Here is a 72,089-nt window from a genome sequence, read left to right on the forward strand (position 1 = left end):
CGTGGCGCTGATGGGCGGTTGGCTTGGCAGCCAATGAGGAATGGGGTATCTTGGGGAGGGGGGGGGGGGGAAGGGGAATGAAGTTAGTTTGAGTAGGTAGACATATTGTTGGTAAATGCGAAAGAGAAACGTCATGGTTAAACTTTAATCTTTGGGCGGTATAAAGACACTTGTCCGCAACGTCGCAAGACTTGATAATATTTCACGTATGGTTGTAAGTTGCGACTAAGAAAATTTGTCAGCATATTATACATGTGGTGTTCAGTTCTGACTAAGAAAATTTGTCAGCTCGTTCGGCGATAGAACTTGATGACTGAATCAATGAATGTTAAATTGATGCATGTGTGATAGTGGAATAGCTCTCGTTTACTGGATGCAGCTACAATTTCTGACTTTAACAAACAGTACTTCGCAGTTATGTACAGGTGAATTTTGAAGAAACATTTCAGTTGAAACCATAAACATTCGTGCAGCCGTAAAGTAAAAGTATCAGCTGTTCCACAGACGGATCCAACCGATACATAGTTTACATTATCTACATCCAATTGTTTTTACGAAGCAGAGCAGTACCAAAGCAGCAGGAAATTCAACCAGTTAGTTAAACAACCAGGTATGAGGAGTGGACACACCTCAACCCCCTTCTATGAAGAAGCACACAAAAATAAAACTCGTAGCGTACTCAAATCTGCGAAGAATCTACACGTTGCTTCTATTTTTTTCTTTTTTTTTTTCGTTCATCATCATGTCGTGTGACTAGGACGTCCCGTCGGGTAGACCGTTCGCCGCGTTCAATTCTTTCGATTTGAAGCCACTTCGGCGACTTGCTCGTCGATGGGGATGAAATGATGATGATTAGCACAACACAACACGCAGTCCATAAGCGGAGAAAGTCGCCGACCCAGCCGGAAATCGAACCCGGGCCCTTAGGATTGACATTCTGTTGCGCTGACCACTCAGCTAGAGGGGGCGGACTCAACGTTCATGATGATTAGGAACACATATGAATTCATATTCTGGAATAACTATTCGTAAGGCGGAATACAAATCGTAGACATCGTCCACTGGTTGCTCTAAACATTTTATATTTCGTAGAAACGAAGTTCTGAAAAACTACAGTATTTTTCTGCCTCGTAAAGGTTCTTTGAAACGTCGTACTTTCTGCAGACTTCTGCCTGTAGCTAAGAGAATACCATGAGGAAAAGGCTAAGCTTTTAGGAGCGCACGAACTAACCTACAACTTGTAACTGCACCCACACTTAAATCAGCAAGTCGTAAACAGCAGCTCTTGTGTGGTATCGTCAGAGGGAATGAAACAGTAAGCCTGAACCGCCGACTGCGAGTAGCCGGTCATATGAATTCCACGAATTTAGCCGCAGTAACACCCAACGGTAAGCGATAATTCAGGTCTGAATGTATTGTGAACGATAACTGACGGAGCAACATAAATTACATATGTATTTACTAATGTGCGATAACAATTGCACATCTTGTCAAAACTTACACAAAATATTGCTATGGCAATTCTGGGCACACCAGACAAAATATTATGCACATCCCTGAAAGAGAGTATTCGTCTCTTGGAAGCGTTAATAAATAGAAATACGAAATACATGAATTTGGCACTTACCTTATTTAGAGACAACTTTTACATTAGCGTGCGAAAGATGAACACTATGCATGAGTTTATTCCACACAAAATAACGAAAACAGCTAACCGCAAGAAAGCATGTTGTCCGTTTGAGGTGGATAACAATGATCCATTACTATCATTTGCAGATACGCGTTGTCCGTCATGAGACCTTTCTCCAAAGTACTCTAACTAGGTAGTACCCAGCTTAATTATGAAATCATTCGTGGACTGTGGTTGAAACTATTGCTGTGAGCCGAAACCTGTCACCACTGTCTTCTCAGTCTTCTTACGCTCGGAAACTGCACGGAGATGCTCAGCTTCAGTGAGAGACGCTGCAAGAGAGGTCTGCTGTTAAAGTTCCGAGAACATACGTTCCTAGAAGAACGAACTAATATATTGCTTCCACTCATGCACATCTCGCGAAAAGGCCGCGAAGATAAAATTAAAGAGCTTGGAGACCACACAGAAACTTGCCAGCAATCGTTCTCCCCCCACACATTCGCGGCTTTAACAGACAAAGGGAGAAGTAACTCTGCGACACAAAGTAACTTCCGCCACACACCGCAAGTTAGCTTGAGAAGTACAGATGTAAATGTGACGGCAGCTAATGCGGTACGTAGTTAGCAGCTGAACTTCAGCGGTATATTCGGAAAGTGAGGGGCTCAGGACATCCTAGGGGCCTGCATCACCAATGGGCACGCGCCGCAACAATTTGAAATGAAAAAAGTCTTCCTTTTCTGATTGTCGTGCGAATCGTCTTAAAATCGTAAAAGACGCAGTGGTAATTATTTTATGTGGGTTTATTCGGTTGAATTTGTCAATGAACAGCTGATACAAATTAATGCAGCATTAACCTCTCAAACTTCGTGTTCCTTCACATCATCCCAGTGTCGCCCGATCAAACGCCTGTCTCACCTCTGTTGGAAATCATCAGGACATTTAAAAGAATGTTTAACGAAATTTTGGCACAACGAAATGAGTTCGATTTCGCCGAAGCCGATTTCTTCCATACCTCATTTCATCCTAAACCTACATTCTTTTTAATTTCCTGTCACTGGACGCAGACTTTTGAGGTCTTGAAGCCGGGGAAAACCATTTTCAGTTAACTTTATTCCTTAATGAGATATGTCGGGAAACATACAGAATGTTTTAAGATGCAAAGCGTCTGAAAGACGGTTAACTGACTGATGACGTATTAGCAAGCGTGTTGGAAGGAAATTCAAAAGTTAAATAAAGAAATGCGTTAAGATAAACGAGTGTATTCTTATAGAAAAAAACTTTTTGATCCGAAACATTATAGCCCTGTCCATTGTAAACAAATCCAAACTTTTTCTGCGTAACTATTACAGCATTATGATGCTTGTACCCGTCATTGTCTCCTATAGATGCATCCTCTGTTTTAGAATTATTTAACGTTAAAGAGTAGCCACTACATAAATGCCAGCTGCACCAGCGCCGTATTTTGGGTGCATTGTTAGCTCTTTCAGCTAGAACAAAGAGCAGCAGACTGTTTTCACTGTAACAGCACACGCCACCAGCTTCGGTTAGTACGAGGCAAATAACGGGGCAGAATGATATAGGCTTTCTCCAACGCGTGTCTTCTGAATTTAAACATCACTTAACTCCCCTCGGCTTTATGGCAGATACAACCGATGGGAGGGATTTCTTGTTTTCCTTTCTCAATAATAATAATTCACCTCTTTCTTATATTTCTCTGCGTTCATTGCTGTGCTTGTGTTACCAGCAATGGTGAAAGCCTTTCCAGATGTCTCTGACTTCATCTTCCCATGTCTACCAAGTGAGCAGCGGTTAAGCGGTCACCGATTCCACAACGTCTCCTATTGAGGACAACTTGTAATGTTACGTCCTAATAATATTTTGAAGTTGATTCTTAAAATACAGTTCGAATTCCATGAAAAATTACACAGTTTATGATATAGATTTTCGTAAAAGTTAATGGTCAAATTCTTTGCGTTTTTTGGCATTTTTCATTAGTAAATACATTGCCGGATGTGCATTTTCAGTTTTTCACGGCGTAATGAATAATCCATTACAATTCAAGCATGCACCTGTGCAGTTTGCGTCTATTACACTAATGGCCGAAATATGAGTGGAGAGATGGAATTTGCACGGCTGCAAGCCCGAAATTTAATAGATTATACATCGGTAGCGGATTGTTAGAAACACAAAAACATTAAATGTTGTAGTTCATACAAGAAAATGAATTTGCTACCTCGCAGCTCTTATGCATAATTCTGATCAGACTTCAAAAAGGCGTTTACCATATCTTAAAGTTCTGTGGATGACAATTGCTATTTGTAGTCCAAAATGCTAAATACCATTAGCAGCTACTATTAACAGTAATGCATAACAGCTTTCACTCTGTCTTGTTCCATGACTTAAAATATAGTGTAAATTGGAATATATTTATATTAATACCTCAAAAATTAGTTAAATAGGCCTACTTCACAAAGTTTATGCTAACGTAATTTTGGTTAATAATATGCGACAATCAGCACAATTTCTTTGTATTTCTTATTACTTCAGTGGCCTCTAAGCATCAACAGGTCAATTCTCACAGTTTTTGAAGCGGAATTCAGATAACTTTCGTTACTGAACTTAGCACAACTAAATTTTTAACTCAAAATACCATCCAAATTATTGCATATTAGACAAAACCAAAGACATTTCCATGACCAGGAAACTCAGTAGCTTAAATCAGTTCATGTCCGTATCTCAGCAAACGTTTATTGGAAGGTTCGACATTTTTAAGGTACATGGTTGACACAGTAAAAGTTTAAACACCAAGTTCTTCTTTAAAATGAAAATTCCTCACGTAAACTTACTGCACATTAAGGATCACTACAATAGAAAATAATGTCCGTATTGTCAATGTTGCTATGTACAGAGTACAGGGCCATACCTTGAAAGTGAAGGCTTCCTGTGCCAAAGATGGGTGGTTTGAGGGGAGGTGGATGACGGAAGGTACGGCTGTTTAAAATGAAAGAGAGAAATTTATTGAAGTTGGGATCTACATTGTCAATGGGGGGTTCATGGGGGCTGTCCAGGGGGCCGGAAGTTACTGTATGGCTACGACTATCGTATTTGGGCCTAACTGCAGGAATGGGGAGCGGGAGACTTGAAAGTTCACGTTTATGCGGTTGCTGGCCGGTCTCTGGCAGACGACATTAGGCCGCTCTCACGTCTGGAAACCAGGAGAGACGTCTGCTCTGGCTGAAGTCTGGATTGCAAGAGATCGAAGCGACTGTGTTCTGCTCTCTAGGGCCTTCAAGAAGCCACGCACGTGATCCGTTTCTCATTCTTCCTATTGGCTGAACCGATGATGTAGATTCGCCAGCAAATTCAGCAAAGAAATGAAGGCGTCTCTTTTCAGCGGCTTTAACCGGACAGAATTCCCATGGTTTTGGAAGGCAAGTAGCTTGGGCCCCGGAGGTATAACAGAAGTTATACTGGGAAAAACGTATAAAGACTGAGCAGGTGCCTTCCAGATAAAATATTTAAACTAAATCCCTATGTATTCCTTGAGTGGCTGGCACTCTCAACAGAAAATTGCAGAAAGTAAAGAAAATACCATTTACTTACTCTAGGGAGATATCAGAGAACGTGGGGATGGTCCTCTTTGCTACAGTTCAAATTCTTGAGTATCACAAGCTGCTCGTGATGCAGTTTTTGAAGGGTCGCTCCCATTCCGAACTGCTTAACTGTGCTGATCTGACATGCGGTTTGTTTTGTCTGAGAGCATTTACTGTTGCTATACCTCTCCGAATACATGTTCACTGAAAAGTCTCCCAGACTTTCCTGCTCACTCTTGACAAAATATTCGTGTATAATTTGGAGCTCCATGATGCGCCTCCGTCTCACAACTAGATCTGTACTGAGTGACCAATAAATATCTTCTTCAAATGGGTTTTTGGAGAGTGATTGTCATTGCTATTCTCAATTCAGGTAACTGCAAGGTGGTGTATAGTAGTATTGGGACAACCTATGTTCAGAGCCACTCTGCATTGTTGCCAGATGTATCCAAGATGGCGGCGATGACGTCATCCAACATGGCGTCGTGTAGACCTGGCAACAGTGTATGACACAATCCAAGGTGGCGGATTTTGGCGGTAAGATATGTCAACTGGGCGACCTCCACTAACCTAATGCCCCTCTCCTCCCCTCCCCAACAAAAATGAGGGAAGTTCAAATTCCAACAGGATAATGCATCACACCACAGTTATCTCGACTAAACTAAGAAAAATCGCGGGAAGATAGGTCACTTGGGCTACCTCCACTAACCTAAGTCATCCAACCGCCACCTCTTGCTACAAACTGGCGCCAAGTTTGAATTTTGGTGGTAAAGAAAGGTCGATTCGCATATCTCTACTAAGCTCAGAAAAGTCAGGCAGCAGTAGCCGACCGAGACAGACGCAGCAACAGGGAAGTAAACGGCTTTTGTCATTTACGAGTTCCTAACCAGGAGCGACTTTTATTATATCATCTGTATGCTTTAATAGTTCAGTTTCTTGAGTTTCTGCATATGAATTTAATACCTAACAGCCATAGTCGTCGCGTTTTTGTTTGTGTCGGGAAGTAAACCGATTTTGTAACATACACTCCTGGAAATGGAAAAAAGAACACATTGACACCGGTGTGTCAGACCCACCATACTTGCTCCGGACACTGCGAGAGGGCTGTACAAGCAATGATCACACGCACGGCACAGCGGACACACCAGGAACCGCGGTGTTGGCCGTCGAATGGCGCTAGCTGCACAGCATTTGTGCACCGCCGCCGTCAGTGTTAGCCAGTTTGCCGTGGCATACGGAGCTCCATCGCAGTCTTTAACACTGGTAGTATGCCGCGACAGCGTGGACGTGAACCGTATGTGCAGTTGACGGACTTTGAGCGAGGGCGTATAGTGGGCATGCGGGAGGCCGGGTGGACGTACCGCCGAATTGCTCAACACGTGGGGCGTGAGGTCTCCACAGTACATCGATGTTGTCGCCAGTGGTCGGCGGAAGGTGCACGTGCCCGTCGACCTGGGACCGGACCGCAGCGACGCACGGATGCACGCCAAGACCGTAGGGTCCTACGCAGTGCCGTAGGGGACCGCATTGCCACTTCCCAGCAAATTAGGGACACTGTTGCTCCTGGGGTATCGGCGAGGACCATTCGCAACCGTCTCCATGAAGCTGGGCTACGGTCCCGCACACCGTTAGGCCGTCTTCCGCTCACGCCCCAACATCGTGCAGCCCGCCTCCAGTGGTGTCGCGACAGGCGTGAATGGAGGGACGAATGGAGACGTGTCGTCTTCAGCGATGAGAGTCGCTTCTGCCTTGGTGCCAATGATGGTCGTATGCGTGTTTGGCGCCGTGCAGGTGAGCGCCGCAATCAGGACTGCATACGACCGAGGCACACAGGGCCAACACCCGGCATCGTGGTGTGGGGAGCTATCTCCTACACTGGCCGTACACCACTGGTGATCGTCGAGGGGACACTGAATAGTGCACGGTACATCCAAACCGTCATCGAACCCATCGTTCTACCATTCCTAGACCGGCAAGGGAACTTGCTGTTCCAACAGGACAATGCACGTCCGCATGTATCCCGTGCCACCCAACGTGCTCTAGAAGGTGTAAGTCAACTACCCTGGCCAGCAGGATCTCCGGATCTGTCCCCCATCGAGCATGTTTGGGACTGGATGAAGCGTCGTCTCACGCGGTCTGCACGTCCAGCACGAACGCTGGTCCAACTGAGGCGCCAGGTGGAAATGGCATGGCAAGCCGTTCCACAGGACTACATCCAGCATCTCTACGATCGTCTCCATGGGAGAATAGCAGTCTGCATTGCTGCGAAAGGTGGATATACACTGTACTAGTGCCGACATTGTGCATGCTCTGTTGCCTTTGTCTATGTGCCTGTGGTACTGTCAGTGTGATCGTGTGATGTATCTGACCCCAGGAATGTGTCAATAAAGTTTCCCCTTCCTGGGACAATGAATTCACGGTGTTCTTATTTCAATTTCCAGGAGTGTATAAAAAGTTCCTAGTCAGGGGCAAATAATTTAGTTTCGCCTGAGTGCTTCGGTAGATAGGTTTTCGAATATCTGCATATTACTAAACACAGTTCGTGCGTTTTTGTCAGGGTCTACAGTAGAGTTGCGCAGCACGTGCTGATAGTCCGTTTATCTGCATAGTTTAGTTTTCCACGGCCTTTAGTATGGACAGGGACTGCGATGTTTGTATGCGGATGCGAGCTGAGTTGGTGACACTTAATTCTCAGCTTCAGGCTGTGATGGCTTCAGTTACACAGCTTGAGGCTGCAGTAGATGGACTTCACTGCTGTGGGCCGCTCGTGGAGATCCAACGGACGTCCAGCACGTCAGAGTCCTCCGATCGGTCCTCACTGGTGGCCAACCCAGTTACTGCTGGCACTGAGGCTGAACCCTCACCTGTGGTCGAGTGGGAGGTCGCCCCGGGGCGAAGCAGGCGGCGAAAGACTTCCCAGGCGGCCGCACGTAAGGCCTCCCCGGTTTGTCTGACAAACAGGTTCCAGGCGCTGTCTGTGGCTGACACTGTCGCTGAGCCAGATGCTGTCGCCTGTCCTGTTTCAGAGGAAACCACTCAGCCTCCAAGATCCAGGCAATCGCAGAGGGTGGGATTATTAGTAGTTGGTAGCTCCAACGTTAGGTGCGTTATGGGGCCCCTTAGGGACTTGGCGGACAAGGAGGGTAAGAAATCCAATGTGCACTTTTTTTGTGCATACCGGGTCGAGTCATTCCAGATGTGGAAAGGGTCCTCCCGGACGCCATGAAGAGCAAAGGGTGCAGCCAACTGCAGGTGGTGGCTCACGTCAGTACCAATGATGTGTGCCACTTTGGATCAGAAGAGATTCTCTCTGGTTTCGAGCGGCTAACAGAAGTGGTGAAGGCTGCCAGTCTTGCTTGCAAGATGAAAGCAGAGCTGATCATTTGCAGTATAGTCGACAGGACCGATTGCGGACCTCTGGCACAGAGCGAGTGGAGCGTCTGAATCAGAGGCTCAGACGGTTCTGCGACCACGTAGGCTGCAGATTCCTCGACTTGCGCCAAAAGGTCGTTGGGTTTCGGGTTCCGCTGAATAGGTCAGGTGTTCACTATATGCACGAGGCGGCTACACGGGTAGCAGGGGCTGTGTGGTGTGGACTGGGCGGTTTTTTATGTTAGAGGGTCTCGGGAAAAAACAGGAAGGACTTCAGTCACAAAGGGTGTAGGCTGAACACAGGAAAAACGTAGATAGAGGTACCATTGGTATAACAGTTGTAAATTGTCGTAGCTGTGTAGGGAAAGTACCAGAGCTCCAAGCGCTAAAGAAAGCACTGATGATCAAATCGTTATAGGCACTGAAAGCTGGCTAAAGCCCGATATAATCTCAGCCGAAATTTTTGCGAAGAACCTAACGGTGTTCCGAAAGGTTAGGCTAAACACGGTTGGCGGTGGCATGTTTGTTGCTGTCTGAAGTAGTTTATCTTGTCGCGAAATTGAAGTAGATACTTCCTGTGAGTTAGTATGGGCAGAGGTCATTGTTGGCAACAGCAATAAAATAATAATTGGATCCTTTTACCGACCTCCCAATTCAGATGATAAAGTTGCTGAAAGGTTCAAAGAAAACTTGAGTCTGATTTCAAACACGTACCGGACTCATACGATAATAGTTAGTGGTGGCTTTGATTTACCCTCGATATGTTGGCCAAAATACATGTTTAATTCCGGAGGTACACATAAAATATCATCCAAAATTGTGCTGAACGTATTCTCTGAAAATTATTTCGAGCCCACGCGAATAGTAAACGGTTGTGAAAACACACTTGACCTCTTAGCAACAAATAATCCTGAGAGAATAACGAGCATCAAAACCGATTCAGGGATTAGTGAACACAGGGTTGTCATAGCGGCAATGAATTCTGTAATCCTTAAATCCTCGAAAAATAAGGGAAAAATATACCTATTGAAAAAATCAGATAAAAATTCACTTGACGCCTTCCTGAGAGACAATCTCCATTCATTCCAAATTAATAATATAAGTGTAGACCAGATGTGGCTTAAATTCAAAGAAATAGTATCGGCAGCAATTGAGACACTTATACCAAATAAATTAACAAAAGAAGGAGCTGATCCTCCTTGGTACACAATACGGGTTAGAACACTGTTGCAGAAACAACGAAACAAATATGCCAAATTTAAACAGACGCAAAATCCCCAAGATTGACGATCTTTCACAGAAGCTCGAAATTTAGCGCGGACTTCAATGCGAGAGGCCTATAACAGTTTTCACAACGAAAATTTGTCTCGAAACCTGACAGAAAATCCAAAGAGATTCTGGTCGTATGTGAAGTATGTTAGCGGCAAGAAACAATCAATGCCTTCTCTGCACGATAGCAATGGAGATACGATAGAAGACAGTGCTGCCGCCGGCTTAGTCACCGTGCGGTTCTAGGCGCTACAGTCTGGAACCGCGGGACCTCTACGGTCGCAGGTTCGAATCCTGCCTCGGGCATGGATGTGTGTGATGTCTTTAGGTTAGTTAGATTTAAGTAGTTCTAAGTTATAAGGTGACTGATGATCTCCCCATAGTGCTCATAGCCATTTGAACCATTTGAACAGTGCTGCCAAAGCAGAGTTACTAAACACAGCCTTCCGAAATGCCTTCACAAAAGGAGACGAAGTAAATATTCCACAATTCGAATCGAGAACAGCTTCCAATATGAGTAACGTAGAAGTAAATATCCTCGGAGTAGTGAAGCAACTGTAATCCCTTAATAAAAGCAAGTCTTCTGGTCCAGACTGTATACCAATTAGGTTCCTTTCTGAGTATGCTGATGCATTAGCTCCATACTTAATAATCATATACAACCGTTCGGTCGACGAAAGGTCCGTACCCAAAGACTGGAAAGTTGCACAGGTCACACCAATATTCAAGAAAGGCAGTAGGAGTAATCCACTAAATTACAGGCCCATATCGTTAACGTCGATATGCAGAAGAGGTTTAGAACATATATTGTGCTCGAACATTGTGAATTACCTCGAAGAAAACGGTCTATTGACAAAAAGCCAACATTGGTTTAGAAAACATCGTTCATGTGAAACACAACAAGCTCTTTATTCACACGAAGTGGTGAGTGCTATTGACAAGGGATTTTAGATCGATTCCGTATTTCTGGATTTCCGGAAGGCTTTTGACACTGTACCACGCAAGCGGCCCGTAGTGAAATTGCGTGCTTATGGAATATCGTCCCAGTTATGTGAGTGGATTTTTGATTTCCTGTCAGAAAGGTCACAACTCGTAGTAATCGACGGAAAGTCATCGAATAAAACAGAAGTGATTTCTGGCGTTCCCAAAGGTAGTGTTACAGCCCCTTTGCTGTTCCTTGTCTATATTAACGATTTTGGAGACAATCTGAACAGCCGCCTTCGGTTGTTTGCAGATGACGCTGTCGTTTATCGACTAATAAAGTCATCAGAAGATCAAAACAAACTGCTAAACGATTTGGAAAAGATATCTGAATGGTGCGAAAAGTGGCAGTTGACCGTAAATAACGAATAGTGTGCGGTCATCCACATGAGTGCTAAAAGGAACTCGTTGAACTTCGGTTACACGATAAATCAGTCTAATCTGAAAGCAGTAAATTCAACTAAATACCTAGGTATTACAATTACGAACAACTTAAAGTGGAAGGAACACATAGAAAATGTTGGGGGGAAGGCTAACCAAAGGCTGCGTTTTATTAGCAGGACACTTAGAAAGTGTAACAGGTCTACTAAGGAGACTGCTTACACTACGCTTCTCCGTCCTCTTTTAGAATACTGCTCCTCGGTGCGGGACCCTTACCAGATAGGACTGACGGAGTATATCGAAAAAGTCCGAAAAAAGGCAGCACGTTTCGTATTATCGCGAAATATGGGAGAGAGTGTCACAGAAATGATACAGGATTTGGGCTGGACATCATTAAAAGAAGGGCGTTTTTCGTTGCGACGAAATCTTCTCACCGAATTCCAATCACCAACTTTCTCCTCTGAATGCGAAAATATTTTGTTGACACCGACCTACATAGGGAGGAACGATCACCTAGATAAAATAAGGGAAACCAGAGCTCGTACTGGAAGATATAGGTGTTCATTCTTTCCGCGCGCTATACGAGATTGGAATAATAGAGAATTGTGAAGGTGGTTCAATGAACCCTCCGCCAGGCACTTAAATGTGATTTGCAGAGTATCCATGTAGATGTAGATGTAGATGTAAAATAGCGCGAAAGAAATGACACTTGGACTACCTCCACTAACCTAAGTCACTCGACCGCCACCTCTTCCTAGGGATTAGTGGGAAAACGACTTAGCCTGCACTAGGCTGGTGGAGAGAGGAAGGAGTGTACTTTATTTATTTTGGAACATTTTATTTAGGGATGGAGTGTATTTATTACAGTGATACAGAACACATGTTCTGACATGCCACACAACTTATAGACCTGCAAACTACTCCTAAAAAACATATGGATAATTCTCTACACACGTGCCTGCTAATTGTAAACTGTCAAAATAACGTACTGCACAGCCTACAGACATGAAAACCACTAGTAAATAACGCAATACATTTACGTCCAGAGAGCCAAACAACTCGTAAATTGTCATAATAATAATCCATCTAAAAGACTCTGCAAACATGATTGCTAATTGTCAATTGTTGAAATCATGCACCAGCCTTTATTTAAACAATTAGAGACAGTGCCACCATCCAGTGTGTTCACCAGCATGTCAGCACTCCAACTGACCTAGTACACAGTACCACCACCAGAGGGCACTATCGTGAAGTAATCTAAGATGGCAGCCATGATGTCAGCTAATGACACAAGCACCGTTATCCAAGCTGGCGGCAAACAGTGTGTTCAGCATGAGGTCTGGATCTGGTACACATTACCACCTACAGAGAGCACTGTCGTCCATTTCGTGATGTAATCCAAGGTGTTGGGGGGAAATGGTCGGAAAACGACTCTGCCTGTGCTGGACATAAGTTTTTATTCTCCAGGCAATGTCTCCACCAAGAGATCTAGACTCCAACTGACTTAGTATACAATACTGCCACCAGAGCATACTGTCGTCCCTCCTGTGACATAATCCAAGATGGTCATCTGGAGGGGGAAAATAACGCAAAAATGACAGCCTGCACTGGGCTGCTGGATAGAGTAAGGAAGTAGTGTACTTTATTTATTTTGGAACAATTTACTTAGGGATGGAGTATATTTATCACACTGATACAAATCACATGCTTGAGGTCATGCCACACAGCCCATGGCTCTGTAAACTACTTCTAAATAACGCTCTGCAGACAAGCAAACAGCTCCTAATTTGTCGAAATAATTTCAGTACAGACATGAAGACTCCTCCTAAATAATGCAGTACACAGATGTGCAGACACGAAATCAACTCGTAAACTGCCCAAATAACACGTAGCACAGCCTACAGATCTGTTCACAAAATAATGCAACAGACACGAAATCAATGTACGCAGACAACGTCTGCCACCTCCAGTCCAGTAGACCACACAGGAGGCTACCTGCAGCCATGCGAAGTGATGCGGCCGTCACCTGTCAAACCACGCACAGATGCCAGCACGCATGAGGCGGCGACATCCCTTTCATACTTGATACCTGAGAAATTCGTCTAGAAATACATGTTAACCCAGGCACCATTGCTGACACAACTGGGCAGGAGCGCAAATGCTCCAGGGACGCGGGCATCGACACAGCCGTGAGCCACAGCCAGACGCAGGCGAAAGTTGCCTCTATTTTTGGTTGTACAGTCAGTGTTATACTGATTTCAAGGAAGTCCAAGGTGCACTCACGCAACTCCCATATGTGAGACACCCCCCAGGCAGCACGTGTCTTTACTATTGGCGACAGAGTAGCACAGGGTACATTGTTCCTAGCGTGACATGAGAGAAGCATCTAACAGTACTTAACTGCAAATAGTGCAGAATAATATCTAATGCACTCTTCCCAGCTGTCCTAATGTGATACCCCAGTCCATTACGTGTTACCCTTCCTGCTGTTAACACACACAAATGTTCCAACCGTTATTTAGAGGCTCCTATATCCAAGCACAAAGGATGTGAATGAATCAAGCATTATGATTGGCTCTTATCGAAATACCCGCCGAATTACTGATGCTGTCGGTATCGAAGCACCAGCCACCTTTTCTTTCTTTCTGCAGATGTGACTTTCAGCAGTAAAATTATTTTGCACAGATTGCTAAATCGTATTGACAGTTAAACCTGCAAAGTTGCCTACAGTTGTGTTCGGATGCAGGCTCAGTTTGCATCCCTTCGCTCCCAGCTTCAGACACTGTTGGCTTCGGTCACACAGCTTGAGGCTGTTGCCAATGGGGATCACTGTGGGGGTCCGGATGGGGGTTTGTCGGGGACGGCCAGCTCATCCCACGCATCCTCCGATCGGACTACGACTGCGGTTGCCCGGGATACTGCCCGCATTGAGGCTGATTCCTCACCTGTGGTAGAGTGGGAGGTCGTCTCAAGGTGTGGCAGGGGGCGAAAGACATTCCAGATGGCTGAATGGAAGGCCTCTCCAGTTTGTCTGACCAACCGGTTTCAGGCTCTGTCTCGGGCTGATACTGATCTTCGGCCTGACATGGCTGCTTGTCCTGTTCCAGAGGTTGCCCCTCAGTCTGCAAGATCCGGGGGGTCACAGAGGATGGGCTTACTGTTAGTTGGAAGCTCCAACGTCAAGCACGTAATGGGGCCCCTTAGGGATATGGCAGCAAGAGAGGGGAAGAAAACCAAAGTGCACTCCGTGTGCATACCGGGAGGAGTCATTCCAGATGTGGAAAGGGTCCTTCCGGATGCCATGAAGGGTACAGGGAGCACCCATCTGCAGGTGGTCGCTCATGTCGGCACCAATGATGTGTGTCGCTATGGATCGGAGGAAATCCTCTCTGGTTTCCGGCGGCTATCTGATTTGGTGAAGACTGCCAGTCTCGCTAGTGGGATGAAAGCAGAGCTCACCATCTGCAGCATCGTCGACAGGACTGACTGCGGAGCTTTGGTACAGAGCCGAGTGCAGGGTCTGAATCAGAGGCTGAGACGGTTCTGCGACCGTGTGGGCTGCAGATTCCTCGACTTGCGCCATAGGGTGGTGGGGTTTCGGGTTCCGCTTGATAGGTCAGGAGTCCACTATACGCAACAAGCGGCTACACGGGTAGCAGGGGTTGTGTGGCGTGGGCTGGGCGGTTTTTTTTAGGTTAGATGGCCTCGGGCAAGTACAGAAAGGGCAACAGCCTCAAGGGGTGCGGGACAAAGTCAGGACATGCTGGGACCAAGCAGCAATCGGTATTGTAATTGTAAACTGTCGAAGCTGCGTTGGTAAAGTACCGGAACTTCAACCGCTGATAGAAAGCACCGAAGCTGAAATCGTTATAGGTACAGAAAGCTGGTTGAAGCCAGAGATAAATTTTGCCGAAATTTTTACAAAGGTACAGACGGTGTTTAGAAAGGATAGATTGCATGCAACCGGTGGTAGAGTGTTCGTCGCTGTTAGTAGTAGTTTATCGTGTAGTGAAGTAGAAGTGGATAGTTCCTGTGAATTATTATGGGTGGAGGTTACACTCACCAACCGAGCTAGGTTGATAATTGGCTCCTTTTACCGACCTCCCGACTCAGCAGCATTAGTGGCAGAACAACTGAGAGAAAATTTGGAATACATTTCACATAAATTTTCTCAGCATGTTATAGTCTTAGGTGGAGATTTCAATTTACCAGATATAGACTGGGACACTCAGATGTTTAGGATGGGTGGCAGGGACAGAGCATCGAGTGACATTATACTGAGTGCACTATCCGAAAATTACCTCGAGCAATTAAACAGAGAACCGACTTGTGGAGATAACATCTTGGACCTACTGATAACAAACAGACCCGAACTTTTCGACTCTTTAAGTGCAGAACAGGGAATCAGTGATCATAAGGCCGTTGCAGCATCCCTGAATATGGACGTTAATAGGAATACAAAAAAGGGAGGAAGGTTTATCTGTTTAGCAAGAGTAATAGAAGGCAGATTTCAGACTACCTAACAGATCAAAACGAAAATTTCTGTTCCGACGCTGACAATGTTGAGTGTTTATTGAAAAAGTTCAAGGCAATCGTAAAATGCGTTTTAGACAGGTACGTGCCGAGTAAAACTGTGAGGGACGGGAAAAACCCACCGTGGTACAACAACAAAGTTAGGAAACTACTGCGAAAGCAAAGAGAGCTTCACTCAAAGTTTAAACGCAGCCAAAACCTCTCAGACAAACAGAAGCTAAGCGATGTCAAAGTTAGCGTAAGGAGGGCTATGCGTGAAGCGTTCAGTGAATTCGAAAGTAAAATTCTATGTACCGACTTGGCAGAAAATTCTAGGAAGTTCTGGTCTTACGTTAAATCAGTAAGTGACTCGAAACACCATATCCAGACACTCCGGGATGATGATGGCATTGAAACAGAGGATGACACGCGTAAAGCTGAAATACTAAACACCTTTTTCCAAAGCTGTTTCACAGAGGAAGACTGCACTGCAGTTCCTTCTCTAAATCCTCGCACAAACGAAAAAATGGCTGACATCGAAATAAGTGTCCAAGGAATAGGAAAGCAACTGGAATCACTCAACAGAGGAAAGACCACTGGACCAGACGGGATACCAATTCGATTCTACACAGAGTACGCGAAAGAACTTGCCCCCCTTCTAACAGTCATGTACCGCAAGTCTCTAGAGGAACGGAAGGTTCCAAATGATTGGAAAAGAGCACAGGTAGTCCCAGTCTTCAAGGACGGTTGTCGAGTAGATGTGCAAAACTATAGACCTATATCTCTGACGTCGATCTGTTGTAGAATTTTAGAACATGTTTTTTGCTCAAGTATCATGTCGTTTTTGGAAACCCAGAATCTACTATGTGGGAATCAACATGGATTCCGGAAACAGCGATCGTGTGAGACCCAACTCGCTTTATTTGTTCATGAGACCCAGAAAATATTAGATACAGGCTCCCAGGTAGATGCTATTTTTCTTGACTTCTGGAAGGCGTTCGATACAGTTCCACACTGTCGGCTGATAAACAAAGTAAGAGCCTACGGAATATCAGACCAGCTGTGTGGCTGGATTGAAGAGTTTTTAGCAAACAGAACACAGCATGTCGTTATCAATGGAGAGACATCTACAGACGTTAAAGTAACCTCTGGCGTGCCACAGGGGAGTGTTATGGGGCCATTGCTTTTCACAATATATATAAATGACCTAGTAGATAGTGTCGGAAGTTCCATGTGGCTTTTCGCGGATGATGCTGTAGTATACTGAGAAGTTGCAGCATTAGAAAATTGTAGTGAAATGCAGGAAGATCTGCAGCAGATAGGCACTTGGTGCAGGGAGTGGCAACTGACCCTTAACATAGACAAATGTAATGTATTGCGAATACATAGAAAGAAGGATCCTTTATTGTATTAGTATATGATAGCAGAACAAACACTGGTAGCAGTTACTTCTGTAAGATATCTGGGAGTATGCATGCGGAACGATTTGAAGTGGAATGATCATATAAAATTAATTGTTGGTAAGGTGGGTACCAGGTTGAGATTCATTGGGAAAGTCCTTAGAAAATGTAGTCCATCAACAAAGGAGGTGGCTTACAAAACACTCGTTTGACCTATACTTGAGTATTGCTCATCAGTGTGGGATCCATACCAGATCGGGTTGATGGAGGAGATAGAGAAGATCCAAAGATGAGCAGCGCGTTTTGTCACAGGTTTATTTGGTAACCGTGATAGCGTTACGGAGATGTTTAACAAACTCAGGTGGCAGACTCTGCAAGAGAGGCGCTCTGCATCGCGGTGTAGCTTGCTCGCCAGGTTTCGAGAGGTTGCGTTTCTGGATGAGGTATCGAATATATTGTTTCCCCTACTTATACCTCCCAAGGAGATCACGAATGTAAAATTAGAGAGATTAGAGCGCGCATGGAGGCTTTCAGACAGTCTTTCTTCCTGCGAACCATACGTGACTGGAACAGGAAAGGCAGGTAATGGCAGTGGCACGTAAAGTGCCCTCCGCCACACACCGTTGGGTGGCTTGCGGAATATAAATATAGATGTAGATGTCGACGTAGAAATACATATGAGACTCACAAGAATATTGGAAGCCAGGAACATATTTACCAGTGTAAATACAATTAAATATTACGATTGCTGCTACAGTCTGACACCGATCGCTGTATAGATAATGTCTCCTCTTGACGGCTGTGTTTCTGGAACAAATCTCAGTATCTATAGCGAATATAATTTTCAACGTAAAAGATCTCTCTCATACCCTCACAGTTATCAATGTGCTGAATCTATACATCCCTCACAATAGGACATACAGTCATCATCTCTAGTCCTGCCACAACATAAACAACAGTAACTTAACAATGCAGTATATACACATTTTACGCAACATAAGCCATAGTAACTTTACAATGCAATATATACACATTTTAATCAAACAGGGCTGTTATCTTTTAGATGTGTATAGCACCCGAAAAAATTATGGTATGCCTACAATCACACCGGCCATATGTCACAGTGCCCCTCAGTCCTAGGGAAGCACCATCTGCCTCTTCTTTCTTTCTATAAACGTGACATTCAGCAGCAATAAACTATTTTACACTGATCGCCATATTACACAGACAACTAAACCTCACAAAGTGCCATACATATCGCCAAATACGGAAAGACTCTTACTCAGTTACACTGCTCTCCCACTGAAGACAGGAGCCTGAATACTAGAGTGTGAAACCGATCTCCAACCCGGCAATATATCACCGCATACCATGTCAAAGTAGTAAACATACAAATCGTATCCTCTACCATACAAAATAATCCCTTTTACATCAGAAAGCCGTCAGTGGATCGAAGTCTTTCTCAGAACTGTTGTGCAAGGACTGGCTCGTTCCCCCTCCCCCCCCCCCCCCCTCGTGCGTTACTGTTTCTGGTCTGGACCTGCCTGCTTGCTCGCGTTTCTATACCCATCTCCAGACTCTGGGATTACAAGAACATATCTAATTTCGCATAATTCGCACACAACTGTATCCTACTAATCGCTCATGCAACATAATTCCGAAGATATAGACTGGGAATTATTTCTACACAAACCCGAAACTTTAGGGAGGTAGAGCGTGCTCTGGACCACTGAGTAACTGGAAACAAACAGACGAAAAATGATATTTCCACCCGAGAATACCGATTTTGCTGATGTAACAGATTCTAAATCATCCCTATAATTTACAATGTCAACTAAAGTGTTTCTCATGTCTAGAGAACCAGCAAATGTGTCTTCCACATACTAGATACACACCCCCACAATTCATCATCTCTCAACTAAAGAAAGGCTCGAAATGTGCAGAAGCAGTCAGCTGAAGTATTTACATAGGAGGAAATAATGGTCCAGTGCAAACGCACCTCCATATCCATTCTCAAATTTCCACGTGATCACGAAAGCTATCCAACACTTACCAAGTATTAGTTCGCTACTCGGTATTCTAGAGGACAACACCTTAATTCATCTACATTCCTACACTCTAACAGGCCTCTCCATTCTGACAGCTCCTACCATTAAAAGGAAACGTGAATCACCCCCACACAGGTCACTGGCGCTGCAGGCCGAGCACGCACAGGTAGAATCAATCATCTTAAGAAATCGGTCACATATGTACTTCATCCCTGTACTTACAACTAAATGTTACGATTGCGGTTCAGTTCAACGACATTCGACAATGAATGGAATATTGGAAATACACCCTGTTGACGGCTATGGCACTGGAAATAGAAATATTAGTACCATTCTTATGACTTGACATACTCTTCCCTTTACTATCACAGTACTAGACGTCAAATCCATACCTTCCTTATGAATGGACATAGTCATTTCCTTTGCATATGTTGGAACACAAACACATACTTTATAAGCCTGATGCTCAAGGCGAACCTATCACGCACCCCCTTCAACTAAGTATAATACTTTGTCAATAACTGATTTCCTACAAGTCGGCCGCAGTGGCCATGCAGTTCTAGGCGCTTCAGTCTGGAACCACGCGATTGCTACAGTCGCAGGTTCGAATCCTGCTTCGGGCATGGATGGGTGTGATGTCCTTAGGTTAGTTAGGTTTAAGTAGTTCTAAGTTCTAGGGGACTGATGACCTGAGATGGTAAGTCCCATAGTGCTCAGAGCCATTTCAACCATTTTGATTTCCTACGATACAAAATAATATTGAGAGAAAATCAGTGATGGATGGACATGTCTCGTAAGTGTTTCTTATGAGTGATACCACTGTGTCTTAGAAAGAGAGCCGTAATCATCTCATATGTTAAAAAACCCGATCACAACAGCTACTGTATGTTACTGTCACAAGTGGTCTTGGTTCTACAGGTGCACACAAGACTCCATGTTAAAAGCTATTCTAGCTTTATAAATCCACGTATGGCTTTACCTACGAATCACGTGGGTTTTCCAGACAGATACCGAGATGGTGGTCATCTTACAGACCGCTAGATGTTAAAAAACCTGATCCCAACAACTACTGTATGTTACTGTCACAAGTGGTCTTGGTTCTATAGATGCATACAGGTATCAATGTTAAAAGCTATACTCGCTTTACAAATCGAGGTACGACATTACCTCTGAATGAGGTGGTGTTTTGCCCAGACAAATACCATGACGGCGATCGCAGGAGTATATAGTATCAGACCAACAGGTCGCCGACGGTGCAACCTCGTAATAAAATTACTCAATTTAGAAAGTGATTTGGCTAAGGAACGCGGTATGAAACCGGTATTTGCAACTCCCAGACGCCACTGCAGCTATATATTTCTACAGTATTTGTAGCGCATTCTGCCTCGATCCCTTGTCAGAGGTTTGGTGATATATCCACTGAGCTATAGACGATGGTTGACTGAGAAGGATCACAAACAGTAGTAGATGGTGTGCTGATTGAGGTCGTAAGAAAATGTACACTAGCTTCTCAGATCTCTAGTGTTACGCTTTCCGCTAGAAATGACGATTTTAACCAGGTCTTTCCATTCAAGCACATACCTGCGTTGGATCCTATTGACAATTCCTTTCATGATTACAACCACTACTCAGTCATATTTCTGGCACGCCCATATCTCGAAACGAGTCACCTTTCCCGAACCTAGGTGCTACAGTAAAATTCAACGTGGTTTTTGTCACCCCCTATGCATCTTGCAACTGCTCCCATTTCTACAGCTTTCCACACGTGATCGTTTCAATTTAAGTCGGAAGTGAGCAGAAGTCAGAGAAATACATATCCACCACCTTCTGCAACTCGTGTAGAAACAGAACGACATGAGTTAGTGCAATAGGACCGTGTTTTGACCATTCGGTGCAATTGCGCGCAATGTGGTACGTCTCCAAACTAGATACAGATACTACAGTCCGAAGCAGATCCGCCTCCATTCAAATATATCAGCCCAACATACTATTATCGTTATTCTCTACCCCCCAACAGAGAAAAATTAAGAACTATAGAAGCTCCACTAACTTCATCCGATATAGAACACACTTAGCCACCGTCGCTCACGCGACCGTTCTTAACGGTTTCAACACCTGATTTAATTAGTGGAGAATAACTTCGTCGATCAATAGCATGTACGTGTAGTAACCGGAATGACGATCACCAAGTCACTACCCCTTTACAGACTATAGGTGCTACCACATAATCCATCAATATGACCGATTGTGGTCAATACTATATGTATATGATAGCAGTGATGCCATCACCTAGTCATACACAACTTTTTATTAACTTAATTAATGGCAGTCATATCCATATAAGTATCACGAGAGGGTAACGTCACTTTGCCACAATCTACTGGATTCGAAGTTTTGGTTCAGACTAGCAGGATCAGTTTGAATTGATCTTACTCAATGACGTAAAGGTGTCCTTGGAGCGTTGCTCGCAAAATCACATCATAATTTAACCATTTTCCCGTCATCCCCCCATAATTTAGACTAGTTCCTTAAGTACATACTGACCTATGTCGGTCAATAATTTTATGTGTGTTGACCGGAGCGATGTTCGCCAAGTCACACTTTAGCTTTAAACATAATTCTGCTGTCATTCCCTAAGTTCAATGGCAGTGGTCACCAGGCCCGAATTATGATGGCAGTACGCCACACACAGTTTTTACAGTATGTGTGCGGATCACCTCCATGAAGGCAAATTGAGTACCCCATTGCCGCCACATCATCCCCCTACTTTAGTGTTTTCTGCAACTCATAACCATAACTTCCTCAAGAAGCTCAATCAGTCACATGCATTAGTGTTTGACTTGATTCTAGACCATTTCAGGTCAAATATACTGATCTTGATTAATGACCATCTGTTTTATATGGCCCGTATTGCCGGATGTTACAGATTAGATATAGACTTGTTCATAAGTTCAGTCATGACCATTTGAGTGCTAAGTCAATAGGATGTTCATGCGTTGTAACCATAGCTAAGCAAGTGCTTAACAATTACGTCTTAAAAATTTCTATACCTAGTCATAACAATGACGATGTTGGCTTTATATTATCCTTACCACTCCTAAGTTCTTTTTAAGTGATTAAACTTCGTGCTTAAGCACAAAATTTTCCTAGACAGGCTATACCTTGTAAGCACATGATGCCTTCCTCATATCATGGTCAATGAATTCTTCATAAATGTTAAGACAGTCGATCTAAGTACGTTCTGCACAGGATAACATATACGCCCTTTTCCTCAGCTGTACCTTTTATTTCACTTTACTAGTAAATTCAAGGTCAGGAGTTAAGTTCGCGTATTGTCCCACCAAGTAACTATCACACAGTTTATGCGAAGGCGCAAGGTATTGTGTCCACCTAAGCGGGCCTCATGACGCTACAGTCAGTTGCAGTACAGCACTCGTGGCTGCCGCATCGCGGTCGCGTAGTGGGACCGAGGCAGTTTCAGATAAGTTTTTACAGTCTGACGATAATTTATGGATTTGTAGTTGTAGCTTGACGTTGTCCACTATGGACAAATGGTAGTTACTTTTATTCTGAAGAAGGTTGGGTTATCCAGACTGAAACCTAGGTAAATTCTAGGTAAACGATGCAACTGAGGCTGTTAGTTATTAAAATTAAAATTAATATTTATACAGTTGCTGACAGAGCATCGAAATGTTGAAAATATTTAAATCGTGACATCACTTTTCTCGTACAGTCAGTTTTTCTGGACCCCCTGTCATTCCTGAAACGAGTCTCAGCTTCAATTTTTTCAAGTGGTGGCTAGAGTATTTCTCAGCGTCGACAAACTGAACAACTATTCTTGCACTCTGAAACTGTGAGCTTACTTCTAGCCCGGCCAAACAATGTTTCGCGACCGCGAGCGCTAAGGCCACGCTCGTGGCTAGCGCTCCGAGCACAGTGGCAGTGGGGCTTAGGGGAGAGGAGGAACAGGAGAAGGCTCCAATCGACTTGTCACAGTTTGCCAACAGTACCAGTTAAATTAGATTTGCGTTCGGCATTAGCAAAACCTTGGAGCCCAAGCACTTGTCCAAAAAAAGAAAAAGTGGAAAAAGCCCAGCATTCACTGCTGAATGGGAATTGTCTTATTTTCTGTGTAATTTGAAAGCCATGCAAAGATCGTAATACGTCATCACACTATTGAAAAACTTTCAATGAAACATCACTATAAAACCACCACAAAGGCGATGCGATGCACTTGTCTTCTGAAGAACAAGCGTGAATGCTGGCTGAACTTCAAGCGGCCACTAGGGGAAAATGAGTTAAGGGTAAGCAGAACACCGAAAAAAACTTTTATGGTGTACATCACTTATTGTTTGATTTCATGACGTCATTTAATGCAAGTTCACGACCTGAAGCATTTACGAGAACTGAAGGCAGTCTTTTGTGGAGCAGACACAAGTGACTGTGTTTCAATAATAACTGAAACATTTCATAATGAGTTCTCAAAGGGGTTCCAAGACTTTGCACGATGAAAACTGATTTCGATTTATGTGTCTGGCAATTCTCACTTTTGGCTCCTGATATACCTCACCATTACGTCCGACTTGAGCTGACAGACAATAAGAAAACTTACAAAATATTAGCCCAAAAGCAATATTCTCGACTGCATAGACAAGTCGTTAAAGTTATTTTAATGTTTGGTTTTTTTTTTGTTATGAAACTGACAAAGTTTCACCACTTTTCGGGTTTAACAGATTTTAATCTGCATGACATCATATGCTACGGACTATAGTTCCAGATATATTACATATTCTAAAATCGGAATGTCTATAAATTTGTAAACGTCTCAACTTAATGTTAAATGCCTGTATGTAACAGTTTTTGTAGTTCTACTTACTGTGTTAGCGTTATCCAATGTACAGGGTGACAATTATTGAACCATATGAAATAAAATCTGAAATCTGAAGGTGGCAGGGGTACAATGCAGGGAGCGAAAGACTATTTACAATATTTACATAACCAGATAGCAGTTATAAGAGTCGAAGGACATGAATGGGACGCAGTGGTTGGGAAGGGAGTGAGACAGTGTTGTAGCCTCTCCCTGATGTTATTCAATCTGTATATTGAGCAATCAATAAAGGAAACAAAAGAAAAATTCGGAGTAGGTATTAAAATACATGGAGAAGAAATAAAAACTTTGAGGTTCGCCAATGACACTGTAATTTCGTCAGAGACATCAAATGACTTGGAAGAGCAGTTGAACGGAATGGACAGTGTATTGAAGGGAGGATATGAGATGAACATCAACAAAAGCAAAACGAGGATAATAGAATGTGGTCGTATTAAGTCAGGTGTTGCTGAGGGAATTAGATTAGGAAATGAGACACTTAAAGTAGTAAAGGAGTTTTGCTATTTGGGGAGAGAAATAACTGATGATGGTCGAAGTAGAGAGGATATAAAATGTAGAATGGAAATGGCAAGGAAAGCGTTTCTGAAGAAGAGAAATTTGTTAACATCGAGTATAGATTTAAGTGTCAGGAAGTCGTTTCTGAAAGTATTTGTATGGAGTGTAGCCATGTATGGAAGTGAAACATGGACGGTAAATAGTTTGGACAAGAAGAGAATAGAAGCTTTCGAAATGTGGTGCTACAGAAGAATGCTGAAGATTACACGGGTAGATAACATAACTAATGAGGAGGTATTGAATAGGATTGGGGATGAGTTTGTGGCACAACTTGACTAGAAAAAGGGGTCGGTTGGTAGGACATGTTCTGAGGCAGCAAGGTATCACCGATTTAGTATTGGAGGGCAGCGTGGAAGGTAAAAATCGTAGAGGGAGACCAAGAGATGAAAACACTAAGCAAATTCAGAAGGATATAGGTTGCAGTAGGTAATGGGGGATAAAGAAGCTTGCACAGGATAGAGTAGCATGGAGAGTTGCATCAAACCAGTCTCAGGACTGAAGACCACAACAACAACAACATGAAACAAAATCATCGTACCTTCTGAACGGTTAGCGTTAGGACTTTCAAGTTGCACAGTTGCCGCGGGGCACGATGGAAATGCTGTGTGGCATGTTTCAGCGACGAAGCCCACTTTCATTTGGATGGGTTCGCCAACAAGCAGAATTGGCCCATTTGGGGGACTGAGAATCGGCATTTCGCGAACGAGAAGTCTCTTCACACTCAATGAGTCGCTGTGTGGTGTGCAAAGTCCAGTCACGGATTAATCGCTGCAATATTCCTTGGTGGCACGGTGACTACCGAACGGTGCGTGAAGGTTTTGGAAGGTCATTTCATCCCCATTATCCAAAGTGACCCGATTTCGACAAGATGTGGCTCATACAAGACGGAGCTCGACCCCATCGAAGCAGGAGAGTATTTGATGTCCTGGAGGAGCACTTTGGGGACCGCATTTTGGCTCTGGGGTACCCAGACTCCTTTTCTGTGGGGCTATATTAAAGACAAGGTGTACAGCAATAACCTCAAAACCATTGCTGAGCTGAAACAAGCAATTCAGGAGGTCATCGACAGCATCGATGTTCCGACACTTGAGAGGGCCATACAGAATTTCGCTATTCGTTTGCGCCACATCATCGCCAATGACGGCAGTCATATCGAACATGTCATAACCTAAATCCGAATATATGTAGTGACGTTTACATGTTGAATAAAGTGTGTGCGCGGCGTGGTTTCTAACTAACATACGTTTTATTCGTATAGTTCGATAATTGTCACCCTGTAGTTATTGCATTAAGTAGTTAAGTTATTGCTTTGGCGGAAAAACGAAAAGTAGAAAATAAACTCTAGTGACAAAATCCTGTTTATAAGAGTATGCTGCAAGCTTCGCTTTTTAGAAGTAGTCGCTCTGCTTTGAAAACAAGTTTTCCTAAGTTTCCCTTGGACGCAGCCATTCTCATATAGACAGCTCCCTCACACATCTGCTCAGAAGGGAAACTCCCCATCGCACCCACCTGAGATTTAGTGATAAGAGGGTTCAGTGGACAGCCCATCAAAAACTGAACACAAATTTGAAAACAGGGAGAAGGTGCACTTAACTGTAAAAAAACGCAAAATAAAAAAGTGAGTGATTCGAAGTCAACAAGTGTAATGTAGAGCTGGTAAACAAAGCAACGGCGTCGTTGTTAAATGGCAACCGGCACGGTAGGTCAGCATGGTCAGTCAGAGGGTTAGTTGCCCTCTTGTAATAAAAAACTCAGTTATCGGATCAACGACGAAATTGAGCAGGTGTCATGGGACGTCCGCCCCGGACAAATCAACAAACGTTAATGAAGAATATGAGATCAGCCAAAAAACAAAAAAGAAACAACAAAAGTGGTCATGCTGCTGGATAGCCAAGCAGGTGAGTCGTGTTCAAACCACGGTCATGCTTTTTTTTTTTTTTTTTCACTGTTCGCTGTATTGAAATTTGTGCCTGTGTCGTAGTGTAGTGTCCGTTTGCAACAGCGAGGTGTAAGGAAAGGTCCTATAATGACAGTTCACTCTGCACAACTACTCTATTAACAGCCGAAAAGAAGTAGCTTTCGAATGAGAACCGTAAACGTTTGATAACAAGACGACGAGTCAACCGATTCCTCCAAGGAAAAACACGTCTGGTATGTCATACACGACATTTGTGACAGTACGTGTGTCATATGACAGGAATCTCTTACCGACGCACCTAATTCATACGCCTGGTAAGTGAGTGGCATATTCCTCCTTGCCCGATTTAGGAGTTCGTATGAGTGTGAATATGATCACTCCCAAGGTAATGATGAAAACGTAATAGTTTGTCACACAAGCTGAAATAAATGATCGCAACAGCTTCACAATCACACAGTTCCTCTGTGCCTTGTCAAAACATATGTTTTTAACATCGTTGAAGTTACGTTCTATTTTGAAAGTTCTGACTCTTGAATTCCTTTGCTGTAACATAGTTCATACCAGTTTATTTGTCGTTTACATTTCTGTGAGACGTCTATGTAGTATCTCGTCTGCTGTCACTGTTCATCACGTTTACTTGCCACGGTAACGTATTCTTACTAGATGACAACCGCTAAGATTACAGAAAGAGAACAGATATTTCAGTGACCGGACGGACAGTTCATAATGCTGTGAAAGAAAATATATGTGCTTATGAAGCTTGAACCGTTGTCTGTTCCTATTTTGCTTTTCTTTTACTGTTCAGTACACCATCTTCCTGTTTTCATGCTTAATCTGAGTTCGGTTTCTGACGGGATGTCCACTGGGCCATCTTACCACTAAATCTGAGGGGGTGCGATGGGGAAAAACCCTCGTCAGAATAGCTCAGTGATTAGGGAAACCGAAGCTCTGAGCTGACTTGGCTGCTCTCACGGAACTCCAGCGCATTCCGGGAGCTCAAATCTTGACCAGACCTGGCTTACTTTATAGAGCGTGGACACCATACTGACGACACCTCGCTCCCCATGTCGTCGTTTTGTTGCACTGGCGCCAGGCAGTCAGCGCTCCAGAATATGTCATTGCGAACTAGTGTTAACTCTGTGTATATTATCCCTCCCACTCATACGTCAGTCCATTTCCACAATTCTTTTGTGTACTTCAGGAAGTGTGCCAGTGACGTATCCCCTCTTTTATTCGTGTCAAAGCATAAAACTCTTACCTCCCTAGTTAGATTTGGTACCGCTACAGTAAGAATGGAAGAACAAGAGAGAAGTGCTCGGATAAATACACTCCTGGAAATTGAAATAAGAACACCGTGAATTCATTGTCCCAGGATGGGGAAACTTTATTGACACATTCCTGGGGTCAGATACATCACATGATCACACTGACAGAACCACAGGCACATAGACACAGGCAACAGAGCATGCACAATGTCGGCACTAGTACAGTGTATATCCACCTTTCGCAGCAATGCAGGCTGCTATTCTCCCATGGAGACGATCGTAGAGATGCTGGATGTAGTCCTGTGGAACGGCTTGCCATGCCATTTCCACCTGGCGCCTCAGTTGGACCAGCGTTTGTGCTGGACGTGCAGACCGCGTGAGACGACGCTTCATCCAGTCCCAAACATGCTCGATGGGGGACAGATCCGGAGATCTTGCTGGCCAGGGTAGTTGACTTACACCTTCTAGAGCACGTTGGGTGGCACGGGATACATGCGGACGTGCATTGTCCTGTTGGAACAGCAAGTTCCCTTGCCGGTCTAGGAATGGTAGAACGATGGGTTCGATGACGGTTTGGATGTACCGTGCACTATTCAGTGTCCCCTCGACGATCACCAGTGGTGTACGGCCAGTGTAGGAGATCGCTCCCCACACCATGATGCCGGGTGTTGGCCCTGTGTGCCTCGGTCGTATGCAGTCCTGATTGTGGCGCTCACCTGCACGGCGCCAAACACGCATACGACCATCATTGGCACCAAGGCAGAAGCGACTCTCATCGCTGAAGACGACACGTCTCCATTCGTCCCTCCATTCACGCCTGTCGCGACACCACTGGAGGCGGGCTGCACGATGTTGGGGCGTGAGCGGAAGACGGCCTAACGGAGTGCGGGACCGTAGCCCAGCTTCATGGAGACGGTTGCGAATGGTCCTCGCCGATACCCCAGGAGCAACAGTGTCCCTAATTTGCTAGGAAGTGGCGGTGCGGTCCCCTACGGCACTGCGTAGGATCCTACGGTCTTGGCGTGCATCCGTGCGTCGCTGCGGTCCGGTCCCAGGTCGACGGGCACGTGCACCTTCCGCCGACCACTGGCGACAACATCGATGTACTGTGGAGACCTCACACCCCACGTGTTGAGCAATTCGGCGGTTCGTCCGCCCGGCCTCCCGCATGCCCACTATACGCCCTCGCTCAAAGTCCGTCAACTGCACATACGGTTCACGTCCACGCTGTCGCGGCATGCTACCAGTGTTAAAGACTGCGATGGAGCTCCGTATGCCACGGCAAACTGGCTGACACTGACGGCGGCGGTGCACAAATGCTGCGCAGCTAGCGCCATTCGACGGCCAACACCGCGGTTCCTGGTGTGTCCGCTGTGCCGTGCGTGTGATCATTGCTTGTACAGCCCTCTCGCAGTGTCCGGAGCAAGTATGGTGGGTCTGACACACCGGTGTCAATGTGTTCTTTTTTCCATTTCCAGGAGTGTAGGTTGTAAGGTAGGGGCGTAGTCTTTCTGCTCCTTCGTTCAACCTGTGTGTAAAAAGTAGCGATGAAGAAAATAAAGGAAATCCTCAGAAGTGGGTCTAAAATTCAGAGTAAAAGGATATCAATGATAAGTTTCCCTTGTGACAACGTCACGATTTGAAAAAGTGGTGAAGAATTACAGGCCTTGATGAACGGAATGACGACGGTATTGAGGACAGCAGAAATGCATTAATGGTACTAGTGACATACTTATCAAAACTGGGGAACAAAAATAACGCATGACATGCGAAATAAGGTGGATGTAAGAAGTAGACTAGCACAGGTAAAGAGAGCATTCCTCTCCATAATAAGTCTCATAGTGTCAAATATAAATGTAATTTGACAAGATATTTGACAAGATATTTGTGGAGCACAGCACTATTGGGAGTGAACTATGGAATGTGGAAAATGCAGAAGAAAGACGTGTGAAGTGTTTGAATTGCAGCATTACACATTGTGCAGAAAATTGAACGGACTGATAAGATGAGAAACGAGGATGCTCTCCACAGAATTAGTGAAGAGAGGAACTTGTGGAAAATACCAATCAGAAGATGGGACGGGATGACAGCACATGTTAAAACCATCAGAGAATAACCTCCATGCTATTAGATCGAGCCTTGGAGAGAAAACATTGTAAAAGAAGATAGAGATTGCCATACTTACGCAATTAACCGAGGAAGCTGGGTGTATGTGCCACTATGAGGTGAAAGTATTGATACAGGAGTTGAAATTGTAGCGCACCGGGTCAAGGATTGACGACATAAAATCTTCATTAGTTATCCAATGTACCCATTTCACATTCAGTATTCTTTTGTAACATCACACGGTCTGAGGTAATACCTTGCCTAATAGCTAGCAGAAGCTCGGCGCCACCATTCCCCTCCAGCTAAAATTTTTGAGGCATCTGTATTCGAATCAGTTACCTCTTCACTGCACTAGAACGCTCGTTAGCTATCTTGACGCCAGAAACAGCTAAATCACTCCTGCACGCAGATACTCAGTATCTGAAGGACCATAGACCCAATAATTGTAGCGGGCACCCAAATTACATACCTCAGTATCACCGACCGTAAGGTAGATATCATCTACCGGCATTTGTCTGCCCTTTCTCATCTGTAATCCTTACGTTCTTCTCTCCTTCTAATTCTTGTTTCCCAAACAACTCAACAACATTTTCGGAGGGGTCAGTGTACAAACTGCTGTTAATAGTTTGAAGCATAGATGTGGGCTGAAATTACTATTTGCGGTCATCGTAATAAAACTCCTTTTTAGGATAACTACAGTTTGTTATGCTCCTTTACTGATTTCTACGAGCTTTGTGGAACATTTCTATCATCGACATAATTTTATTTAATGTAGTTTTCAGCAATAAATGGTTTATTTTTATTAACCTTACACACTCAGCGCCGCGTTATTCTTTTGTCGTACGTACTTAATTTATTGAATTTATTACAGTTGAAATAAAAACAAGTAGCTCCTTGTGCCGATTCAGAGAAAAATATCTTATTACAAAGGCGAACTTCCATCATTAAATCGCTTCGTTATTATGGGCAGTGTGTTTCATTTGTCGATTTTGTTTCGAGGTATATGTAGTTCGGTATCTTTCCGTTGTGATGTACTAATATTAAGCTGTACTATATTTTCTTTAGAGCAATAAAACGGTTATCCAAAGAAATTAACTGATATCTTTCATTGTGCAAAAGATAGGACGGTGCTCATAAGCCAGCCAACGTGACATTTTTTGATACTGTCGTAACTTAACTGAAATGATGCGTTTCCCCACTCGACAACTTTTGACTTCTCTTCCTCGTCATTTTCCGCGATCCATTCGTCAGTGACCACAAGACCTACTCTTTCAACGAGAAGTCTCGTTAGTGTTACTATCTTTTTAAATATCCGAATTATATTATTTTTCACTGTACATATCACTATCTAAATGTTTCCTATGGAGGAACGGTGTGAATTAACTAAGTAAAATGAAGAATTACTGTTTTTTCGTTTTATTTGATCCTTTTGTATCGTCGCTGTAAGCATCCCTTGTATGCAAGTCACACCTACTTCACACTAATCAACGCCACAAGTCCATGAAGAAACAGCTGTGTTTAACTTCTCCTACAAGCATCTGGATCCGTTTGTTAATCCTGCACTGAAAGCTTATTTGCTCTGTGCAGCGCTTGGCAGCGTGTTGGGGACAGAAAAGCAAACCCATATGTCCGACATTCTACGCTCCAAATCCGTAAGAGTTCAGTCAGTACAAGCACCTAGGTAAAATGTCTGTAGATATTCGTTTAGAAAGCAACAAACATTCATGTGTGAGTATAGTGGTACAAGAACACTTTTTATCACATAAAACAATATTAAAAACAAAATTAGCCCTCATTAATTTCAAAAATTAACCGTGCGAACGATTAATGCTAGAAAACTTTGTAATAACAAAGTAGAAAGCATGGAATTTAAAACGCCGTAGACGTGATGGTGATCAGCACGAGGTAAAAGAATGGTAAGGGATTCATGTTCCTCTTACGGTGAGGTTATTAGAGACAAACCTCAGTGTTGGATTGGACAAGGAACCATGCCGGGATTCACTATAAGTGATTTTGGGAAACCACAGAAACCCACATCTACATACATCCTTCACAAGCAACCGTATGGTGCGTGGCGCAGGGTACTCTGTATCACTACAAGTTAATTCCTTTCCTGTTCCACTCACAAATAACTCGAGGGAAGAACAACTGTCTATATGCCCTAATTTCTCGTTTCATATGTCCGTGGTCCTAGCGCGAAATATATTTCGGCAGTAGTTGTATCGTTCTGCAGTCAGCTTCAAATGCTGGGTCACTAAATTTTCTCAACACTATTCCTCAAAAAGAACGTCGCATTCCCTCCAGAGATACCCGTTTGAGTTCCCGAACCATCTCTGCCCGCCTCTGTATTGCCTCAATGTCTTCCTTTAATTCGATCTGGCACGGATCGCACAGGCTCGAACAGTACTCAAGAATAGGTCGCACTAGCATTCTATATACTTCTCCCTTACAGATGAACCACACTTTTCCGAATTCTCCCAATAAAAGAAGTCGACCATTCGCCTTCCCTACCACAGTCCTGACATTCGTTCCATTTTATTTTGCTTTGCAACGTTACGCCCTGATATTTAAACGAAGTGGCTGTGTCAGACTGGGCAATACTAATGCTGTATACGGACGTTACGGGTTTGATTTTCTTACTCTTCCACACGAACTTAAATTTTTCTAAATTTAAAGTGAGATACTATTCATCACACCAACTACAAATTTTGTTCAAGTCATCTTGTACCCTATTACAGTCACTCAGGTTCGACACCTTTCCGTACACCACAGCACCACCAGCAAACAACTGCTGATTATTGTTCACGGTGTCCGCAAGAACATTTGCGTATATATAAACTAATAGCGGTTCTATCACACTTCCCTGCTGCACTGCTGACGGTATCCTTGTCTCTGATGAAGACTCGCCGTCGAGGACAACATGCTGGGTTCTATTACTTAAGAAGTCAGCGAACCACTCACACATTTCGAACCTATCCCACATGCTCGTATCTTCGTTAACAGTCTACGATAGGGCACCGTGTCAACTGCTTTCCGGAAATCTAGAAATATGGAATTTGCCTGTTGCTCTTCATCCATAGTTCACAGTATATCATGCAGCAAACCGGTGTTAGGGACACTGGTCTGTAATTTCGTGGGTCCGTTCTTTTACCCTTCGTATATATAGGAGTCACCTGCTCTTTTTTCCACTCCCTTGGGACTTTGCGGTGGGCGAAAGATTCACTATAAATGCAAGTTAAGTACGGAGCAAATGCCGTAGAGTTCTCTTTGTAAAGCCCAATTGGCATTCCATCAGGACCTGACGACTCTTTTGTTTGCAACTCTTTCAGCTGTTTCTCTACGCCCGGGATGCTTATTACTGTCTCGTCCACATGAGAGTCTGTTCGATGGTCAAACGGCGCTATGTTCGTACAAATCTCCTGCGTGAAAGAATTCTTAAACGCGAAATTTAAAACTTCGGCTTTCGCTTTGCTATCTTCAGCTGCCGCACCAGACGGGTTAACGAGTGACCGGATGGAAGCCTTAGACCTGACTCGGGATGGAGGTACCCAGCTTTGAGGATAACTCTTGAAGGATGCGATTCCAGTGCCTTCAACCACTTCACTACTTACCTCGCTGCCGGTATTGGGTAGTATAGACCAAACATCCGGCATGAACTTACTCAAGTTCAATTTGATAAAAAAAATTCACAGGAATACTCAAATTAGGATGGCTAGATGGGGCTACAACATATTTTCAGTGGATTACACTTGGAATTTGATTGCTTAACTTAACTACAAATATTTGGACGATTCCTATTAATATATAGACTGGAGCTCTATGCACTGGCAAAATTTCGGTGTTTGTTCAGGAATATTGTCTGAGTATTTTCATATAAGGGATCTGTCTCCTCCTGTGATTCGTGAAACAGTAATTCACTGTCTAGTCCTATTACTGTGACCACCTGTCAAAAGTCTGAATAGCCACCTTTTGCAGGGCGGACGTTCAGGAAGAGTCAGTGAGGTTCTGGAAGTTACCGACACCGACGTGGAGCCGTGCCGACTCCAGTGCCGTGGCCAGCTGCGCTACGTTTTATGGTTGACGAGCCATGGCGCAACAACTCGAGCCACGTGGTCCCACAGATACTCGACTGAGTTTACATCCGGGGGGGGGGAGTCTGGTTCCCAGCAGCGTACAGTGAGCTCATCTTGGTGCTCTTCAAACCACGCACGTACATTGTAAGTTGTGTGACGCGTTGCATTTTCCTGTTTGTAGGTGGCATCGTACCGAGGAGAAACACTGCATATAGGGGTGAAAATTGTCTCCATGTATAGATGTATAATTGTGTTGATCAGATGTACCTTCCAGAATGACAAGACCACCCGGGGAATGGCGCGAAAACGTTCCCCAGACCACACAGCTCCCTCCTCCGGCCTCGACCCATCCGATGTCAGTTGCATGATGTTTGCTTCGAGATGTTTCACGCCGCTTACACCAGCGACGTGATTCAGTTGAAATGGCTACATGTCGCTACTCAATAGACGTCCAGTTTCAGTACTGGAGTGCAAATTGCAGCCTCCGTCGCCGATGAACAGCACTCAGCCTGAGTGCATGAAGAAAGCGCACGCTGTGGAGGCCGATACGCTGCAACATTCACTGAATGGTCGTTCAGGAGACATTGTTGGTAGCCACTTGGTTCATTTGGGTGGTTTGTGCTCAACAGTTGCACCTCTATTCGCCCATACACACCTCCACAACCGTCATTCACCCCTGTGATATATGGCTCGTGGTGCACCACAGTTGCCTCTGTGCTCGTTTTGGATTGCGCCATTTTGTCATGCACAGTACACTTTAACCATGACGGAACGAGAACAGTTTACAATCTTAGCCGTTTCGGAAAAGCTTCCACTCTTGTCCCACAAGCCAAGGATCATGTATACTCTCCACTGCTACTGCTGCCACCTGCCGTTTGTAAGTGATTATTGCACGGTGACGTCGAACGTATGCGGTGGCCACATAAAAGTGACGGGACAGTGTAATATATCTATGATTTATTCGATTTGTTGCTCAATTTACCTCTGTTTCTGCGCAAACACCGCCACAACAGTTAAAATACCTGTAATATGGAATCACCAAAAAGTAGAACGCATAACACAGTAATACCACAACCCTCGGACCAAACACGAACTGCACGAACTGTGTGAGATTGGTATCGCTGCGAGGACAACTCAGGACGTCGACATTGTGTCGCTCTTCCATTTTCATTCGGTGAATCCATACAGCCAGCCGGGGTGGCCGAGCGGTTCTAGGCGCTTCAGTCTGGAACCGCGCGACCGCTACGCTCGCAGGTTCGAATCCTGCCTCGGGCATGGATGTGTGTAATGTCCTTAGGTTAGTTAGGTTTAAGTAGTTCTAAGTTCTAGGGGACTGATGACCTCAGATGTTGAGTCCCATAGTGCTAAGAGCCATTTGAACCATTTTTTGAATCCATACACGAGGTTCTTATCGGCCAGCTCTTCATCAGTAAATCTGTGCATACATTTATTTTCCTGTCGTTCTCAGATGCATGTAATATTATGTTGATTAATTATGACTTTTGATCCCTCAAATTACAAATGAATAAAACTAATTTTTGCCACACACCTTCGGTTTTATTAGTTGCACGGTTAAGGTCATTGACAATGCCTTGAAAATAATAAGGGCGAACCGCGTATGGCACGAGGGATCCGTTTCATTCAGCTGTAATTAGGTTAAAGAGCAAGTGGCTAGTAATTTTGTCAGCAACAAGTACAATGAGTGAATGTAACAATTTCGTTGCATAACAAGGCACGTAGCACATACAGTAGACAGTTGCACTCTTGTGCAGATATCTTCAGTGCAATACACAATAAACATAAAGTGGTGTAAGAAATCAAAAGAAATGCAAAAACTGTGTAATGAGCATCCAGATACCAGCGGTTCCTCATACCAAAATACTCATAAAATATCCCTGAACAATCTTCGAAATTTTGTCGGTGGAGCTCGATTTCACCATGTAGGAAGTATGTTATCTTCCTATTATCCGTCTCAGGATTAGAGGAGCGGTTGCAATGTAATCGTTATCGTTATTTAGCGTACAACACACAAATACGAGGAATATAATCACCAGCTATTCGTTTCGGGAGTCAAGCTCTCATCATCATGCTGTCTGCGTTCAAGCTTTCGTACACACCAAAAAAATGGTTCAAATGGCTCTGAGCACTATGGGAATTAATGTCTGAGGTCATCAGTCCCCTATAACTTAGAACTAATTAAACCTAACTAACCTAAGGATATCACACACATCCATGAACGAGGCAGGATTCGAACCTGCGACCGTAGCGGTTGCGCGGCTCCAGACTGTAGCGCCTAGAACCGCTCGGCCACTTCGGCCGGCCGTACACACCCACTTAAAAAGAAGTAAGTAGTCTTACAATAAAATCATAAAAAATAATATGGCCGTGCGGTTAAAGGCGCTGCAGTCTGGAACCGCAAGACCGTTACGGTCGCAGATTCGAATCCTGCCTCGGGCATGGATGTTTGTGATGTCCTTAGGTTAGTTAGGTTTAACTAGTTCTAAGTTCTAGGGGACTAATGACCTCAGCAGTTGAGTCCCATAGTGCTCAGAGCCATTTGAACCAGAGCCATTTAAAAAAATATTCGGATATCATTTTCTCGTTTTACTTTACAATCAGCAAATCCTGATTCTCGGTTTCGCCTCTCCATACTACCGCCCATTCATCGGAGTGCTCCTTTCATGCAGTGGTAACAGCAGCCACATTAGCTACAAGTAAATATAGCTGCCTTTCCGTGCACTGGCTAGTTCTGTAAACAAGTATACGGCTCCAACTGACTGTACTGCGCTATCGGCTGTTCCATAGTATTCAGGATACATGAAGCAACAACATACCAATAGTTCACAGGGGACCAAAGAAAAACTAGCTACCGTATCGTATCCAGCTGGCATAAAAAAAAGAAATCCTTAGTGAGATACAGTTTAAGGCAAGAGAAATATGTTGGACAGACGGAGAGAAATTTTTTGACGAGGTGTAAAGAGAACACTGACAGTTTTAGACTTGGCAATTCCGGTAAATCGGTAGTAGGGAAACATATATATGAGACAGGTCACCCGCTAAAATGCACTGAAGTCTATTTCGAGGTTATGCACATAGCAAAGAAAGGAAGAAAGCTCCACTTTCTTAAAGAACTGGAAATAGCAGTTCACCAAGATACATTCAATAATGTGCTTAATTTACTGTCAATTTAAGCCTTATAGTTGTTTACAGAACTTGCCAGTGTACGGAAATGCAGGTGTTGTGACTTACAGCAGATTTCGTCTGTGTTAACACTACATAAATGGAACACTCTGGTGAGTGGTCGGTAGTAAGAAGAAGCGAAACGCTTGTTGCTGATTTTAAAGTAAGACATAGGCTTTATGTCCGAATATTCTTGTTACGTTTTTACTTTATAACTACTTCGTGCTTTTCAAGTGCGTGTGTATGAAGGACTGATGATGGGAGCTTGACTTCAGAAACACGTAGCTGGTGATCACATTCGCCATATTTCTGTGTTCTATGCTGAATAACGACAAAGAATATCTTAACTTCGATATTAAATGCGATTTATCTCTTTCACACCGACCCACCCACCCACCTACCCCCCCCCCATCCCCCCCACCCCCCCCCCACCCCCCCATCCCCCCCCCCCCCCACACACACACATCCATACGTGCAGGCGCGCTTTGTATGAAAACGATATTCGTTACTTAAAAAAATCGTCGTTTTTGTTCTGCAGTATTGGTGTACTGGCCTTTTGTATAATTTACGTAGAAGGGATCTTCTGTAGATGTTTTGCAGTGGTCTTAAGTTTATCTTGTACTTACGTAACAGATTTAAAAGAATTCAACTTCTAATTTTTAATAAATAATAAATGGTAACTTACAATTATTCTGTGCATATCCGACAATTTCTATGATTTCTCCAAAGCATGGCGAAGCTAACATCATTGCTTATCTATAGAGTGACGTTATTGTTTGTATTATCGATTGCAGTATGCTATTCATCAACCTCAGCCACTTTCAATATCTCACTGGGTGAAGCTGCGCGATTGTAAGGCAATTGACTTTAATTTGTGAGGATAGCCACCTCGGTTTAGGTTTTCCATAATTTATCCAATTAAACCGCTTAAGCCCCAAAACCGGAGAGGGATAGGGCCGGCTTTCGTTTGCGTCCATACCTAATCCGAGCGTGTTCTCTCTCTGTAATGACGTGGCTTTAAACTTTAATCTTCCTGCCTTTCCGATGATCTCGCAGATTGTAACATCAAAGACAATGATGCAATTCGGTAGAAGTCTCCCGAGGACACAGTCGAGGAAATCTATGAACCAGCCCATGTGTCCCCCTGTCCCTCCTGCTACGTCTATGTTCAACCTGTCAGAGTTCTTCCCGACTGACTAGCATAAGAATTACCATAGTTCTGGCAAATAAGACTGCAGAAGTTGAGAGGTGGCATGAGCCCCCTCTCATATTTCTATCTTATGATTCTCCTCTCTAATTGCATGCGGTGGAAAGTTGCTATTCCTTCACACGCGGACTTCCCACGCAGCGTCTCTCGTCACCCGAGTGGTCCGGTGACAGGCGGGCACTGCTGATTTTGAAAGGGTAAGCCGACGGGTGTGAGGGAGTCGAGTGAATGCTTTCCAGACGCCGACATTGTCAAGAGACATGCCTGCAGGGTCCTGAAGTAGTGGCTGGGCTAGAGGTTCCGTTACTTCGCAGAAACTTGGCGAAAACACTTTCTGGCGGGCTACCAGCGAGGCGTGGGAATGACTTGTGTACCCAGGCAGTTGTGGCGGGAAAATTCCCGCGCTTTCTGCAAAATAGTAACTGTGATTGGCTTGCTCAGGGCATAGCTCCGTGACGTAGCAAAATCAGCGAAGAATTGACGCCAAGAATCACCATTGGTGGAATGGTAGTGTTCCGGCAATAGAGTGGAATTTTCCACCGGTTTTCGAGTTGCTGATTGGAACGGTTAACCACGGCCACTGTCGTGGGGGCGGGAATGTTCTGTGTTCGGTTTTGTACGGGTGCTCTTGTGAGTAGTCGGCTCTCGCCTTTCGGTCAGAGTAGGTTACAAGACTGAGCTCTCGCTGCTCTGGTCAGCTTGCTTCCGTTGGCTGTCTAATATACGTTTATTTACTTGTAACTGCTTGACGAAGTTGCTGAAGTTTCGACTTCAACGTAACTTTCCGAGTACAGTTGGCAATTGAGCGTTCTGCATACAAGAGGCCTATGTTGTCTGTCTTGAGCAGTTTTGGCTAAAGTTGACTGTATTGGAGTTACTGTGTGACTTCGCTTGTTAAAATCAATCACTGTACCGTCAGTGATTGTGTGGCGAGCCTTCTTCGTCTCCCTCAGAGGCGCATTTGTATTGCTAGGAAGTCTTTAGTCTGGAACAACCAGACCAGGACAATTTGTTTTGGGCTATACTCGCGACATTATCATCACCACGACGGGACGTCGAAGCAACCAGCCATCGCTTCCAGTACGCCAGATCGTGTCCTTGCAGCTGAGAAAACAGCTTGGTAATGTACGTCCGCAGCACCGGCAAAGCAGGCATTTTTGCTAGGCGATAATCAGTGCTCAGCAGGGCGCGCCTGTTCGTCTTTTCTAACTTTGTTCTATCTTGGGTGTTCATTGTCTGAGTTCTCACTAATGTAGCAGCAATTAATGTTGGGTTATCAGTGTGTCTCTCTTAAGATTTGAGTTGCTAGGAATTGGCTCCACATACCACTTCGTCATAAACGTCACAATCTAGTTTAGGGACAACTTCACCTTCACAGCGTTTATTTGAGTATCCAATTTGAGCCAATTTGATGTATTGTAAATGTTTCATGTGTTTTTGTTTATTATTTTGTGTTTAGTCTTAATAAATCATATTGTTATTTTGGGCAGAACTTTCATTCTGTTAATCGGTAGAGCAACCCTATCATTTCTCACTACGTTAGTGAAACCTTCCTTTATTTAACTTATTTGTGAAATTAAATTATTGCAGGTGCCAAACTCTTTTTCTACTCCACTTGCAGGGTTTGTTACAGTCAGTTCGCGTATCTTTTTAATCCATGTGCAGCAGCAAAAGTCGGAGTTAGAATAGGGGGGGGGGGGGGGGAGGGCTTAGAGCATCATTTACATTTGTAGATTCTAGAAGAATTTAGTGTTAAATACATTGCTAGCCACGGCACCTTGCGAGCGGTGAACACCTATCTGCTGCAAGTTTAACGCTGAAAATTGAAGTGATTTTGTGTAATATAGTAGGGACGACCTTTATTACACTCGATAATTGAGAAATCTTCAGACAAAGGGAAATCCCAAGGAACCAACATCATATTCCAGCAGTTATCTATTTTCTGGCTTTCAGCATAAGCAGCATGTAGCAAGCTTCCATCAATCAATCATTTCAACTATTTTTCTACATCTCTCATATACTCGTAATTTACCTCATCTGGCTCATCCAAGAAAGACAAAGGTGGTGGAGAGGGACTTCGTAAAAATGTCAAGTCCTACGAGTAGCATACTGCCACCACGGCCAACTGCGGAGAGGCGAGAGGCGAAAATCAAAAGTACTATTCCACTGGCCAGAAATCCATGGTCATAGGTTTGGCCCATTTATGATTCAAGCCCACAAAAACTGTCCATTCAAAATAAACGTGAGGTTCAATGGACTACAATATTTCTTCCGCAACTTCCCCTGAGGACGGACTTCTTAGGGCAGCATGGGGCTATTCTGCTCGTCTTCCTTCGTGCGTCGCAACACGGCAGGGTTTCTTGTTTTTAATCGTATAAATACTGTTAGCAGTTGACAGATGTACAGCATTTGGTGGGGGTGAGGCTCATTTCCGTTACTTCTCCTTTGCTAGGGTGGGGACCCCCTGCTTGAATGCCATTGCTCAGGGTTCTCAAACCTAGAAAACTGATGTGTTATGAGTTCTTACGAGTGGAAGCTAGTAGACACTTGGGTGCAGCAGGGGTAATAAAACTGAGTCACTGGAAACCTCGACGTGCCCATCAGTGAACTATTATTTAAGATAACATTTGTCTTCAGCGGTACCGGCTGTACAAACCAGTCTGGAAGTTCCTGAGTTGAAACTCTAATCTGTGGGATCCACAGAAAGACTTCTGCGTTCCTACTGTTTTCATGCCGGTATTAATTAGTGATTCTGGTTTCACCTCTCGGTTCCTCCCACATTAATGCTGGCAGCTGTCTTCGCACACCACTAGAAAACAGATAATAAAAACTCCAGCTGTCACAAATCTTAGAGCCGACCGCGGTGGTCTGGCGGTTCTAGGCGTGCAGTCCGGAACCGCGCGACTGCTACGGTCGCAGGTTCGAATCCTGCCTCGGGCATGGATGTGTGTGATGTCCTTAGGTTAGTTAGGTTTATGTAGTTCTAAGTTCTGGGGGACTGATGACCACAGTAGTTAAGTCCCATAGTGCTCAGAACCATTTGAACAAACCTTAGAGACCAAGAAATGTGTGGAATGAAGTAGTGATTCATTTAAAACGATGGAATTCAATTAAGAACTTCCCATGTAACAAACTTGATCCAATCATTTCAATTATTTTTCTACACTTCTCATATACTCGTAATTTACCTCATCTGGCTCATCCACTCTGTTTCAATTATTTTGATAAGGATGTTAAATTAATTGCCATCTTTTCCTTCTCTCTACATTAGGCTTTTGACCTTGCGAGGGTCCACTTTACTGTCACTTTACAACATTCTCACCCCAGGTGGTTAATATGAAAGCGATAGAGAGCACTGGGTGCACCCGACTGCAAATTGTTGCTCATGTCGGCACCAATGACTCCTGCCGTCTGGGTTCAGAGTTCATCCTCAGTTCGTACAGGCGGTTGGCGGAATTGGTGAAGGCGGAAAGCCTCGCTCGCGGGGTGAAATCAGAGCTAACTATTTGTAGTATCGTTCCCAGAACCGATCGCGGTCCTCTGGTTTGGAGCCGAGTGGAAGGCTTAAACCAGAGGCTCAGACGATTCTGCGGAGATCTGGGGTGCAAATTTCTCGACCTCCGCTATCGGGTGGAGAAATGTAGGGTCCCCCTGAATAGGTCAGGCGTGCACTACACGCCGGAAGCGGCTACAAGGGTAGCGGAGTACGTGTGGAGTGCACATGGGGGTTTTTTAGGTTAGAGAATCCCCTCCCTAGGCCCGACAAGACGCCTCCTGAGACGCAGCAAGGTAGGAGTAGGCAAAATGCAACAGGGAATAACAATATTAATGTGCTAATAGTAAACTGCAGGAGCGTCTACAGAAAGGTCCCAGAACTGCTCTCATTAATAAACGGTCACAACGCCCATATAGTACTAGGGACAGAAAGTTGGCTGAAACCAGATGTAAATAGTAATGAAATCCTAAACTCAGATTGGAATGTATACCGCAGAGACAGGCTGGACAGTGAAGGGGGAGGCGTGTTTATAGCTATAAGAAGTGCAATAGTATCGAAGGAAATTGACGGAGATCCGAAATGTGAAATGATTTGGGTGAAGGTCACGGTTAAAGCAGGCTCAGACATGGTAATTGGATGTCTCTATAGGCCCCCTGGCTCAGCAGCTGTTGTGGCTGAGCACCTGAAGGATAATTTGGAAAATATTTCGAGTAGATTTCCCCACCACGTTATAGTTCTGGGTGGAGATTTTAATTTGCCGGATATAGACTGGGAGACTCAGACGTTCATAACGGGTGGCAGGGACAAAGAATCCAGTGAAATTTTTTTAAGTGCTTTATCTGAAAACTACCTTGAGCAGTTAAACAGAGAACCGACTCGTGACGATAACATATTAGACCTTCTGGTGACAAACAGACCCGAACTATTTGAAAAAGTTAACGCAGAACAGGGAATCAGCGATCATAAAGCGGTTACGGCATCGATAATTTCAGCCGTAAATAGGAATATTAAAAAGGGTAGGAAGATTTTTCTGTTTAGAAAAAGTGACAAAAAGCAGATTTCAGAGTACCTGTTGGCTCAACACAAAAGTTTTGTCTCAAGTACAGATAGTGTTGAGGATCAGTGGACAAAGTTCAAAACCGTCGTACATAATGCGTTAGATGAGTATGTGCCAAGCAAGATCGTAAGAGATGGAAAAGAGCCACCGTGGTACAACAACCGAGTTAGAAAACTGCTGCGGATGCAAAGGGAACTTCACAGCAAACATAAACATAGCCAAAGCCTTGCAGACAAACAAAAATTACGCGAAGCGAAATGTAGTGTGAGGAGGGCTATGCGAGAGGCGTTCAATGAATTCGAAAGTAAAGTTCTATGTACTGACTTGGCAGAAAATCCTAAGAAATTTTGGTCTTATGTCAAAGCGGTAGGTGGATCAAAACAAAATGTCCAGACACTCTGTGACCAAAATGGTACTGAAACAGAGGATGACAGACTAAAGGTCGAAATACTAAATGTCTTTTTCCAAAGTTGTTTCACAGAGGAAGATTGCACTGTAGTTCCTTCTCTAGATTGTCGCACAGATGACAAAATGGTAGATATCGAAATAGACGACAGAGGGATAGAGGAACAATTAAAATCGCTCAAAAGAGGAAAGGTCTCTGGACCTGATGGGATACCAGTTCAATTTTACACAGAGTATGCGAAGGAACTTGCCCCCCTTCTTGCAGCGGTGTACCGTAGGTCTCTAGAAGAGCGTACCGTTCCAAAGGATTGGAAAAGGGCACAGGTCATCCCCGTTTTCAAGAAGGACGTCGAGCAGATGTGCAGAACTATAGACCTATATCTCTAACGTCGATCAGTTGTAGAATTTTGGAACACGTATTGTGTTCGAGTATAATGACTTTTCTGGAGACTAGAAATCTACTCTGTAGGAATCAGCATGGGTTTCGAAAAAGACGGTCATGTGAAACCCAGCTCGCTCTATTCGTCCACGAGACTCAGAGGGCCATAGATACGGGTTCACAGGTAGATGCCGTGTTTCTTGACTTCCGCAAGGCGTTCGATACAGTTCCCCACAGTCGTTTAATGAACAAAGTAAGAGCATATGGACTATCAGACCAATTGTGTGATTGGATTGAGGAGTTCCTAGATAACAGGACGCAGCATGTCATTCTCAATGGAGAGAAGTTTTCCGAAGTAAGAGTGATTTCAGGTGTGCCGCAGGGGAATGTCATAGGACCGTTGCAATTCACAATATACATAAATGACCTTGTGGATGACATCGGAAGTTCACTGAGGCTTTTTGCGGATGATGCTGTGGTGTATCGAGAGGTTGTAACATTGGAAAATTGTACTGATATGCAGGAGGATCTGCAGCGAATTGACGCATGGTGCAGGGAATGGCAATTGAATCTCAATGTACACAAGTGTAATGTGCTGCGAATACACAGAAAGATAGATCCTTTATCATTTAGCTACAAAATAGCAGGTCAGCAACTGGAAGCAGTTAATACCATAAATTATCTGGGAGTACGCATTAGGAGTGATTTAAAATGGAATGATCATATAATGTTGATCGTCGGTAAAGCAGATGCCAGACTGAGATTCATTGGAAGAATCCTAAGGAAATGCAATCCGAAAACAAAGGAAGTAGGTTACAGTACGCTTGTTCGCCCACTGCTTGAATACTGCTCAGCAGTGTGGGATCCGTACCAGATAGGGTTGATAGAAGATGTAGAGAGGATCCAACGGAGAGCAGCGCGTTTCGTTACAGGATCATTTAGTAATCGCGAAAGCGTTACGGAGATGATAGATAAACTCCAGTGGAAGACTCTGCAGGAGAGACGCTCAGTAGCTCGGTACGGGCTTTTGTCAAAGTTTCGAGAACATACCTTCACCGAAGAGTCAAGCAGTATATTGCTCCCTCCTACGTATATCTCGCGAAGAGACCATGAGGATAAAATCAGAGAGATTAGAGCCCACACAGAGGCATACCGACAATCCTTCTTTCCACGAACAATACGAGAATGGAATAGAAGGGAGAACCGATAGAGGTACTCAAGGTACCCTCCGCCACACACCGTCAGGTGGCTTGCGGAGTATGGATGTAGATGTAGATGAAAGCAGCTTTTCCTGGGTTACAGAGTCATTAAAGATCAACGGGCCACCGAGATTCTAACAATCATTACCTATTCAATCTCCGGCCGAGTAAGACGTCGGAAACGATCTTACTTGCAGGAGGTCCTTGATTAATATGGATGCTGCGGAAGATTAGGAAGAAAGGTCTCATATCAAAAGAAATACCAGTAGCAGGTGTAACAGAGAGAAATGGATGCATTCAGAGATTATAAGTTCATAGTATTCAGCCGAGGGCGACTTTCGCTAATGTTAAGCATTGCTAAAGGAGAGTACCTGAATAGAAAACTTAGTTAAAGTCCACAGAAATCGCTCAACTCTATGTACACTTACTTTTTTATTTGTTTATTTACTGACTTTCGGAATGTGCCAACGCTGCCATCTCAGCACTGGAAATGTTATACTATGGCTTGTTTTGACAGTTCAGAGATACATTAGTTTAATTCTTACCCTGGTACGAAGTTACATTGTCTTGACAAAGGACAGATTCCGACACAAAACAAATTTTCACATACACAATATACTAAAGCGACTAAACAAGACGAAAATTTACCTCACGATACAGAGAGGTAGTATTCTATAAAAATCCTAAAAGTAATGCAGTAAGAATTGGGTTTTCCCAATTTAATCATTATTAATGAAGATGTATCTAAAGTGACAAAAAATTATATTCTGGATGTACAGCAAGAATTGTTTCAAACGCTGCGGATGCAGAACCAAATATCTGTGCAGGTCTTTAAGTACCATGTGCTAACTGCCTTGCAGCAGTGGTAACACCTGTTCCCGTCAGATCGCCGAAGTTAAGTGCTGTCGGGTTAGGAAAGCACTTAGATGGGCCACTGTCCGGGTCTGCCGAGTGCTGTTGACAAGTGGGGTGCACTCAGCCCTAATCGAGGAGCTAAATCACTGTGAAGTAGCGAGACCAGTCACGAAAACTGACAATGGCCGGGAGACTGGTGTGCTGACCACATGCCCCTCTGTACCCGCATCCAGTGACACCTAAGGGCTGAGGATAACACGGAGGCCGGTCGGTACCGATCGGTCTTCAAGGTCTGTTCGGACGGTGCTTTTTTTATTTTTTTAAAGTATCATCTAGACAGAACATTATAAAAGAACCAGAATTGCGTATTATATATAGCAGCCGTATGTATAGATTCATTTGTATTCAGGCACATACCTGTACATACAGGTAGTTCCTAGTGACACATATTCATAGACTAAACATTCCATATGCTGCTGAATAGCACGTGAGAAGGTGGGTAAATTGTGCTTTGGTATTCCCCTGGCATTCTAAATACCAAGAACATTAGATTAACAGCGCAGGGAACTATATTTGGACGTTGGCACTGTTGAAAAGCACGTACAGTGTTTTAGTCGTTACAGTATCGTTGGATACTAACAAGATTTTGAGGCTGCTTTGGAACTGATTACCAAGATTCCGAAGACTACTTTCAAGGAGGTTTATCTGACTCTTTCTCGGAGGACGATGTAGGAATATGTGGTTAGGATCTTCTTCCTCTCCGCAAACGTACAGAAGTGTGGCACTTAGGTTGACCAGATAGAAATGTTTGTCGAACTTTCAATGATTAAATTTAAGTCGGCTTATAACAGTCCTGAAACTCCTCGATGTTTTGTGTTATTATACCATGGTACTCTTGGAATCCTGGGATAAATTAGCGCGTAGTGACTGTCTTTCATATTACATGTTCTCGCCCATTCCTCCTGCCAGTCCAATGACAACCGCTTTCTGAGTACGAGTGTAATATCTGTGAAAGGAAGTTTATTATATTTAACAGCTTCATTTAGGGATGCTTGATTTGCAAAGACTTCTACTTTTTCATTTCCAGGTATCCTAGAGTTGCCTTTCACCCAGTTTACCACGACGTTGCGATAGGTCCTCTTCAGCCAAAACAGCCGATAATTGCTGCAACTATGGGGATGCTATAACTGTTATGATAGTTTACAATCAGTCGAAGGGCTGAAAAACTGTTAGAGATTGTGACTATAGTATCTGCAATGGTCGTCTCTCGAATATCAGGGCTTCCAAAACGGCAGTCAGCCTGCCTGGATCCACCTTGCATGGGACGTTTCGTTTAGTTTTCGATACCCAGTAGGCACTACCAACGCCATCGTTAGACCTGGACCAATCTGTATACACCACGTACACATCGTGTTAGTGAGGCAGGACGTGGCATTGAAACCTTAAACTGGCTCTTTCACCAGTCCGCGGAGTCGACGCATCGTGTGGTCTGTTCTAGTGAGGTATGAGAGGACTTTCCCGCACCAGGGTCTTAGTGCCTGTATGTCCATATGGTCGTCTGCGATGGGTGGAAGTTTCTTACTTACCCAACATTTTCCTCACACACAGCAGGATTTTTTAGTCGACGGCCATATTCGTCAAAATAGGAGCAATTTCTTCCACAGGGATAGTCTTCGCAGATTGAACAGTGGTTCACTCGTTTCAGCCAGTAATGTAGTTTGGTTAATGTACTTTGAGATGTACAAAGGGAAGAGCTGTTCTAGTTGGAGAATGTTAAAAGGGATTCAATTAAGCCAGAAAGAGATTGCCGAGACATAAGATACCGATTCAGGTGACGGAGTCTTATCATAGGGCTCACGCGTTCAGTTTGTGGCCGCAGCGTTCGCCGGGCGAATTAAGCGGCGTGCATACGCGAACTACATAGCCGAGTTAATCTGTTACAAAATGCACTGTGGCAAGTGCCTATAGCAAAAAGCAGCCGCAACCGAGACGAGGGTGCATATGTTGGTCGGTATCGAAACTGAAACTGAATGGCGCCTGGGCGGTGGTTGTGCGACCTTATACGACTCTGGAGGCGCCATTCCCTAGTGAATGAGCTTGTATACAGAGGAGACCACATCCTCATGAACCCCAGATTTCACGTCACGTTTTTATTAATGCACAGATGATTAAAATTCTTCATATGTAAATGAATATCAAAATTTTCCCTCAACTCAGTGTCAATTTACTCTATTTTTTTGATAATAAAAGTGCCTTAAGGCAAAGAAATTGTCCAAAAGAGTATTGCTCTCCTCTGATGCTCCCTTGACAGGCGCATGTTTTATTGCTGTCAACTCCTTTGTGCTGTTCATGTGATCACAACGTGCGATACAAGTAGGCGCCCCGGCGGAAGGGATGCTAAGTGAGAGTGGGTCGGATAGTAGCAATAAATAGGTCAAAGTCAGATGATTCGATAAAATTAATATTTTGGGTAGAACGTCGAGAATGGAAGAAAGAAACGAGTATCAGTCTGTAACTTAAAGTAATGAGAAAAGTACAGAAGGGATGTCAGTTTTCGACAAAATGTCTAACTTTATTAATAAAAGTTGTGCAATTGGTGGCCGACCGAAGTGGCCGAGCGGTTCTAGGCGCTACAGTCTGGAACCGCGCGACCACTACGGTCGCAGGTTCGAATCCTGCATCGGGCATGGATGTGTGTGATGTCCTTAGGTTAGTTAGGTTAAAGTAGTTCTAGGGGACTGATTACCTCAGAAGTTATAAAGTCCCATAGTGCTCAGAGCCATTTGAACCATTACAGTTTCTAACCATGCATATGCCTGTTCACAGACTAACTAACCATCAGGGGAAAATGGCTGATGTTTCGATAGCAGCTCACATAATTTATAAACAGCTACTGAATTTTGGCAATCATTTACTCAGTATGCTTCAGCAAGCACTTGTACCATATGTACCCTCAGCTCCTCCTATAACGGCCTTAAATTAAGTTGTTGGTGCTGCGTGATTGTAGTGGAACGTTGGTGATATCCTGATGAGCGAATCTGATGATTAACTTTTCTACTTACTTCAAGAATCGGGAAGGATACCTTCGATAGAACAGGAAAAGTTTTTAGGAAAATATTTTGTTTATTCTTTTAACTGAAAGTTTCTCTGAGTTTGGTGATTTTTCTATTGGTAGCAGTATTCATGGCTTAGCAGCGATTGCCAAATCTTAATAAAATGTAAATTCTATCCGTTACCTATATTATGTGTGCCGACCCTGGGACGACGACCCTAACCAAGCGCTACGAGGTTCCTTGGGCCAATCGGTAGATCAAATACCGAAACTCTAGTATGTTCAGAGTCCCCGGAGAAAGGATGACTGCCATGAACTTCCATTGGCAAAAGACAGGCAGTTCCCTGTGTAACAACAGGTGGGGTTTATTCCTAACCCATTCACATAAATTGGCCCTATTTTTGGGGTTGGCAGCATATACTACGATTGCAGTTCTACGACGTGAAACTGTTAAACAATTAGTGTATAGTTAATTAATTGCATCACTTCTGAATGTTTACTCTGTAGTGTAAGAACTGTCTAGTAATGTTTATGCCTTGTAAAACACAGTCTTCTTTTTTTAGGTTTTATTTGTGCTGCTGTTTTATTTTTATATGACCTAATGTGACTGCGAAAGAAAACGTTAGTAAGAGAATCAGCGAGAAGTAATATTTATTCTTGAGTAATGAACCCCAAAGCCTTCCTGTTAGAAAGTGTGCCATGAGCCATCTTCTGCACTTGAAGGGATAGTATCCAGAGCAAGCTCTGTATCACCTGGAACATGTCAGCGAGTTCCGTCTGAGTGAGTAGCTCTTTTGATGGTAGCAGTTTGTTGGAAGATGATTAAATAAAAGGAGAGACCCACATGTAGTCGTTTTGAGTTTTAAATTATTATTATTGTCTTTGCTCTTTCGACACCAACTGTTAATATACTGGGACAAAACTAGTACCAATTGCACAAAATGGCTCCGAGCAGTATGGGACTTAACTTATGAGGTCATCAGTCCCCTAGAACTTAGAACTACTTAAACCTAATTAACCTAAGGAGATCACACACATCCATGCCCGAGGCAGGATTCGAACCTGCGACCGCAGCGGTCGCGCGGTTCCAGACTGTAGCGCCTAGAACCGCTCGGCCATCCCGGCCGGCAGAAACTGTAAGGCCCTTGCAATTTTTTATAATATAGTAGAGATACTTACGCTTCTTGCGTCTTAAAACTTTTTAGAGTAAAATAGGTAATAGTGCAAAAACATTTTATTAACTATGCTATATTTTGCAGATTTTTTTTGGTTTGACACACATGGTATACATAGTACATTACATATTTATTATAAAACAAGGATATGTGAGCAATTAAAGAAATATTCATACGACTAGCTTAAATACAATAGTTGAACAGCAAACAAAGTTAAAATACCAAAACAAAAATATAATTTCTGTTTCCATTACCCGTAGTCTCGTTCTATAATCCTCTCACAGTCGATGCCTACAGAATCGTAATCATTTCCTTCTGCGTTATCTCTTGAAGAATGCCATTCATGAGCAACAATCGTGATGCTGTACCACTGTGGGGTTCATTTTTTCAGTCTTCCTCGTCCCATTCTGTGACATCCTCTTCTTTCTTCACTCCCTCTTCTTATACCAATGACAAGTACTATCTGGAAATAGGGTATATTTTTAAAGAACTCATAATAAAGGGGATGGACGTTGTTATTTATTTGTTGAAGGTTTTTCCAATTCTAAAATTGTATTTTGCCTTGATTCAAAGCTGGTAGAAGAAGAAGAGAACTAATATTGGACCTCCTAAAAGCCCCTTATATGAACTCAAGATCAGGTTTAGTGAATACCTGAACAGCATTGTTAAAGAATTTTGTTTGTTGGCTCCGGTTCACCTGGTGTTCTTCCATTGTGTTTTGTTTCCTTTTGTGTCCTTAGCAAGTTTTTCCTTTGCTATCGCATCCGTTGTTTCAATTGAAAGAAAATTTTCTGTTTTCATTTCCACTACGGAAAGCTTTCTGTTGATCCGCTCCACTGCTTGTATCCTGTTCCTGTCTTTGGGAACATACATATTTGAAGTGTTTCTTTGCCCTTTCAGACAGTCCAAAATCTTTATCAAATTTCACATACAGTATGTACAGTCAGGGTCAAATGGTTCAAATGGCTCTGAGCACTATGGGACTTAACATCTGAGGTCATCAGTCCCCTAGAACTTAGAACTACTTAAACCTAACTAACCTAAGGACATCACACACATCCATGCCCGAGGCAGGATTCGAACCTGCGACCGTAGCGGTCACGCGGTTTCAGACTGTAGCGCCTTTAACGGCTTGGTCACCCCGGCCGGCAGTCAGGGTCAAGGACCTTGTGATCTATTGTGTCAGGACGTTAATTTTGCCTCAAAATATACATCCAGTATTTTTAAATATGGCCTGTTTAAGCAAGCATTAAATATTACTATAAATACTCTTAAAAGCATACACGTTATGCTAGTGCTGTACTTTAAAAAAATACGTACTAGAAACTTCATTAAAGACGTCAGCAATTCTCCTTCTGTCCGCCAATTCACTTGTACTAGTTGTATTCTAATTGCAGTACAGACATTTGCTTAGAATTTTAACTTTATCATCACAGAGTGTAGCTATATGCAGGATATCGCTTGTACTTCGTTTACTCAGGATAGATCCACTTTTCAGCTTATCAAATGTGTGTGATCATTTTTTTTATGAAATGTCTTTTGTATCACTTATACCCTCACCCATCATATATTGTCATAATTTTTTTACAGCGACGCTCCGTTTAGATTCTCTGACTAGCATTGAGAATTCATTAACTTCAGTGTAAATCAAAATAATCTGGGCTCATATATCTTAACAACATACCACACAGGTCAGAAATTTACATAAAACTAAACATTCGTTAATATACTTCAGTATTCAAGCTGTAACCGGTGCCAACAGCGTATTATTTGCCGCGCCTTCGTTATAGCTGCGACACCAGCTGCCCGCTGCTAGCTGCCTGCTCGTAGATCCACCGGCCACAAAGTAGCGTCGTCTCATTCCGTTGAAATAGCTTTTCGCTAAAAACGGTCACTTTAATTGTAACATGGAATCCCCCCCACCATGATGTCCAGTCGTTGTTCCCTTAGCAGTTAAGTTCATAACACATCGGGACGCTAGTCTGCGTAGTTAATTCAGAAACCAAAAATCGGGACGGTCGTGAAGTGGACCGCCGTAAGTTTCACATTCTGGCTCAGTTCCAGCAGTCCGAAAAGAGGTCCACACTCTATTTGCACCCCTTCATGTGGAATAAGAAGGAACTCTTCGAAATGAGTAAATTAACAACTGCTCTCAAAATGACAACAGCTAAAATCCGTTTCCAGATTTCCTCAGTACTTCAGGAGTAATTACGATAACGCTCATCTCTCTCGGAAGTTTTATTACAAATTTTGTAATTTCCTTTAATTTTCGATTTGGTCACCAGAACATTATCTTGGTTGTAACAAATTATATTGCACCAGTTGTCTTTCATTTTGTTACATTGCTATAGCCGACAGAATGATCTTCGACCTACCCTGTGTCATATGTCTCATTCGACGGCTCACCCGTTACAGCATATTCGTCTTCTAGATTCTAGTGGTGTGGGTCACCGTGCTTCCCGGAGAGATGTCAAACTTCTCTGGCTGCGTTGCACTGAACAACACTGAAATAGTACAAAACAGCAAGTGTCCATATGAAGCAGGGGCGACCGTTTATACTGCGTCTAATTTAAAGTGATCCAACGTAAAAATCTTAGAAATATCCCAGTTTAATGCATTTCTCTCTTTCCTTTTGTACTGTGATAGCCAGGACGTTATTGGGGATCTATTGACCCGTGCGCAGAACCCATGGTGCAGGAAATTATGTGATAACTAACCTGCAGAAATTGCGATGTAAAGCAATTTCTCACTTATTCTTAAAAGCCTCAAACGTAGTATTGAAGTTTTTAAAGTGTATATAATTTCTTAAACAACTTAAAATTTAATAAGTTTATGGTATTAATAAAATGAAAAGAACTGAAATCATTAATGTTTTCAAAATTATTTATTAAGGTCACTAAGAGCACCTATATTTCCAGAATGAGATTTTCACTCTGCAGCGGAGAGTGCGCTAATATGAAACTTCCCGGCAGATTAAAACTGTGTGCCGGACCGAGAATCGAACTCGCGACCTTTGCCTTTCGCGGGCAAGTGCTCTACCAACTGAGCTACCCAAGCACGATTCACGGCCCGTCCTCACAGCTTTACGTCCGCCAATACCTCGTCTCCTACCTTCCAAACTTTACAGAAACTCTTCTGCGAACCATGCTCAGTTGGTAGAGCACTTGCCCGCGAAAGGCAAAGGTCCCGAGTTCGAGTCTCGGTCCGGCACACAGTTTTAATCTGCCAGGAAGTTTCAGCACCTATATTTTTTAAAAGATCAAAAAGTTGAGACTTATGTTTATGCAGAAATCAGTATTTCATTCTTAAGGTAATATGTTAGAATAATAAGCAAAAACATTGCAGGAGCCCCATCTGTTGCAATCGATGAAAGTTTTTCCCAACATAGCTCGTATTTCTCTATTATATGTTCCGCGCACGGAAATATATCGTCGGCCGTTGTTGTGTAATGCATTGGCACTAAATCGAGGAGTTCCTAAATCATATTAAACTGAGCATCAACTGCCCGCGAAAAGACTGCTAGTTGAGCAACATCACATACATCTGTGCTTTCGTCCAATGCTAATGGAAAGAAAACCAATGATCCTGTTTCTCAATTGAGCTTCGACATCGTGTGCCCTTTCTTCAGTGAGCCTGCAAACCGTTCTCCGTGACAGATGAATTGTTTCAAAAACAGGAAGACTTGTTGGGCACAAAACTGTTGCGGCAGCAACAAAACACTCTTTCACAAATTCTCCATCGCTGACAGGACGTGCTGTTTTAGCTATTTCAAGAGCTGGGCAGAGGCAGCCTCATTCGTGAGTCTGGATTCAGGGGGATGGCAGCTCTCGTAGCATATGCTTTGTTTCACGTAAATGTTAGAATCAATAAATAACTAAAATAACGAGCATCCTTGCAACAACATAATTGTTTAAAAAATAAGTAACATAAAATCCCTATGTTAAATTGTGCTAGAACTAGCCACCATCTTGAATTGTGCCAGGACAAATTGCCATCTAGGGTTGGGAGAGGGGAGGAGGAGAGGGACAGAAGGGGAGTGATCGGACCCTTATGGCACTGAAATAGAAAGAACCCTACTGTCTGTACTAGAGCTCCTCTTCATACACTGCTAACAGCATCTTCATTACATTATTTCTACAGAACTAGATGCATATTTACATGGAATACAACAACTAATACAGAGCAGTTACACCTTTTTCCCATTACTATCTTCCTCCATAAAGGTAAAAATGCGTTGTGCCCTGCGACATCACCCTCAGCCTCGGCAAAGATCCAGACATCAAGGTGACAACAAATGCGAAAAAAAGGCCAGAACTCAGAAGTTCACGTGAGGTGTAACGTGGATTACTTCGGTAGTATTGGCATCAAATTTCACCACACTTCTGTCTAGCCGCACCGTGGACATTTCATACGATAGCAAGGTCGTCATACCTCCCTTAACCACATCTCACCACTTGAATCAACTGCTCTGCAATGACTGTCAGAATCGCTACGCTCATGATTCAAGTATTGAAATCCCGCGGTTTTCTTATGGATGACCGAGGAAACAATTTCAGTCACATCGTCGCTAAGAACGGCAACGAAAAGACCTCAAGAGGTGGCATAAATCGTGTCAGTGAAACCAGCCCTTGCTTTGAGGCGTTCATTTACACACATTTCAAGAACTAAAACGACATTTTGCGGTACGACGTGCAACATAACGACGTTGTTGACAACCTCTCACGCAGACGACAAGCGCTGAAGGAATCAACCCTTCTCTAAGGACACCTTGGGGCTGCAACTGCACTGAATGACATCTGACCGCTTTGGAGTGTGACGTGACTGCAATTTTTGCTCAGCTAAATACGCTGGCAACACTAGGGACCGTTCAAAACCATTCGGGGAAATTTCATCCTGATCCTAAGCAGCGAAAGGCAATCATACTTTTCCATCCCTCTAGTTTCATGCCCTCCTGTGGCGTGATCACGAAATTGGGGGAGTGGGGGGGGGGGGGGGGGCGGGCTATGACACTGACTCGTGGAAAGAGACCGTCTAAGATCTCACAGTTCGACAACACCTTCGGCCTTTGTTGAGCACTTTAAAGACATGCCTGTGAAGAGGCAGCCTTTGACCGATTCCTAGGTAAACCTTCGACACTCCTCAATGCTGCATGTCTACAAGTACGTGCTAGAACAGCACTGCACCTTCAGTCGCCTGTACGATAACGGAAAAGTACATTTTTAAAGTGCTCAGTAAAGGTGCGCGGATTGTACCGAGGTGGAAATTTTATTGTCTAGTTCCGACAACTTATTCAAATCCTTGTCCCCCTGGCTGACAACAGTATTAAAGACCTGTACCTCCTCCCTCTTGCAAGCCGCAAAGTTACAGTATGGTCCTGGATTATTTATTAGCATGCTGTAAACAAATCCTCACCACCTTGGGTGACATGAATTAATTATAGCACGCCAAGTAGAGTTCCTGTGCGTGTGTTAAAATCCAGACTCCACCCATCATTCTCCCAAAATAATATAGATGGCAGCTTAGTTGGCAACCAAGATGGCACATCGTCGAAAGGTCACCAAAACGACTGCCTATATGAAGCCACAATCAAACATGTCAGCCAAAATTTCGGCTGGTCAGAAGATGGCGGCCTACATTACATCACAAGTCAAATTTTCCTTGACAGTTCTAAGGAATTCCACCATTCTCCCCCTCTCCCCATGAGGAGGCAGTACCTAGCACACACCAGCACCTAATGCCATGATTTATTATTACACTGCATGATTTATTACTTGAACAAGAATAAAGAAGATCACCTGTATGTGTGAGAGGCTTTCTTTTAAACAATGTACACTCTTGCTATGCAACAGTTACACCGTGGAGGACCTCTAGTGCACCTGTGGGGTGCCCAGGGTGATTTATTATTACATGAACAAGATTATGAATTTAGTTCACTTGTATTTGTGACACACGGATTTCTTTTTTTACACTTTTGCTGTGATTTAGCAACTACTTGTGGGAGTGGGGGCTCCATTTTTTAAAATAAATTCCTCTGTATTCTAACCAATTAGACTGAAGCGTGGATCAGGATGATGGATTTATTTAATTAAACAGGTAGAAGTGCTTTATTTTCAATGTTTGACCAATTAAGCGAACGCTTTGTATACTTGGAGAACGCTGCTGTTCAAACCACGTTCTCATCTCGCCCGACGAAATTCAACTGGCGGCTAGGCCACGGCGCAGCTTTCCTGCGCCAATATCGTCCTCTCATCCCCGCCCAGCCCCAGCAACATCTCTGGGGCCTTCGTCCTACCCCCACCCAAGTGTCGAGATGATTTACACAGACAGGTGAGCACAGGGTCCACACCTGTCGGCTACTGTACCCAGCGTCGCGGTGTCTCAACGCCACTTTCAGAAATAGAATGTTACCTACAGCATTTCTCGCCCTATAAAAACTTGGGGGAAAACAGAGGTATTCAATTACCTGATTCGTAGCAACGAGATTATAAAGTAAATCTGAATACAACATTAAATAGTTATCGAAGTTACCTGTAAGTTAAGCAATAGAATATTTCACGTATACCTGGCATGTATAAAAACATTTTACAGACGTGAAAATTAGGTTGACATACTTAATTTTGCTTAGTAGGCTACTTGCTCACAGAAGTTGTGTTTGATTTTGTGGCGATCTGCCTATCGGCAGCTGATTTATTAAATGTTCTTATACTGTCTGACTGCTTTCACACATCCCTAGCATTTGAATGCCTAAAATGTTAAGTAAGCTTCTTCCCTACTTGCATAATGTAAAAATACATGGATTAATTAACTCTCACTTATTCTGAAACAAAATTGAATAATTCCAAACTCCGAATCAATAATCACTGCAACCTTCTGTCACTTCAGTAGCTCAAAATTACCAATCACAAAAGTACAAATGCTATATCTCATTTTCCCATATATCCTGAAAAGCACAGGTTTCTAAAATGCGCTGTATTTCTCTAATTATCCTTTAAGTAATTCAATTAATTCAGATCCATTGTCAGATGAATTAAAGACTGATATGGAGCAAAAACAGTATTACGTCAATCGATTACGAATACATGAGAAAGACTACCGTATAACAACATTAATATAACTTTCGTGTTCTGCAGCAGTAGTGTCCCGGCGTTTTTTGGCTGCAAGTGTATTATCGCCCTGCTGTCGTTGCTCACTCATCCGGGTGCTAGGAAATTTCATCTTCCCCAGCCCCTCTGGATTCCGAGCGGCTTGTTACAGTAAAGAGCTTTCTGCAACAGTTTGTCGCAAACATTATCAGATGACATCCCCTCAACTGTAGTTCCCCTAGTTACGCAGCAATATTAATCTATAAAACGTCCTTTCTTCAGGACGTAGACGAGGATTACCACTACGTACCGAAGGTCGTTACCGACGAACTGTCACATACGTCCTCGCTAAGTCAAACAGTGCTCTCTAAACTGCTGTGTCGATCCAAACAAACACCAAGGTGGATCAATTGTAAACTGACCTTCACATGCTATAAATGTGTATACACTGACGGGGAGAAAAACCACAGCACCGAGAAGGTGTTGGGCGACATGAACGAAAGTTGTTAAGCGTGTTTTTACATCTTAAAGATGATGTACATACGTTTTTCACGTCAGTAGAATGAAAGTGACGCTTATAGCGACGGTATGTTGATGTAAATCTGGTTTGCTTTAAATACACATTGTAACGGTCGTGACCGTTATTTACCTTTGAAATTGGACATAGTGAGTTGATATTAGTCAAGAATGCCTTTAAGACGACAAAGACGTCATTATCAACGCCTCAATGAGTTTGAAAGAGGTCGTGTAATAGGACTACGAGAAGCCGGAATAGGAATACGAGAAGCCGTATGGTCCTTCTGCGATACAGCAGAAAGACTTCACAGGAACTTAGCCACTGTACGTAATTGCTGGCAGCAGTGGTGATGAGGATGTACGGTTGCAAGAATACCGGTCTCCGGACGACCACGTGGCACTACCGAGAGGGAAGACCATCGTGTTCGGCGTGATTCGACCTACTGTGCTGCCATTCATGAGCAGGTTTTCCAGGGGGTGTTTTCCAACAGGAAAACGTTCGCCCAAATACCGGTGTTCTAACCCAACATGCCCTACAGAGTGTCGACATGTTGTCTTGGTCTGCTCGATTACCAGCTACGTCGAAAATCGTCCAATGTAGGACGTCATCGGACGACAACTGCAGCGTCATCCACCGTCCCTGTATTGACCAACCAAGTGCACAGGCACGGAACTACCCCACAAATTGACATCCGGCACCTGTACAGCATAATGCATTCACGTTTGCAGGCTTTCATTAAACATTCTGGAGGCTACACCGATTATTAACGTACCAGCATTTCACATTTGCAGTGCCTTATCTCGCACTTACATTAACCTGTGATCTTGCAACGTTATTCGATTAAATGTGTTACATAGATAAGTGTATTCCCGAAATTTCGTCACTCTACTTTTCTTTGTATTGCGATTTTTTCCACCAGCGTATTTTTTCAATATTATAATCACATAACACCTTTTAGAAATACTAAATACATGTCTAAATTTAAATCCACTGGTAATGAATTATTGATAACATTATCACAAATATTTTCTTATTATGCATGTAGATATGACCAGATAACACTCGTCCAGTACCTACCTTTTGATGTCTCTGTAATATTCTTCACTACAATAATGGTCAACCTCAGGAAATATTCTTAGCTACGATCAACAATACCTCCTTGTTACCATAAATACATTTATCATTGTTGTCCTTCCCACCCAACACTCCATAGCGACTGTAATGAAGTTTCATGTAAACTGGCATCCTTGTCCTAGAAATAACTTCCCATATGCTCCTCCTCATGTTGTTAACGTAAAATAGCACCAAATAATCTTTCACGTAATGCACAAAAATATACATACAGGTGCTTCATTGGACGTTTTTGGTACCACTAGTGATATTAAATCACTTCACAGTTAATTCATACTCAATCTTAATCTCAATACGGAATAACATTTACTGCACGTAAATATACGTCGTTTTCTTCCATCAATATAATAAGTAATTCAACGATTCTATTACAACTGTGTAGTGTCGAAGTTGCTGACCCACACTGTAGATAACTTATATTCAGGTTTTTTTTAAATTAAAGGGAAATAAAATGGAGGTAATAAAAAATCTCCTTCCCACTCACAAGTTCATTGCTTAGTGGATCTATACATAACAACATTTACTGCTTTGTCATCCTATATTTAATTACAACGTCAGTAGTACGGACGTAGCTATCTACCTGACATATTTACCAGTGCTTAGATGGCTTAATTTATTATTCCTTTTGCCGTTAAGTTTGCAGACTGCAACGTATTTATTTTACATAAAGATTATGTTCACACGAGCAGTCCTCTTTCTTATTTACTATTTATATTTAACCAGTTTTCTTGTTCTGCAATTCGGAGACTGCTCTCATCGCTTTAATGCATAATTCTCTAGCTATCATATTTCCTTCAGCAAACAGATTTATTAAGGTATTACCAGTCATATTACACAGTTACATATAAATACCTGTGAGAATCATTTTCAGGTTGTCGCTTAAACACAGTTGCTCTTTGTCAGCATTTCTTTTTTAAACTTCAGGCTACAGTCACAGCTAAAAAACAATTGAATAGTGATAACACTTTTTACATTACGTATGTACGCAGAGTCGTATAACTTCATTCTTTTCTTTTCAGTACTAATCAAATAAACGAATAAATAAAACTATTGCCTTCTGGTAAATGAATAAAATAACTAAAATTTTATAATTCTTAACGATCAACTTTGAAATAAATAAAGGTCCTTTGCCAGTTCTGTCGCTGGTCATCGTGGGGAACATCACATCTGCAACCATTGTAGGTGCCCTCAGTTCGAGATAATGTAACCACGGCCTATTTATTTAGTTGATATCCTGTGTCATTTTTGGAAATACAATTGACCTTTTTCAGAAGGAACATTGTTTGTTAGAAGTCAAATTACCTGTTTTATTTTATGAATTTTGTAGTGCTGATCGTATAATGCATGGCAGGGTCTTCTAGACCTTATAGAGAAATAACTACCTTTGCGATACTTTGTTTGTGTTTTACCAAAAATGACCTGTTGATGTAGCTGGATTACTGATAACATTTGTCAGTTTGGCACAATTATACTCCTTGTTGAGACGTCAGAAGCACTGTAAAAGTTACATACCAGTGCACAACTGAAGGTAAGTGTGAAAGGTCTCTGTTGGATTCCTTTCACGTTTAATTTCTTAAATCTGTTGTCATTTATGGAGTAAATTACTCTCCTAAATTTTCTGTGGCGTTTCTGACTATCTGGGAGGAGACTGAGTAGTGGAACGTGTTACTTTTACACATAAACAAGAACGATCTGTCACACTACTACACTTTAAAACACAGTTTATATGTAATTCATGTCACACAGTCTCATACGGAACCTACATCCGCTCTCTTTTATATACTGTATATGATAAGATACTGTCATCCCCCTTCCCTTCTGTGTGAGAGTATGAATGAGCAAATGTATTTGTAGTTGCATGCTTGAGGGTAGCAGACAAGGCTGTCTACTAGAGAACAGTAGGACCAACGTCGGAACAGGTAGCTATGCTTTCTTAAAGCAGAGAGGTTTCTATCCTTAGTATGGTTCTGTCCGTCCGTTGTCATGTTGGTATAGGAAGCTGCCCCTCTGGCCCCTTCCGTTTGTCTTTGTGAGCCACCCTCAGGAAGCACGCTCGGCGGTAGGCAGTTGCTGTGGGACCGTGGCGAGCGTCTGAAGTGGTAAGATCTCCGGCTAAGCGCGTGTCTGCTAAGTCCATAGGACAATGGATTTGTTAAGTTCAGCCTAACTGAAAATTTAATCATCTTTATTTCGGGTTTACCTCTAAAATATCTAAGGTTATCTTAAATTGCAGCGTAGTGTAATTCTCGTGTGAAGTTCATAGTATTTTCCGGTTGTTGCTTTGTTACTACTTTGTGAGTAAAGTGGAACCACGTGTTGATCAGTAACTCTAACTAAGATCAATCTTAAATGCGAATGCTTGTGTGATTATAACGTCTCGTCTTGACAATATTTTCAATATAGCAACATTTCTTTATGTTCAACCCACGTGGGGTGTACTTTGGGAGACCAGTACCACGTGCTTATATAACTGTTTGACCCGTCAGGTTAACAGTAAGACGTTAATAACCAGTTCGAGGTTTTTCTTTTGTAATTTGCTTTTCGATCTAATTTATTTTAATTATCAAAATTATTGTGGAGTTATACGCTTTGTGTAAACCAAGTTGACCACGTGAAGCATGTGGTGTAATCATCAAAGTAGCCCTCAGCTATTCTTTTTGGGAAGATTTCACAAAGAGTTAATATGAATTTAGTATACCAGTGTGTGGTAATTACATGACGGACAGGATTGTGCTACGAACGTAATTTCTTTGGGTGAAAAGTTGAATCTGTTGGTAGTGGTTAATTTTCTCTTGGATATGTTTCAATGTTCTTTGTGTGTTGTTTTATGAATGCAGTGTTGTATGCAGACTCCCAATCTTGGCTCCATATTTGATGTGTTCCGTAAGATTTTCACAATCCTAAATAAGGCACCAGCTTGTTACGAGTAGAATTTAATATGCTGAAATTTCAGTGACCAATCTTAAAAATAAATTTCCAAATATAAACTGATTTCTTTCTTGTTATTTAAATTCTCCTTTTTATATATATATTACCGGTTGTGGTATGACTATTAAAAGATTATCATTAATGTTAGTCTGTTTGGGAATTTGGTAAACTTAGACTAGATATCTGATGAAACAGTTGCTTAGTAATACAAGATTAACCTCCCCAGACAGCTCACAGCTTTTAACCCGCTTTTATTCTACTATTAGCACACGATTTCAGCATAGCAAATTCATTCATGTAGCAATATTACAAGTGTATTTCTCAATGTCAGAACCCTTTCGGCTGAATGTACGTTTTGTACCATGAACAGAAAAAGTATACTTTATTCCGTACTCATAACGCAGTTACATACCATACTACCCGTAAAGACGGAGGAACGTCTGAAGTCAGCACAAGTGATCAAAACTTTAAATCAATTATTGCTGAATAGCCTGAAGATGAAGCTATCTTTGATCAAGAAGAGAGCAGAGATTATCGTCAGGATAATGAACCCTCGTCTTCTAGCGTCTCAGAAGAATGAAACAGTGAAGAATTAAGTGATACAAACTACAGAACTGTTGATTTCGTTATCGGTTATGGTGGAACTTAATAGAGTAAATCACTGCCACCGATGAGCAGAATACGAGTACCATACATCACGAAAATTCCATGCTATCCAGTAAGAAGAAGTGTAAATAAACAAAAAGGAAATTCATTCGAAATGAAGTCTTCCTTGATGGGTTTCCGACACCTGGTTAGTTAAAGAAATATATTTGTTTTTGGATACGTCGTAATTTCTGTCAGCTGGGCGTTGGATTTTAGAACACGGTGTATGGGTACTCAAGGTATCGCACGTTGATCCTTTCTAAACGGAAATCGAGAACGTATGAGGCGTGTGGGACAGTAGAATATTTGCGGGCACAGTGTATCAAAATCTTACCACAAAGGTTAGGAAATGTGACAGGGTACAATAAAGAGAATAAATTGCACTTTCAACCCTTACCTCTCTATGTTTAAGCACTAGACTGTTGTCGAACGCGATACCAGTCACATTAGTTTCCCCCAAGCAACTACCATCACCTGCAACAGGGAAAGTAGTGACGAAGTCGACCAATCAGGTAAAGTGCTTTCAATAAATGTGTGGCGAATGGTACAGGCTCACGACGAAAAACATGCACCCACCGACCAAGCCTCACATTTGGCGGCCGAGCGGATGAATCGGACGCAAACTCCGATGAGATAGTTCATCATTGAGGGACGGGCTTGGGGAATCACAAAAAAACTGACACACAAGAGACCCAAACGGCCGTCGCATAGGACGTAGAACAACATGGAAGACAGAGTAAGCAGACCAAAACAAAAAGCCAGAAAGGTGGAACAGTATGCTCAATATGATAGATGCATTAAAAAAATCAAATAAAACAGATATCAAGTCAGGGACGGAAAAACATTACATTCCACTGGACAAGGGTAGATGACATGGATACTGAAATGAAGCAGTAACTGATAAGCAGAATTTTAAGATTGTTACGGTAGTATGAACCGCAGTGTTTCTGCATGCAAGCTATCGGATTACGACAGTTTCTGTGGCGTTCTGTCTTAAAGCGAGCAGCGGCATCTAAAACTGCCCCTATGTCAAGCTACAAGGAAGTCATAATAGTCGCACGATCACACTTTTCCGAAAATGTATCCGTTGTGTCCCTCAGGCAGTACTTCATCCGGACTGACTGGTCTCATGTAACTTCAACAACATTCACGTGACTACATACGTGCGTCTGCTTGATAAAATACAATGTCGCCAATATTATAATGAGAAAATAGCCTCCTTATTCGCAACCCTTAGGTTAGTTAGGTTTAAGTAGTTCTAAGTCTAAGGGACAGATGACCTCAGTTGTTAAGTCCCATAGTACTTAGAGCCATTTGAACCATTTGAACTAATGAGCAAACATTCGGATGAACTCTTATTATTAATGTAGGCTTATTTATTCTTCGGTTACATCCTTCTGAGACATTATTAGTGCTATGGCGCCTTCCACTGCAGTTCCACATCTCTCTTGGCATGGGGTCGATATCGAGTCACTGGTCCACTAAATAGTCAAAAAGTTCTGAAGCTTTTGGTTTTCATTCATGCTTTCCTGAATACACAACCATCAACCAATATTTCCAGGGCAAGATGTGCTAGAGCAGAACACATTCATATGCGACAGCATATTTCCTCGTTTTTCTTATAAACTGGAACGAGGCCGCAACATTGACCTTCTTTCCACAAACATTGATTAAAATGAGAACTGCAACCAGTAATCTCTGCTCCAGGAAACAAACTGTTAGCTGCTTGGATGATGGCAGTTTCGAAGTCCATCATCAGATATGCAAGCTTCCATCCCGGCACGTAAGTTTTAATAGCCTTTTTTTTAAAAAAAAAAGCGTTCATATGTTTCTCACTTTTTATTTGACAGCAAAGCGTAAACAACTGGAATGGTTTTTGTTTCCTCTGAAGAACTATTAAGGTCGGAGTGCAGTATAAACAACTGTCAAAATAACTTCCTCGAGCTCATGAGCGTTCCATCCACAAAGAATGATTAGCAGTTTCGTAAATACGCATTTAAATTTTCGCTGGCAAACATCAGTATTCTGTCATTCGGTCCCTGTTACCGTCTGGAAGTAAAAATTTTCTACCATCATTCATCAGAAAATTATTTCCTTGGAAGAATATACCTCCAGAATATGTGGGATCTTGTGTAGTTCCCATATATTTTCGCCTAAGGCGACGTAGCGATTCTTTCTTACTTTGTGTAATAGTAATGATGTAGCCTCGATTGAGAGCTGCCCTACTCCATCAACGTAAACTGATGAAGAGTCTGTTTCTTCCGCCCGCTTCTTTCGGTGACAAAATATTTTCACACTTCTTTTGCTCCTTCATCTGAAGTACAAACATCTCTTCTTTCCCCTAAAACTGCGTTATTTTTTGTGGATATTCTTCCTTTGAATTTATTGTTTTTATAGTTTCTCAACGCCAGTAAGCCACTTCCTGTTTGTTTGTGTAGCTCACTATATACTGGTGTCTGTTGTAAATCAGTGAAAGGCGTCCCTTTGGTGGTCCCGATGAAGTCTATTATCTCAGCACTAAAACACGTAACACTACTTGCCAGTGAGAGGTCAGCTACAGTACTGAACTCTGAGAGAAAGCCACTCACACTACGAAATGGTGCGGACTGGTAACTTTGTGCAGGAAATGGGCTTTGGCCTTCCCCAGAATACGTCGCAGGTAGCGGCGGACAGGCCGGTGTATCCTACTCGTGTAACATCCCGTCCACTACCTACCGTGTCCTCGGCTCCGTGGAAATGTCAACACATACCTCTCCGTGCAAGTGTCACTGCGTGGAAGTGTCACGAACTCTGATATACAAAATTCTTGGCTCAGATCGGGATGTATAAGCAGTGGTGCATTTAACAAACTCCTGTCGAGTTCTTCGAAGTCCGTCTGCGCCCTGTCATCCCAGCTCCAGATGATTCCTTTGCCTGTCAGCTGACACAGATGTGGAGTGGATATGGCGTCCATTTTTATGAAACGTTTAAAGGAATTTACTTAACCTGAGAACGATCTCAAGCCTCTCTTTGACCGATGTACAGCATATTCTGTGATAACTCTGGGTCCCCTAACATTCCTTCTGCATTCACAGTATGCCTAAGAAAACGTACCTTCCTTCTTCCAAATTTAGATTTCAACATATTAACACATACATTTCTACCATTTATGACTTGTAGCAAGAAATCTACCACACGATGATGTTCTGCTCACGACACCTCCTCTAGTAGTACATCGTCAATGTAGCAGGTAACCCTACTGCTTGGGTCGTCAGGCAGAGCTGCGTTTAGTGTGTAGATAAACGCTACCGACGAAATACTGAGCTCAAAGAGCAATCACCTGGATTGGAAACACCTGCCAAAGCGGAGGAATACAGTATTCCTTCGAAAGGAAGGCTCCAAATCCACCTGCCACAAGCTACTATACAAATCTGTCGAAGTAAGTACGTCAATACGGTGAAATCTCTTCAGGCATTCGTCAAATGTTACCGGTCTATCGGTCTCTGGTTCAATGATGTCACTAATGTGGCGTGAGTCCAGTTCAAGCCGGATCGCTCCTCTCTTCTTTGTCACTAAGTGAAGGGGGCCTTATAGGAACTGATGGCTAGCTCAATAACGCCGAGTTCCAACATGGCCTCAATTTACCTTTTAACTTCTGACCGGTGAGCAACTGGTATAGGGTAGATATGTGATGAGAAAGGCTTGTACAGCTTCACACGAAACCTGTACTGAAGTCCACGAATTGGCCCAGGAGCTTATGAGAAAACGTGCTTACGTTTGTGCAGTGTATCTTAACTGGTCCCTATGATCTACTGCACCATTGTGTCGCGCTCTCTTGCCTGTTACATCCTCTATAATTTTACCCTCAGCCTCATTAACCTCCACATTTCTAAGAATACAGAGATATTCGATGCCTCCTTCATCATCTTCCTCTAACAGAAGGCTAAGGAGCGCGCAAATTTTCTTGTCACCAACAATAACGTCTTCAAAAGAAATAAACACTCTCTACTCTCCTTTCACTAATCTAACACCTGACTGTACAAAATCTATCACTGCACTATGAGCGTACAGAAAATCTAAACCAAGGACGAATTCCACTGTGAGTGACTGGCCTGTTAAGAACTCCGCAAAAAACGTGTGAGATCGACACGAAAACTCAATAGCTCTCTGTCTTGTAGCGTCTACACTTTTAATATGAATAGCACCACGGATCTTCGTCTTTTGCCATGGAAGAACTGACCATTCTCTCTTCTCACAACATTCCCTTAGTACTGATACCTGGTAACCTGAGTCTACAAGACACGAAACATCATTAATCCTATTATTTACAACGGGACAAAAAATGGTTCAAATGGCTCTAAGTACTATGGGACTTAACTTCTGAGGTCATCAGTCCCCTAGAACTTAGAACTACTTAAACCTAACTAACCTAATGACATCACACACATCCATGCCCGAGGCAGGATTCGAACCTCCGACCGCAGCGGTCACGCGGTTCCAGACTGTAGCCCGTAGAACCGCTCGGCCACTTCGGCCGGCACAACGGGACACATTACTGAACTAGTCACAATCTCATCCTCTAATAACCTATCTCTAATATCCTCAAAATTTATACAGAAACTATCCAAAGTCTCTCCTGTGTTGCTACAGCTATGTTTTGTGCCCTGCCATTATGTTCCTTGTCACGAACCTATCACCTATGGCGCCTCATTCTCGCCTCTGTGCTCTTATACTCATCTAGTCTCCTTTCATGTGGTTGCTCCTGATATTCGTTTTCTGGTATCGGACTTTTACGATTAAAATGCTGCATGTCATCATTACTTGGTTCCAAAGAGAGTCGATTTCTATGGCCATTCCATGTGCCGCAACTCCGATCGTTATTTCGTCGTCCGCTCCCGTTACGATTCTCTATATTTTAGCCGTTCTGACGAAGAGCAACAAAATGCGCTACATTATTCTGTTCATGGAATTGCTTGACAGCACCCAATTCTTGCAGCAAGATTTGGGACCACTCTATGTCTGTCGTATTACGACTTGCTATCGCAATGTCTTTTTTGAGTTTATTTGGCAGTTTGGTGAGACAAATACGCATTAGTCCGGCGTATCATACGGATCATCTTAATATTGGTTACTGTTAACCATATTTTTGAAATACTCCAACGGACTGCATTGTGCATTGACCGAGTACTCCTCTTTCATTACAATGCCATGTTTGATCCTTTCCCGTGGCCCTTTCTACCAAAACTCTTCCAGGAATGCGACCTTTATGCGAATCTACAGTCTTGCACCTTCCTCATCTCATGAGTGATTGCATACGAACTTAATGCGTAGTATGTGACAGCAAGAAGTAGGTAACGAATAACCACACTGCAAAAGCCACAACACTAGATGTGCGTCGTCATTAGTGACAGGGAACACCGAACAGGTCTGGACCGACGCAAAGTGCCTCCTTCATGCTTCTTCGTTCTGAATACTGCTCTCTCTGCGATCAACTGATTCGTCCATGTGCCGCAAACTACACTGCCTTTTCTCTAAATCGTGAAACTCTTCCTCTTCACACCGCATCCGTTTGCTTTCTATTGGCCCTTCATCGTTACTCTTTTCCTGGTGATTTCTTCTGTCGCTCTCGCTACCGTCTACACTCGCTCTTGCAACCCAGCAATTGCGTCTCTGTTCCGCCTGTTTACCTCTACTTGCGTCTCTTTGAACAAAATAATGAGCCCATTTCGTCACTTTCGCCTACTGGCACTTGTTGCGTTCGATCGGATGCTGTTTCTTGCTGCAGTGATGCTCTCCCCTTCATTCGCGAACTGCTCACGCACATTATCTGTGATATTATTCTGCCCCTCGTAAACTTTTACCACGGCTTTCTCGACCTGTGTATCACTTGGCACAACTTTGCTTCGTTCTGACAACTCATGCTTAATGGTAACCATACGGTTATCGAGCCTTTCTCTCACCTCAGTAATGTTCTTTCTGACATCTTGCTCTTCCCGCTGAAGAGATTCCTCGACCTTCCTGATCCTTTCGCTTTACTCCGTTGTTTACTCCCTTGTTCATCGAAGCGCTGACAGATATCTCGTTTGTGCTCGTTAATTTTAACCGTCGAATTTATGAATAAATGCACCTCTAAATTTTTCTAAATTTTATTCTTGTTTATCCAAACCTCGTTTCAATTTCTCTAAGCTTTGTTCCTGATTATCTAATCCCTGTTTCAGTTTCTCCAAATTTCGTTCTTCGTCTCCAAACCTTGTACTAGTCTAGTGATGACCTCCATAAGTAGTGTTAATGCATCACTATTAAGTGCGCTCTGTCCAACATGCGTTTCTGCTGCGTGAGTACGAGCTGACGGCTTGCATACCGTTCGTTCTGCGCCATCTGCGGTATCACTGCATTCCTCGCGCTGGACCATGTTCTCTGGGTTGTGTACTGGCTCTTTCCGGCTCATTGTCCTCGGTTGTTATCTGCTGTCGCTGTGACCCTTTGGGCGGCCCTGCAGCCGGGATAACTCGCCCGTTTCAATCCTCTGCTCCGCTCCCAGACCGGACGCTATTCTCTGCGTTACGTTCCTCTTCCGTATTACTGGTACTTCTAGTATGCGATCTCGTCAAAATGCCATGCATCACCTAACACCCACACACTGACACATTACAAGAGAACCTATAGGTCTAATACATCCTAGGCGAGGGTCGCCACGTGGGCAGTTACCCTAGTGGTCTGGTGTAGGACTTTATTTTCATTTTGATTAGGCTATAGGTATATGAATCAATTTGTTTGTGCCGTCGTTATTATCTCTGTATTATCCTGTGACACTTGTCAAGAGAAAGCTTTGCCCCTTGCCAAATCCTGAGGTTGCGATGCTAAGATTCTAATAATTACTCTCAGTGACCAGACTTTAACTTTCTTTTCATGATCTCTGGAATTAATAAGTTAAGAAATGAAACGGATAACGCTAGTCGCACCTTCAGCCAACGCATTAAGCATAGATATAGGTATACGCCTGCTTGGAACATGCCCCTAAACAAGCTGACAGTAAACTGAATTATCGCAATTTTATTAAATATTTGATTTAATTTCATTTAAGATTGGTGCTACTTTCTTCTCTTATGGAGCTTATATTTGATTTTCATAGTCCAGTTAACAAAGAGGAGGTTAGGAATTGTCATGAGCAATACGTAATTAACATGAATGAACTTCTTCTCATGCTATGCTTTGAGAGGTCTACTGCTTTCACACTATGTTTAGGCTACCCCTTCACCTAATTACATCCCATTACACTCTCATATCATGCCCTCATAGACACTAGGAGAAGTATTGATAACACAGGGAAGTGTGACACATAGAAGTATTTATGGAAATAAAAGACAGTTGTGCATATTTCAATGTTCATCGGCCGAAATTTATGATTACAAGAGAAGAAACACTCTTGTCATGTCATATATTATTGTGAACATTCCTAATTTGCATTCTGACATCGTTTGCATATAGACGACAGTAGTGAAGCGTACTAGCAGTACTGCTACTGTTTCACCCAGTGGTTAATGAACAACGATTTCCCACATAATGTGCTGTAGAAATAAGTCGTGCAATTTTCTAATGGTATAGCATCAGCAAAGCTAACGATCAAGCAGAAACATCAAAGTCGTCATGGATGTAGAAAGAAGAAACAGAAAAACACAAAGCAGTTGCCTCGGATAAGGACCAACATTTCGGATCTTACCTTTGAAGAGAAAAGTTGACAGCCCACGGTATTAAGATCATCCACACAATGACTTCTCATTCAGTAAGTAACCCACTAGAATAGTGGTTGTAAGAAATACCCCCATCATCTCAAACCTACTCCTAGGAAACACACATCTAATGTGGTAAACATCTATAAATGGTTGAGCAAGTAATCAACTGTTCGGTCCATGAAAGCACAATCTTTATCCCTAAGCAAACAATGAAGGGAGAATCAGAATTATACAATAATCGCTACAGACGATAGTCTTACTTGAAAATGTAAAAGCTATCGTGAAAAACAACTGCGGAAAAGAGGAAGGAATAAGAAAGAACTAGTAGTATGATCACAAAATATCGAATGCCGAACTTCTAAACTAACTCCTTTTTGAGTACACAAAATCCATAATGAGGAATCCGGCGAAACAGAAAAATAGAATAAATGACTGTCTTTATCTAAGATATGGCCACAAGAGTCTGGAAATGTTTGAGGAATCCATCTTCTTTAAGAGGATGGATTAATGACTAAAGTAAGAGATTAGTAATCAATACAGTCCATTGCCATGGAGGAGTTTATGGAAACTATGAAATGCTAGTTCTAGTAGCTGTAGATGTATTTGGTGTTTCAGCAAGTAACATCAGACAATTTCGCTTTGTTTCAGTAATTTTAGACTCTTCTTTCCAAACTTGTAATATTGTATCGCACCAGTGGAGCTAATTGTTGATCTGTGACATCAAAAGTCTACACATATGTAGAGGAAATGGTAAACCAAAAGCGATTCTCCCTGATAATGGGCCCCAGCTTGCTTTTGGAATTTGGAGAGGAATGATGACAGTACATGACAGAGAGAACCGATAGAACGCCTTAATATCGGCCAAGCAGTCCATCGGAGAGGATAAAAATTGACTTTTGTTGAGACCTACAAGAACTATCTGCCACACCAGTAAATAATGTGTATAAATCATTTTACCAAGGACTCACTCGATGCTGTGGGGAAAGCAACGACGCCGAATGGAGAAAATATAGCAAAAAAGATGAGATAATCTCCAAGCTGTAACGATCTGTAAGGGCTGTTCAAAAAGAAACGATCCGGAGACATAATCACAGAAACCAGTACCTGTATGTTAGAAGTATTGACCCTGGCTGTTGAGACACTTGTCCCATTGTGACACAAGGCGGTGAATGGCTGTCTCATAAAATTCCCGGGGTTGCGATGTTAACCAGTTCCGCACGTACAGCTGGATGTCGTCGTACGAGGTGAATCGGAAAGATTATGCTGACGTTCAATTCCTGCAGCACGGAACAACAGTGAATGCCCAGCGTTATTCGCAAATCTTGACTACCCTTTACCAAGCGATCAAATCAAAACGACCAGGCAATCTAACCCCCGTGGGGTCATTCTGCTCCACGATAATGCAACGCCTCATACGGCCAACACAGTCGCAGCACTCCTGCAAAAATTCAAATGGGAAGTTCTCGGCCACCCTCCATACAGTCCGGACATCTCTTCCTGTGATTACGCTATTTTTGGTCCTCTTAAAAAGGCTCTGAGGAGCAAACAATTCACCTCGGACGACGACGTCCAGCTGTACGTGCGGAACTGGTTAACATCGCAGCCAGGGGAAGTTTATGAGACAGCCATTCACCGCCTTGTGTCACAGTGGGACGAGTGTCTCAACAGCCTGGGTCAGTATTTCTAACATACCGGTCGAGCAGCGCCGTACCCGTTCCCAGGCGGTGGAATTGGCGTAGACATTTTATCACATATGTAAATGCAAATCAGTTGGAGTCAATCCAATTTATACTGACGTATAGCACGGGCAAAACGGTATACAGGACCAGAAAAAGCGTGTGTGGACATCGTTTTAAACGTAATACCTGTCACATGTAGTTTGTCTAAAGGAAACACCGAGGACACAGTTAGCTACTACTTTGGGACTAACGCTTGAGGTGATGTGTGAAACATGTTCACATGTATTTTAAAATGACATCATCTAAACTGAACACTTAATACTTGTAAGAAATGTTTCAAAATCGTTAGTGACTGTGTCGAAATGTAAATGTAAAATTACTTAATGTACAGTAGTGCTC

The sequence above is a fragment of the Schistocerca serialis genome, chromosome 3 (assembly GCF_023864345.2).
Source record: "Schistocerca serialis cubense isolate TAMUIC-IGC-003099 chromosome 3, iqSchSeri2.2, whole genome shotgun sequence".
In the NCBI taxonomy this organism is placed as follows: domain Eukaryota; kingdom Metazoa; phylum Arthropoda; class Insecta; order Orthoptera; family Acrididae; genus Schistocerca; species Schistocerca serialis.